Source organism: Lytechinus variegatus, chromosome 10 (genome assembly GCF_018143015.1).
Source record: "Lytechinus variegatus isolate NC3 chromosome 10, Lvar_3.0, whole genome shotgun sequence".
NCBI classification, from domain to species: domain Eukaryota; kingdom Metazoa; phylum Echinodermata; class Echinoidea; order Temnopleuroida; family Toxopneustidae; genus Lytechinus; species Lytechinus variegatus.
Window position 1 is genome coordinate 319,237 of NC_054749.1, and position 72,089 is coordinate 391,325.

A 72,089-nucleotide genomic window follows, 5' to 3' on the forward strand; every position below is an offset into this window, starting at 1 on the left:
AAAGAAACAAATAGGGCAAGATAATTATGAAAACTTTAGTAGAAATATTTATTTGAAACAAAAACCCTTTCACCAAAAAACATTGTTAACATGATCTCATTTCAACAAACACCATGCATTTAATGCAGCTTACAAAGAATAAACTATACTCCTGTCAACTACTATAGTTTGAACATAGGTTGTAAATATAATTAATCTTTATTCAACCTGCTTTTATAACTATCACAATTATACCTATCATTATGATTAGATTTACTTTGTAATGATTATGATCATTATCAGTATTGTTCTTATTCCTATTAGTACTTTCATTAATTTTACCAACATTGTCTCAAAATGTACTAATGAATTCAACTAACAATATACCAAACTGCAATTTTCTCTTGATATATAGGGTTTTATCGTGAGGAATATATTACAGTTATGAGCTCAAAACAATTCAAATTATTTCAATTGATCTTGCAACCTGGGCCAGTAGCACAAAACCTATTGATTGATTGCACTGTTGTGGTTTTTTGCGCTTGATTGCAGATAATGACCATTGTAATTCATTGTAAAATACAGTTCTATGATTGATGACATAGTTTCTACATTCGTAATTCCGAAGGTTCGTATTTCCGAAGGTTCGTAATCCGAAGGTTGGTTAGTCCGAAAACGAAATGAGGTTCGTAATTCTGAAGGTTCGTTAGTCCAAAAACGAAGTGAGGTTCGTAATTCTGAAGGTTCGTTAATCCGAAAAAGAAATGAGGTTCGTAATTCCGAAGGTTAATTGGTAAGAAAACTAAATGATAACTAACCTTATTTCCTTTTCCGACTTACGAACCTTCGGAACAACGAACCTTATTTCATTTTCGGATTAACGAACCTTTGGAACAACGACCCTTATTTTGTTTTTGGATTAACGAACCTTCGGAACATCAAACCTTATTTCGTTTTCGGATTATCGAACCTTCGGAATAATGCCACAAATGTTCGGATTAACGAACCCTTTTACCTTTTCGGATTAACGAACATCGAGGTATAGGCAATTTGCGGGTTTCAAAATTATGAACCTTCGGAATTACGAAGTGTAACCAGTGTTCATAACCCTGGACCCAGTTTCTTTACACGAACATTCTTTTACATCTATGACTGTTTATGATATGCCATATTATAAGGCAGATTTCTGTCGTAAATCTATTATCAACCTAAACTTTTTTTATAAGATTTTAAGTCATCACTTAATGCGATCTGCTATTAATAAGTAAATGAAGATATGTGTTGAATGGACCTAGTTCTGTGATTAGTGAAGTGATCTGGGGCCCGTTGCAGACAGAGTTGCAATCAAACGCAACTCTAAAAATCATGCGCAACTTTATTTTCAAACAATCAAAAGCGCGCATTTTTGACTTGCGATTGATTTTTTTGACTTGCGTGTAAACGCAACTCTTTCTGCAACGGGCTTCTGAATTATTAATTGTATGTAAATGGTTGATAATATATCACAAGACATGCATCTCATACAGCACCCATTGATAAATCAGCAAACAAATGACAGTCTTTGCGAATACCATTTCATAACTGGGCCGGTTATCAAATTGAAGTTAAAAAGTTTGACATCGTGGACGTTTGAAATAAATACAAAACACAATACATTAATATAAAAATAAAATAATAAAACCAATATTTGGAGTTGTACTATGCCAGGATTGACCACACTAAACATAATTTCAGAGCAACAAAGAGATATATCATTTTCTCAGGTCCATTCTATACCACTATCGATAGCTTTTAGTTATTTTCACGTTGCTATGGCAGTAAAAGGATTACCCATGGTAGTGGGGATGGGGAACAATGAAACACCCCTCCCCTTACAATTTATTCAATGTGGTAAAAGGTTCTTCAGTTATTATTTGGTCATTTGTTACTTGATAAAGAGGCAATCTCTACACTCAGAAAACGACCTTAGTAATGACGCGGATATTTCAATTGACATAAATACAAATAGACGAGAAAAATACAAATGAGTTTTAATATGAATGAGTCAATAGCTGCTTTGCAGACAGGCTGATTTTCTTAATATCACAGTAGGACTCTTGTAAACAGACATGAAACAATATAAAATAATTACATCGATTCTTCACAGTAATTACTTATGAAAGACTATTAAAGAATGTAGGCAGGCTGTATGTACATTCCCTCATATGAAATTATGAACAATAAAGATCATTCTAAATACCTTGGTCACATTTGCTCTACGGCGGCCGTAGGGCGAGTCAAAACAGCCGTTTTTACATTTTTTGTACCAGCTGTACATATAGGTGGTTTGAATACAAATGCATAAAACGGCTGTTTTCGACACGCCGTACGGCCGCAGTAGAGCTATATGTGACAGAGGTATAATTCATACTAAAATAAACTTCTTATGAAAAGGATTTGAGGAAAACAATTCAGCAGTATATATAGACTAGTATAACTTCTGTGTGAAAATAATGTCAATCCAGCAAGCCATGCATGAGTGAGCATGTATTAAAGGGGAATCCCCACCTTTCACAACTCACAATGAGTCATGTGGGGTAAACATGATTTTTTAATGGAAATTCTATTTCATTATTACTATTGTTAGCCATTCTGACCTTTAATTTTTTTCTCACTATCGAGTGAACACAATTCTTTAATAAAATCATACTTCTTGTGAATTTTCATTTATTACAAAAAAAAATTGAGGAAGTTTCAGATTTCTGTTAATCAGAACATTCGCATTCTACCCACTCATGATGAACACCTCCCCTTGAAACATTGCAGATTTTATATTCACATCTGGTATTTAATTATAGATCTCTTTATTTGGTCTCAGACTAAATGAGAATGTTCTTCATGACATTAAACCCTAATCATTTTGCTCAAACCTTATTCTTGTACTTATAAAAATAAAAGGAACTTTTTATGCAGCACTTGTAAATGCATTCTATTGTGGAATTTACAAGACAACTTGTAACAAAGACAGACTTACTTGTACTTTGAAGCTTGGGCCTTATATTCCTGTACTTTACACTACAACATGTAAATAAACTTATCGATACAGAAAATAAAAAATATAACCTTCATATCATCTCATAATCTCATCATCACTATACATAACTGATTACTAAGAGCATTTATAAATCAGAAATAATAATGAACAGATTTATAACTCATTAATATCCGAGTACCAGGAGGCAATACTCTTACAATATTACATAGCCGAAATAACAGAGACCCTGGGCAAAGAAAAAAAAATGTGTCAATCGAATCTTCATTTCATATTTTCATGAAGTCATTTCCAAAACTTAGAATGATACATGGCAATTGTTTTCTACTAGTATTCATCCATTTTCATTTCTCCTATATTCCCATTTCTTTTCTTGTGACACTACAGGCCTGAAGATTGTATTAATAACGACCGCACCACACCCCTCACGTAACATAATTCAATATAATTGCAACTGTTTGTCAAAATAAGATGACATGTAAATTGAAAATTGAAAATCCACCCTATCCAACCGTGCAATATGTAATCCTTATTTCTCCAATGAAATATATTTTTCATCATCCCCTGATTGGCTCAGATAGAAATTCTCACCATATAATCTCCTTCATTAGAACCCCCCCCCTGCCCATAACCTGCCCCCTCCTTGACTTCACCCCTTCCCGAACCTCCCCCCTCCCCCCACGTAAGTCATACTCCTTTCCTTAACTAATAAATTTGAATGTGAATACCAATAATGCAATGGCAGGGGACAGTATAAAAAACACTATTATATTACTTTAATTCCTCCTACCCCCCCCCCCCCCCCGGGTTAGTAGACCCCCCCCTGTTGTACCAAAGTCACATCCCATGCCCTTTCCTCATTGCACCGCCTTCATCTTAATCACCCAAGCCCATTCACACGGCATTGTCGCTGGGTTGAGTTGGGGCATGGTAACGTGGATACCGGGTTTACCAGCATATCCAGACCATTTCAATGGCTGGTTATACCCCAACATGAACAGGGAGGACTGAGAGGAAGGAATAGGGGCACCTAGAAACAGCTCATTGTTCGCCGGCCAGTCCAGGACTATAGCATAGACACCAGTCGTCTTGTTGGTATACCTGCAATTCGTTCAAAAGACAAATGTGTATTTTAAGCATTTTACAATCCTATCCACAGTAATGCTTATCAAAGTGAACAAGCATGGATGAAGAAGTCTTTGATGAAAATGGAGTTATTGATATCAGTTTTATTCAGTAAGGCCTAGATACTAAAAGCAAAAGTTTTTAAAGCAATACGGACACCTGTTCAACATATTTTTGGTCAAAAAGTAACAGAGACAATTGCCAAATGTTTTGTCAAATCCAAATGTCCTCATATAATGGTTTTGTTTGTTGAAGGGTAGGAATTTGTTTGTGGAAGCGTCATGGTGTAGCGTTTTTTTTTACTCTCGCCTTGTAATCAGAGGGTCGTGTGTTCGAATCCCACCATGGCCTAGCGTCTTTTGGCAAGTTAATCCACACTTTGCCACTCTCCACCCAGGTGTTAAATGGGTACCCGGTAAGATGTAAAAGCCTATACCGGTATGTAGTATGCCTAGCAATTGAGTCTTGGAACTCTTGTTGGAATGCTCCCCAGGGAGTGGAGAAAGTACGTACATTGTATGCGGGCATGCAAGGATCCGATGACCGGGGTAATAATATGTCTGTAAAGCGCTTAGAGACGTTGTTCTAATGTATTAAGCGCTATATAAATGCGGAATACATGTATTATACTGGTAATTATTATCAATTTACCACAAAAAATATTGTATGTCTTTCCATAGACCAATTAGAGTATTAACAAATCACTAGTTCATTTTTTAATCAAGACCACTTTCTTTGTATATCACCTTTTTCTTTTCAAATCCAATTTACTACGCCTGGTCTACCCCATTGCCAAGTTGATTTGAATAGACAGAGACAAGTCAAATAAGTATCGCACTGAAAACATAACATGTAATATCAAATAAGAAAGTTGGGACATTTTCAAAGTTTTGCTTATTCTCACCATATGAATATCCTGTGGCCGATTGCACGAAAGGGTCTTTGCAAGGACCGTCTTTGGTGTCGCCCATCTTTTATGATGCGCCATGTGAAACGCATTTTAAATAAATCATCTGCAAACATATTTCATTTGTCCGTTAAAATAAACAAAATATTTGTTTATAAAATGATGTGATATATCATGAAATTGTATAAAATTTGATTTAAAAGCAAGCTAACGAATCTTATTCTTATCATAAATTTCAGAAACACCCCCGCTTATAGCGTATCATAAAAGATGGGCGACACGAAAGACGGTCCTTGGAAAGACCCTTTCGTGCAATTGGCCCCTGTACTCTCTGCAATGGAGGAACTGATCATATCACACACTCACACTCTTCATTTTTTTTTATTCTATAATGTTTGAAAATAGTAATAGTTTTATTTTTGAATATTAGATAATAAAGAAGCTCTAAATAATAATAATCCGCTTTTGTATAGCGCTTAGTACATGTACATCGGAACGACTTGTCTAAGCGCTTTACAGATATATTATTACCTCGGTCATTGGATTCAATCAGTCATTCCCGCACACAATGTGTGCACATCCTCCACTCCCTGGGGAGTATTCCAGTTAGACGCCGATGAGGCGCACACAGTACTGGACAAGCTACAATGACTTTCACATCCTACCGTTTACTGGGTCTTACATTAACAGAGTACACTAATAATGACTGTATTAAATGCAAATGTGTCAAGAGGAATAAAACCTATTGAAGGAAAAAATAGAAATATTTCATATTAAAAAACTATTAAATACATAAGGTAAAATGAGAGCGTGACATCATCGGCTCACTCATTTGCATATCGCCCCTTAATGTGCATCAATCACACTGTTTTGTTAAAATAAACAAAACTTGAAAATTTCATGGCTGTTTTATTTTGCATCTAGTTTTGAAAAAATTTTAAAGTTATTCTAGTTTGATTTTCCATATCTATTCATATTTGTATTGGTTCGATAAAAAACAAACTTACCAGATTCCTTTGGTGACAGTATCATTCTGTGCCCTCCAAGGCCTGGTTTCAAAGATAGCTTCTCCATTCACCTTCAGCCAATCACCCATGGATCTAAGACGTTCTTCATAGATGGGTACAATACGACCATCGGCCGTCGGCCCAATGTTCATCAGTAGGTTACCATTGCAGCTGTTACGAGAAAGAATATATGAACAACAAATAAAATACAAGCATCTCTTAAAGAAAGCACCACTGGGGACTGTTTCATGAATAAAATAGTGATTTTTGCTGACTAATTAGCGCTCAGCCAATCAGATGCAAGGATTTCAGTAGCTTTTAACAATTGTAAGTGAAAATCACTGCTTGTTTCATGAAATGTTCCCCTATCCAACTCACAGACATCACATACGTACATGTCAATTCTAGGCCCGAGTCAAACGGGTCAATGTACCCGGGAATAACTCACATGCTGGGTACCACTGCAAATGTGTACACACCAGTAAAGGAGACGAATGGCAAGAGTTGGTCATTTACTCCCTTTACATCTAATATGGACACCCGAATCTCTTGACTGCATCAGTCTACCCAATTTTCAATAATAGGGCTTACCTCAAAATCCCACATGAACTTGTTATCATTTTGTTTACATTTGACCACTGTCCCTTTATTAACTGATGATGTCAACAAGAGAACGACATTGAAACTCGCTTTTTAGGAGTGGAGCCTAGCAAGTTGGAAAATGTTCTATTATAAAATGTTTGAAAATAAACAAAACATATTTCCATTCTTAAAATGTAATATATGATTTGCATTTAGCACTAGATCTATGCATCAATAGGAGTCAGCTTGGATTTGGATGGCATGGAACCTTACAAATAATTTCACTGAAAGTCCTTTTTCCCCTTGCTATTTTTCTTAGACTTTCTTTCATTGTGCCATGGGCTCTCTGCAGAACTGGTATGGTGTATTATAAATCATTATGACTTTATAAGTTGAAAGGTCGAAGGTTACCTGACAGTACTCGCAAGCAATTCAATGAGTTCATCCATATCGAGGTAATCAGCAAGAGGAGCGTTGCGTCTGAATCCCCAGGATGCCTTATCAATAGTCATACAGTTCTCCCATTTATGTTTCTGCAGAACACCTGAGTCAGATATATATCATAAAACTTTTTACTAACTTGAGTCACTTAAAATCATACATATATAACTTTACATCATTTTATTTGTTTCCATAATAAAAGTAAATCTCTGCCAAAGCTGAATCTGTGTGATCACTGGCTATTATTAGACTATTAAGGAAAATATGTGACGTTAGGAAGGTTGAATTAGGCAGACTTTATACAAAGTATTACTAATTTATCATGTGATTACAAATGATTTTTATTTAGCAACATAAACACAGAATTTTCACATATCAAAATCATTTTGAGAAATTAATTTCATATAATATACATGTATTGAAATATACCAAACGTATAAAAATATTAAAGTACTTGAATTCTAAAAAAAAATCTTTTAGCGAAAGATGCATTGTAAAGGAAACCTTAAATGATTAGTTTTTAGTTTCAAAAAAATCTTCTGACTTCAGCTCTCCTTCTTCAACAAACTGGTTGATGAATAGATTTATCAATGAAAATAATACAATGACATATTCTTCAACATAAGCTTTCGAGTAACAAAAAATTAAAGCAATATCAAACCATGCCTAACAATGATGATACTATTAAAATACAAATTCTAAGAGTTTTTATCAACTTGTATGAGGTGAAATGCATATAACATGTTCTATTTTAGATTAAACAAATGAACACAAAAATATACTTCATGCATTGTAATGCTCTCACTATACATTTCAGTATAAAGAGAGCAGGTTACAAGTGAAGGTTGAATAAGTGAGATGTATGAGAATATACGTATGTGCAAGCATTTTCATGAAGAAAGAGGAAAAATTAAGAAATTAGTTTCACACTGTTGAGGACAAATGTGTCGCAAGGAGGTAAGCAGCATATGAATAAAAGTACATGTGTAACATTGCGATTGTGCATGAAATCTGAAAATGCGCTCATCTTTCTGAATCAGAGTGACAACTCAAAGATTTTGCTTGCTTGCATTCAGTTTGCATGGGACTACATATTCCCTCATTCTACTGTAAACTTTGATGAAAAATGCCTTTTGACAGAAAAGCCAATATTTGTTACTGCAACAACCTTCTGGCCTTAATTTTGCCTTTAATGGTTCATGAAGGATATTATACAAACCACCACCATCACATTACTTGCCAGAAATGCAACGTCAAAAAATGTCAATGCAAGTCATAGATGAGTTAGACTTTCATCTTTGCTATTTGAGCAACAGTTGGTCTTGGCAATATCAAAGGTATAAATTTTAACTAACTGATCATTTTGAGATGCCAAACTTCTTGGAGACTCAAACATGCATGTGCAGATCATGTATTTCTGGGTACAAAATAAGGTATCTATAACTTTGTAACGTACAGAATACAATTGTAGGGATTGATTTTTTACTTACATTTCTTTCCACTCTTATTCATGAATCATCCCCTTTTTTCTAATAGAACATCCTCATTTATATTCACACTTTTCATCCTAAATGTAAATTTCTGTGTATGGTTTGCCATAGACTGAGATATAATTGATGACAGGATATGAATGGTTAATGGTCGCACACTTGTAATTCTTCCCCCCTGGGGTCATATGTTAAACATGAACAAAATCACAAAATAACCACTGATACTGTAACACTAAAATGAGACCTTTTCCATTGCTTGTTACCTAAGTTCACTAAGTTGGAACACTTGCAATGGTCTTGTTCAAGGTGGATCTATAACCATCATAGAGTTAACAATTTTACATGTATGTGGTACATGTGAAGCCCTTAGATATATGCTTTAAGCTGATATATTCATTGTTTCTTGAATGATATCTATTTGGACTTTACAGCTATTTTTGTCAAAAATGTTCCAACTATAAACCCCTAATCTCTCCTACCCTAAAATTAGGCTGTGCGCTGCCTGTGGCTGTAAGATTTGTTTCACCACTATAAAGTACCAACCAACTTCATTGAATCAATCTTCTCCGTAATCTGCACAGGGTTTTTTTTTTCATAGAACTTGCTTGACATATGTTATACATGTAACAATACCTTCCAGCCGTTACATAAACTTGGTAGGGATCAAAGGGATTATCAGTAATATCAGGATCTAATTACAAGCATGCGACCATATGCTACAGGGCCCAATAGTTGATTCATGGAATGTTGCTTCAAGTGCTACATGAAGGTCCAATGAGATACATGTTTATCAATGACTTTAGTATTGTTGTCAATCATCAATTTTGCAAATGGGTCAGTTTAACAGGGAACAAACCAACCTACCAGGGTTAAATCTGTCACTACAAGTATAGTATCCTCCGTGATGGCACATATCCCCACTGCCCCAGCGATCATTGGTCACTATCTTGTCCTTCACTGGGCTAATACATGTAAGTTAGAAACAAAAGGTAACCAGGTGGGTGTTTCATAAAGGTGTTTGTAAGTTACGAGTGACTTCATGAACGATTGGTAATCCTTTCTTTGGAACTACGTCAACACCGATGAAAATCTGGGGGGTACTATTTATCAAAAGAAAGGATCACTGTCAGTTGTTCATGAAGTCGCTCGTACTTTACGAATAGCCTTATGAAACACCTACCAGGACTTGACATCAACAGCGTCCTAGGAAATGGCATCCAAGGGTCATTTCATAAAGCTGTTCCTAAGTTACTAATGACTTTAAACACAACTGGAGAACTATCTTGTGCAAAGTAGCTGACTCAGCACTTTAGAACATAAGTCTAGTCACTCGTAATTTGCGCATAAAATCATGTGGAACTTGCAACAAGCTTTATGAAACACCGCCCAGGTCCAGACCTTGATATAGTTTCTAGATCTGCACAAAGGAACCCAAGAATGCAGCCTCCAAGCAGTTAAAGGTAACTCCAGATAGTCCAGAGGAGAAATGTTAGTGCGGAGCCATGAGGACAGAGCCATTCTGAACCCTTTGTCCAAGCACGGGGCTGTCAAGACATATGCAAATTGAATGCACAAGGTCTAAAGCTTTAGCCATACTGGGTACAGCACACGAGACAGATCCCCACAAACCCCCATACAAATTATTAATTTTAAACACAAGAACATTTGTTGACATACCAGGATTATATCTATCATTTCCAGTCCAGACTCCACCATGCTTGTTTCTATCACCTATTCCCCAGCGGTCATTGGTCACTACTTTCTCCTTCACTGGGCTATTTCATAAACACAAGGGGTACCAAAATTACCTAACCAGAATACATGTACTAAAACCTTGAAGATTGTGCTTGGAGAAAATGAGAATGCATATGGTTTCTACAACACAAAGCATCATGGGATTATGACAGCTTGGGGGTGCTAAAGACCCAGGGGGACCACTTACATTGACGAGTGGATACCATGCACGACCAAAAAAAACATGCAAAAAGGATGTCTTTTTCAAGATAGGGCATGTTACTTACATAACGTAATAAGGGTGTCAAAAACAATAAATAATGAAAAAAGGGTATCTATTTCGCTAGGAAAGCTACATGTTTAGGGTCAAATTCGCGAGGGTATAAAAATAAAGACTAAAATGTTTTAATATAAACAGTCAACACTACGGCCAGAATTCACAAAGGTGGTTTTGAAAACCCACGGTTGAGTCCATGGTTATGCAGATTTCCCTTATTTACGCTTAATTGAGCGCGTATCGGGCGCGTGTATAAAAAATGTCCAATTCTGATGCACGCTTTTGTCAGAGAGTGCAAAATTGATGCCTGTTACCATGGTTAGATACGCTATTTTATTCATGAGTCCACTGTTTTTATTCATGAGTCCACTCTTCAGACAGTGGACTCATGAATAAAAAAGCGTATCTAACCATGGTAACAGGCGTCAATATGGCGCACTGTGACAAAAGCGTGCATCAGCATTGGACATGTTTTATACACGCGCCCGATACGCCTAAATTAAGCGTAATTTATATAGGAAATCTGCATAAACCGTGGACTCAACCGTGGGTTTTCAAAACCACCTTTGTGAATTTGGGCCTTAGTGTTTAGAGTCTGATTTGCACGAGGTGTGGGAGATGGGGCCGTACAAGCCAAATGATGTAGGTAAAGGTAAAACTGACTTCTGTGATATAGGACTATAACAATTAAAATATGGCTGTACTTGTTTAGGGGTTCAATTCAGGGAATACTTGCCAAGGGTATCTTAGGTAAAAAATAAGTGTCATGAGTGGCCTGCCATACTTTATAAAAAGCCAGTCTACCCTTGTGAGCCACTTTTATGAGTGGAGTTGTGCCCCCCCCCACCCTAAAAAAAGTCACAATAAAAGAAAAGATAGAGAGAAGTGGACTACAGCCCACAGAATAGGTTACGTGCAAGCCAAGTATTAGTGACCAAACTACTTGTTTCCAGAGCAATTGATGCAAAGGTCACAAAATGAACTGACCAAAGTTAAAGGTCAAGTCCACCCCAGAAATTTGTTGATTTGAATCGAGAAAAATCAAACAAAGATACGCTGCAAATTTCATTGAAATCGGATGTAAAATAAGAAAGTTATGACATTTTTAAGTTTCGCTTATTTTCACAAAACAGTTCAATGTGCAACTCGGCGATATGCAAATGAGAGAGTCAATGATGTCTATCACTCACTATTTCTTATTTTTATTGTTTGAATAATTTAATATTTCAATTTTTACAGATTTGACAATAAGGACCAACTTAACTTAACCATAAACTGTTAAAATAATGGTAATTACACATGTTCAGGGAGAAATAAAACTTTGTTTCACTTGACAAGGAGAAAATTAGAATAATTCATATATCATATAATAAAATACAAAAGAAATAGTGAGTGGGTGACGTCATCAGTCTGCCAATTTGCACACCAACCAGGATGTGCATATAACTGTTTTGTGAAATTAAGCGAAAATTTAAAATGTCATAACTTTCTTATTTTACATCCGATTTCGATGAAATTTTCAGTGTTTTGCTTGTTGGATTTTTCTCCTTTTTTTTAAATCAACTTATTTGGGGGGTGGACTTGTCCTTTAAGATGGTTGGTGACTACCACATTTAGTAAATGAATTTAAAAAAATTATATTAATAAGTGTACTATCTCCATCAAACATAAACGAGAGAATGAATGCTAGCAATGTAATACAAGGGACACATGTATCAACTTTAGAACAACATGGGTAACATACCAGGATTATATCGATCATGGCATGTGTAGTATCCTCCATGTTTGCAACGGTCATCTGACCCCCAACGGTCATTGGTCACTATTTTTTCTTTCACTGGACTATCAGGCAAAGTAGCGTTTACATAAAATTTAAATCAATCATGATAACAGTGAACACTGTACATAAAAACGGTTGTTCAGGCAGTTAAACTTTGGGGAAATAATTTGCAATTGTTCTATGAATACAATAATCTATAGACTGCTTTAGCTAGGAAAACTGGCATTCTTCTATTAAAATCAATAGAACTAGAAAATTGATCATTTGGCAAAGGTTCGCAGAAAAAAATGCTGAATATATTCATGTAATATCAAAGAAGGTAATTGAATAGAAGTAATAAATAATCAAATTAGAATTTATTACTTCAAAAGTAATAAATAATCAATTTCATGAATTAAAGGTATTTTTTTTTTAAATTAAAGATATTTACTTGGAAGATTTCAGACTAAAATTCTTTATTAGAGGGTACAGTTCTAAAGGAAGATTTTTAATACTACATGTGGTTCGCTGACACAGGGCACAGAGAGAGAATGTGAGAAAATTTCACTGTCCGGACTTGGATTTGACCAAAGGAACCCTGGCTTGCATGGCTTATAAACAGGGGCAGATCCAGGATTTCCCAAAAGGGGGCGGGGAATTTTCGGAGGAAAATTTTGGCAAGCCCCACCCCCTCCCACAAAAAAGGTCTTCAATTTCAAAAGGGGGGCATATCTCGGTGTCAATGGCATTTTTACATTCCAAATTTTAATTTTTCTTCTCAAAGGGGGGGGCACGTGGCCCCTGTGCCCCCCCCCCCTGGATCAGCGCCTGCTTATAAAGTACAAGATGGGCAGTGTAAATACATTCTTACATTCTTTTTCTATGATTATTTTCAATGCTACCAATAATGATATCAAAAGTGTGAATCTGTTACATCTGTTAATCTACAATACATACCTTGAGTTGTAGAGCCATGCTAGGAACTCGGTACTGTTCCAGTATGTATCAGGTGCCACCCAATCTCCATCTGACCACAGGACGTCGGGTTCGAAGGTATTCACCAACTCGAACAACTCGGGCCATAACACTTTCTATTACAGACAGATAGACAAGAAATCGCATTAATTAGCAAGATTCAGAGAATGATTTGATACAAAGTTCTGACAAATTAAATGCCAATAACCTCCCTTTCAATATTCCTTATAGTATGTAAACCCTGTAGTACATGTACATGTAAGGTCCATGATACCCCCCCCCCTCCACCACACACAAACACACTCAAAAAACTCCTATCGAATACAGACAAAACGGAAAATGGACTAACTTGCAATTGGATAGTGGGTAAGATGGTAGTAGATGAACTAGGATTTAGACCATGTACAAGTGGCAATTTACCAAGATGCAACCAGTATGTAATTTACATCCAAAGGTATTCTGCTATTAACCAACGAGTGTCATTTATTTTGGCTTTGGCATGACAACCACATGTATGATAAGATACACAAGCATTCAAAGGATTAATTACTACCGGGTAACCGTTTCCTACTCCTGGGTGAAGAGTGGCAAATGTACAGTAGATAAACACCTAGACAAAGGACAAGGAGCCCGACCTTGTAGTTTTAAGTCCAGAGACTTGTCCATCCAGCCACAACACCTCTACAAACTATACATTCATATTTACCTCACAATACTCCTGGGTTGTGAAGTTATTAGCCTTGTCTTTGAGGTAGAGCGGGTTGAACCATTCAAATAGAGAGTGGTAGAGTCCAAAGTGAATATTGGTTTTATTCCTTACAGCAGCAGCTAGATCACCTATTAAAATAGAGACAACAAATCAAAGTCATTCCATTCAAGGTAATGAAACCATGTTCAAATCTAAGGATTGATGGGAATGATTAGAGGCTGTTAAAGTTATCCATCTTATGAAATTTTCATTTGATTTGACCTGCACTGAAGACTTTGAACTCCATACTCATTTGATTGTGGACAACTGTAAAATACCATAGTTTCATGAAATATACTGTATATATATACATATGATTTCAAATTATCTTCAAGTTTGTGACTTGAAATCAAAAGTCTAAATCTTTGGTCAAATATTTTAAATTCATGTGTACAAAACTAGTCGTTCTAGTTTGTACCTTAAAAAGAAATCTGACATCGATTAATATACATGTAATGCATATGTCTATATATCAGTAAGAATTGATATCCCTTACAAAGATCATAAAATAGAAGACCTTCACAAAATGCAAATCTAGAAAACATGACTTGCCTTCTACAAAAAGACCTTATCGATACACTTCATTTAGGACAATCTTAACACCTAACACTATAGGCCTCAACATAAACTTTTTTTCAATTCAACTGAAATATAAAAAAATAAAAAAAATCTGGATTATTTTCAAAAAATTGCATGCAGTCAAGAAATAATTCCACTAAATAAATGCATGAATAATCAAAGTGACAAACACAAACGGAATAAAATACTCTTATACCTATGATCAATTTGAAAAATAAACTTCATGTACATTATAATCATATACTTCCTAGATTAATGAATGAAGTAAATCAACAACATTCATTTAAAAGTTACTTGCAGTTTAAACTTAAAGAAAAAAGAAGTTAGAAAAAGAAAATAATATCAAAGATAACAAAGACAGTATATTTTTTCTCACCAACAAGATTTCTCTTTGGTCCTACATCCATCGAGTTCCAGTTCCAGGAATATTTTGAAGGCCAGTTTGTAAAGCCCTCATGATGTTTGCTTGTCAGCACAACATACCTAATGATAGCAATTGTAATTTAAATAACATCAGTAAATTGTATCTGAATGATAATTTGACCTTTTGAAGCAAATGTTGGATGTACATCAAACTTCATCAGATAACCCCATAAATTCAAATTTCAAATAGTATCATATATGTATTATTACAATGATTCTCTTTATCATGCACTCTTTACCAGTACTGTCAACAGTTATAAAAAGTGCTTCAAAAAAAGAGAACAGGAAAGGTTTTCCCTCTGACATGACTAAGACTAAATGTTATTATAGTCTTTAACAGAATGGAATTTGCTGTAGCCTGATTAATAATTGCTAAATTCAGTGTCAAAAGTTTGACCAATTAAAAAAAATAATTTCACTTCAAACTTTATCTCATTCAAGTTAGATGTAACTTCAAGTACATTACTGGTGACTATTTACTTTGCTCCAGATGCTTGCAGAATTTCTGCCCACTGATCAGGATCAAAGAATTCTGCCCTGAAATCAGGAGCAAAATCGGCATAGGTGAAGTCAGGTCTGTAGTTGTCCTCCATAAACTGGACCACATCTGGGATCGGATTGTTGCCTTTCCATTGCCACCAAAACCATTCAGATGAGAAACTAGGAACGCTGAAGACTCCCCAATGAATGAAGATACCGAACTTGGATTGGTCGTACCAGGCGGGCAGGGGCCGCGAGTCCAGAGAATCCCAGTTGGGTTGATACTGAGCGGTCGTGCAAGCAGCCAAAAACACGACCAACAAACCGACAATCAAAGAAGCTTTACGAAGATCCATGCTCATGAAATTTCATCAGCACGAATGTGCATGAATCTAGCACTTTTGTAAGCTAGATCTGGAATGTAAATCTTTCTGAAATTATTATCTTTACTCAAATTTTAAGTTACAACGACAACCTAGTATTAGAGCTGCGAGAATTGATCGGTGACGTTCGTGCCGCTCGTGCATGCGTTGAATTGTTGTTTTATAAGCTCAGTCACGTGATGTGAAGAAATCACATGACGAGCTAAAAAGAAGGGGCGTGGCGGGGGCGGGAATATTTCTGTCGATTGCCAAATTATTGAGTAATTTGGTCATATAAACAAAATGATTGTAGGCCATTAAGCCAGTCCGTAGTTCCACTCTGCGCATGATCAGAGGAAGGTCGTTTGTACTAAAGTGACATGGTGATTTAAATTTTAATGAGATAAGCACCATCTTTGGTGTCTGATATTTTTCATTTACATCCGCAAAAAAAAAACAATGCGTCCACGAACGACTGGTATTTCACAGTTTGCCAAGTACATTGTACAACATGCTCTAAAAGGCATTCAAAGTAGAAATGCAACAAATACCTTCATAGAGTGTTCAATGGTGTGCTATTCTAGTTACCCGATCTATTCAATTTCTTCAACCTGCTATGTAAGGCATCCTTACATAATGTCTTGCTTTGAAATCTGCCCATCTCAATTATGGCGTTCTTAGCTATACAGTGCGTCCCACAAAAAACGAAACCGAGATTTATCGATGATTTATCATAACTTAATCACAAATACAATAGACAAATGACCTACCATTTTAAAGCTTGGATTCCCCTCTTTCATCTGGAATTACTTATATCATTTCTCATTCACGCATGAGTGAGCAAAAACAATTTGAAAAGGGGAATCCACACCTAAATTACAGAAAATGGTCAAGGAATAACAATAATTTATTAAATTAAGAGGTTTTACAGGCGAGCGTTCAAACTCACTCGACGCTCCGTTTTGTTGACTGTTTTGTTAAATCTTTTGTTATAGTGCGATAGCTTCTGTGGGAAACTGGTGAAAACATATTTATTTAATGAAATTATGGAAATACAAGCATTATTTCGAGGGATCATAACTTTTTTTATTTCTTGACCATTTTTGTGATTAAGGTATCAAATAAAAGAGCAGATATTGACTTTTTGATCATGTGACTTTTTTTTTTAATTTAAAAATATTTCTGGTCCCCTCCCCCTAAAATTTTGGTTGATAACTTTTTTTTGGGCTTGTCAAATTTTATACCTGTGTCCATCACAAAATTTCAGCATTTGCTCTTGGAAATATATAAGACGGGTCTGAAATTCAGGTAGATCCATATTTCTATATATCTGAGGAAACTCTTCAAATGGGTTGAATACCAGTGCCCTTACGGTATAAGAGTACATGAAAAGTGGGTAAAGAATCCGGGGGACGGGGAGACCTGTCCCCCCCCCCCCCCCGGCTTGCGGTGGGGTGGACGGATCCCCTCCTAAATTTTTAGTTGATAACCTTTTTTTAATTTTTTTTTGGGGGGGGCTTGTCAATTTTATATCTCGCATCCCCCTTAAATTCAGGTGGACCCCCCTAAAATGTTTCTGGTCCCCTCTCCCTAAAATTTTGGTTGATAACCTTTTTTTTTTTGGCTTATTAAATTTTTACCTGTGTCCAGGTAAAAGGTGAACCCCCTAAATTTTTTTGGCTTCCGCCGCCCTGTGCCCCCCCCCCCCCCCGGCGTTCCCCTAGCTGGCACTGGCACACGACCCCTTCTCTGTCAATCAAGATCACCTGACTTCTTGTTAGCATCACGTGACTACAGTAAACAATAGCAAGACTGGCAAGAGCTTAGTTTTCGTGGTCAGTGCAGTGGACGAGACGTTCATCATTTGTTTGGAGTGTTTGGACTGTTGTATTGATTTATGTGTATTACTAGTTCTCTATTCTTCCACTTGAGCTGAACTTCCGGCAGCCTAGAGCTACGACATGGGTATTCCAAAGGTTTTGCTCATAAAAGTCATAACGTTAGTATCGGTTTGCACGAGCGCTCAGTACCAACCCAACTGGGACTCGATCGACTCGCGGCCCCTTCCCGCGTGGTATGACCAGTCCAAGTTCGGTGTCTTCATTCACTGGGGACTCTACAGCGTACCAAGCTTCGAACCCAACAGTGAGTGGTTCTGGTGGAGATGGAAAGGCAGTGATCCATGTCCTGATGTGGACAAGTTTATGAAAGACAATTACAAACCTTACTTCACATATTCTGACTTTGCTTCCAGTTTCAGAGCTGAGTTCTTTGACCCTTATGAGTGGACAGATATCCTTCAAGCCTCTGGAGCAAAGTAAATCCTCTTGATTTTTCTTCTTCTTTTCCTCCTTCCTTTTCCTCTTCTTCTTATTTTAATTTCCATCATTATCATTGTTATCTTCTCTTTATTATTTTAAGGGTTTAATTTTGTCTTTTTCCATACTTCTCTTCACTTCCCATTTCTATGCCATTGCCGCACCTGCTCCTCGATCCTCCCACTCCTAAATCCTATAGTTTCTACACCACAAACATTTCTATTGACTTTTCCATTCCACAAGAGTTTAGATTGTCATTTTCATCACCCAATCAGATGCAAGGATTTCTAGTAGTTTATAACAATAAAGTTAGGTAAAAACCAATGACTATTGATTTTATGAAAAGCTCCCTTGATGATTTGATCTCAAATTTTCTCACTTTACACATTTACATCAATACAAACATTTGATATACAGCTTGACCAATATAGATGTGTGGCTTGATTTTTTTTCAAATTATGAACATGATATGGGATGAGGATGGGTCATAGTGTTGAAAAGGATTAAGGCAGGGTGCTACATAACTATTTAGAAGCACTTGCCCCGTCGGGCAAGTAAATTTTTAAATAGTTGGAATATACTTGCCCGAAAAAAATCATTGAATAAAAAGTTTTACCTGTCCAAAAAAAGTTTTGTGGTTTTATAAACCATTGACCCTTTTCTCTATTGACATACACTGATCTACTTTGTTATTGCATTTCTTTTTCCAAATTGATTTATCTTGCCTGCCATGACCAAAATTAGGGTCAATATGTCATATCGACTCTGATTTTGGTCATTCGGGCAAGTAGTTTTGGTCTTTACTTCAAAACGCTTGCCCGACTCTAACTTTTACTTGCCCCGGGCAATCGGGCAAGTGCTTATGTAGCACCTTGATTAAGGAATAGAACTTCATTTAGCTCTAAATTACAGTGGGAAATCATCTGGATCCATTTAAAAGAGACCTCTCTAACGCATAGGTCTACGTTGTGTAACCTTTATAAGTGTGCCTTTTGCCCATGTAACCCGAGTCCTGTAACATAAAACTTAGCAAACTGTGAGGCTGACTTATACGATGGATCGTACACAGTACCCAATGCTGTAAATCATAGAACTTGTATCATAATTAATTGCAAAGCTTTATGTTACAAGAGTGATCCAATCTTGGAATAGTTTGCCTGCAACACTAGTAATGTCCTCCAGTATCAGCTCATTTAAATATTAGATTCTTTTTGGTCAAGCAAACATTTTGAAATTGTCTGACATCCACGCCCGCACTGTACTTGTTAGACTTTTAATTATGCATCAAGTGTTTACGACCGGGAGATCTACAGGACTACCTACCCTCCCGTACAGATGATGATGATTCAGGGTGTGACATCCATGTTACTTATTTTGATTCAGATATGTAGTATTGACGAGCAAGCACCATGATGGGTTTACAAACTGGCCTTCAAAATATTCATGGAACTGGAACTCTGATATTGGACCAAGGAGGGATCTTGTAGGTGAGAAAAATGGTCAAGAGTTGATAAAAAAAAATTATCCAACTTTGAAAATAGCTTATTACATGAATGTATGAAAAATAAATAGTCATTTCAGATCTTAGTCATTCTAATTTAAAGGAGAATGAAACCTTTGGAACAAGATACAGTTCAACAAAAGTTTGAGAAAAATCGGACAAATAATGAGAAAGTTATGAGCATTTAAATATTGTGATCACTAATGCTATGGAGATCCTCCTATTGGCAATGCGACAAAGATGTGTGATGTCACTTATGAACAACTCTCCCCATTGCTTTAGTATATATTTCACTTAAATTGCCTCTTATGACATCTGTCAGTGGAGGACCATGCATTCTTTCTATAGGAGGGCATGTAATACAGATTTTTAAAGAATACATCATTGATAAAGAGTTTGTATCACCAGAAGAAAAAGCAGAAAGAGACACTTTGAGGGTATTTTATAGTCCATCAAGGGAAAGTTGTTCACATGTGACATTACACACCTTGTCGCATTGCCAATAGGAGGATCTCCATGGCATTAGTGATTGCAATATTCAAATGCTCATAACTTTCTCATTATTTGTCAGATTTTTCTTAAACTTTCTTTGTTATTCTTTGATTTTTCTGTTTCGACACAAGCCTACTTATTCCAAAGATTTCATTTCCCTTTAAACTGCAAAGAAACCAGATGGATGTTCCAAAGACCAATACGTCTCAAATTACAAATCTCGTCTTTTCAACAAAAAAAAATTACTAAGTTAGTTCTACATCACACAGTATCAGTCGCTTATAAAAGTATTGATAAGAAGTATCCTGACTCCGTTGTATAGATTTATCCTGCATGATTGCAAACTCTCCTATTTTTTCTTCTCGTTATAAATTTTGATATTTTTTTCTGTTTGCTATTTTCATGACAGATGAACTTGCTAATGCATTACGTAATGAAACTGACATTCGCTTTGGGCTCTACTATTCGCTTTATGAATGGTTTAATCCACTGTATCTAGAAGATAAGGCTAATAGATTCACAACCAATGAGTACTGTGTGGTAAGTTATGCTTTTTGATTAAATTAATAAATGAATAAAAATAAGTGAATTACTATAAGTAATAATAACAATGACAATAATGATAATAATAATAATGTTTTTATTCTGAAAAAAAATAAAGAATCACTATATAAGGTACATTGAATTTAAAGGTGTAGTCTGGGCTGAAGATAATTATATCTTGATAAATCTAGTAAAATTCACCAAGCTAAATGCTGAAAAATTCATGAAAGTTGGGAAAGAAAAGTTATTGAATTTTAAAGTTTAGCAATATTTTGTGAAAACGGTTATATGCACTTGAATATTCATTGTGTTTGCTTAGGACATCACATCCCTACTTTTCTTTTTCTTATTTTCTTACATGAAATCATAATTAGTCTTTTTATGATATGTGTGCCTTATAACAAAATAAGTTGCAGCAATGAATACCGTATCTGATGTATTACATCAGTTGTCAAAAATATTTTTGATTTTTGGAGGATGAAATTTGAATAAAACCTAATTTCATATAATAAATACAAATGAACAAGTGGGGATATGACATCATCAATTTTCTTATTGAATATTCATGAAGATATGTATAGAACTGTCCATTTCACTGGAATAATGTAAATCTTTAAATGCCATAACTTTGTTATTCTTTGTCCAATTTTGATCAAATTTTCAGTGTTTTGTTCGTCTGATTTTTCTCCATCTGTTAAAACCATTTTTTTTTTTAGCCTGGAGTACCTCTTAATGTATTTAGGTCCTGTATATTTAGATACATGAAAATGAAGTAAAATTTTGAATTATACAGACACACATTATACTTCATATTTCCTACATCTACATTAGTGGAAATGTCAATGATTTCATAAGATTTCAAATTTTCATTATTTCATAAATGATCTTTTCTCTACACTCAAATACTTTTTCCGAACACAGCAATTGCTTTGGCCAGAGTTGTTGGAGCTTGTAAATAAGTATAAACCTGATGTTTTATGGTCTGATGGAGACACGCAGGCTTACGATATTTACTGGAACAGTACAGAGATCCTGGCCTGGCTTTATAATTATAGGTAAAGTTTAAAAGACAGTGCTTTCTTATATAGATGAATAAAGACATCAGATTTCATATTAATTGATCAGTTATTCTAATCACAGTTTGTTTGTATTTTTCATTTATTCTCTGTTGTTTTTGTCTCACTTTGCGAAGCAAAGTGAGACTATAGGCGCCGCTTTTCCGACGGCGGCGGCGTCAACATCAAATCTTAACCTGAGGTTAAGTTTTTGAAATGACATCATAACTTAGAAAGTATATGGACCTAGTTCATAAAACTTGGCCATAAGGTTAATCAAGTATTACTGAACATCCTATTAGAGTTTCATGTCACATGACCAAGGTCAAAGGTCATTTAGGGTCAATGAACTTAGACCATGTTGGAGGAATCAACATCGAAATCTTAACCTGAGGTTAAGTTTTTGAAATGTCATCATAACTTAGAAAATATATGGACTTAGTTCATGAAACTTGGACATTAGGTTAATCAAGTATCACTGAACATCCTACATGAGTTTCATGTCACATGACCAAGGTCAAAGGTCATTTAGGGTCAATGAACTTTGGCCGAATTGGGGATATCTGTTGAATTCCCATCATAACTTTGAAAGTTTATGGATCTGATTCATGAAACTTGGACACAATAGTAATCAAGCATCACTGAAAATTTTGTGCAAGTTTCAGGTCTCATGATTAAGGTCAAAGGTCATTTAGGGTCAATGAACTTTTGCCAAATCGGGGGTATCTGTTGAATTACCATCATAACTTTGAAAGTTTATTGGTCTAGTTCATTAAACTTGGACATAAGAGTAATCAAGTATCACTGAACATCCTGTTCGAGTTTCAGGTCACATGATCAAGGTCAAAGGTCATGTAAGGTCAATGAACTTTGGCCATGTTGGGGTTTTTTGTTGAATAACCATCATATCTCTGTAAGTTTATTGGTCTAGTTCATAAAAAGTGGACATAAGAGTAACCATGTATCACTGAACATCTTGTGCGAGTTAGAGTAGTATTCAAAGTCAGCACTGCTGCTATATTGAACCGCGTGATGCAGGTGAGACGGCCAGAGGCATTCCACTTGTTTTTCTTACTTCTTTGTTTGTATCTTTCTTTGTTTTGTCTCTATTTCTATCTTAATTTGTTCTTTCTTTCATATCTCTTTCTTTCTGTCCGTCTTTCTTTTTTTTTTATTTATTAATTTCTTAATTGATAACTGATGTAGTTCTATGTTGATTCATTCATTAGTTTATTGTCTCGCCCACCAGAGGTGAAGGCGAGACTTAGGAATCCAAATGTCGTCCGTCTATCCATCTCAAACTTCATGACACATAACTCCACAACCATAAGTCACTTTTCAACCAAACTTAGGTGGTAGATGTACTTAGGGGACTTGCATGTTGTGCTGCAGTCAGAGGTCAAATGTTAAGGTCAAATGTCATTGTAGTTCTATGTTGATTCATTCATTAGTTTATTGTCTCGCCCACCAGAGGTGAAGGCGAGACTTAGGGATCCAAATGTCGTCCGTCTATCCGTCTCAAACTTCATGACACATAACTCCACAACCATAAGTCACTTTTCAACCAAACTTAGGTGGTAGATGTACTTAGGGGACTTGCATGTTGTGCTGCAGTCAGAGGTCAAATGTTAAGGTCAAATGTCATTTTCAGGTCAACATAAAGTTTAAATGCAAGACTCTCTTATGACACATAACTCTGCAACCATTAAGTCACTTTGCAACCAAACTTAGACGGTTGAGGTACTTAGGGTACCTCCATGTTATGCTGCAGTCAGAGGTCACATGGTAGGGTCAAAGGTCATTTTCATGTCAACTTTAAAGTTTACATGCAAGCTCTCTGACACATAACTCTGCAACCATTAAGTCACTTTTCAACCAAACTTAGACGGTAGATGTACTTAGGGGACCTGCATGTTAAGCTGTAGTCGGAGGTCACATGGTAAGGTCAAAGGTCATTTTGGGGTCAATGTTAAAGTTTACGTGCAAGAGTCTCTTATGATATATATAACTCTGCAACCGTTAAGTCACTTTTCAACCAAACTTAGACGGTAGATGTACTTAGGGGACCTGCATTTTATGCTGCAGTTTGAGGTCACATGGTAAGGTCATAGGTCATTTTCAGGTCAACGTTAATGCAAGACTCTATATGACACATAACTGCAATCGTAGATTACTTTTCAATCAAACTTGGATGGTAGATGTACTTAGGGGACCTGCATGTTATGCTGTAGGCAGAAGTCACATGTTAAGGTCAAAGGTAATTTTCAGGTCAAATTTAAAGTTTACATGCAAGACTCGGTAAGGACTCATATCTCTGCAATCGTAACTCACTTTTCACCCAAACTTCGGTTGTAGATGTACTTAGGGGACCTGCATGTTATGCTGTAGGCAGAAGTCACATGTTAAGGTCAAAGGTAATTTTCAGGTCAAATTTAAAGTTTACATGCAAGACTCTCTTATGAAACATAACTCTGCAACAGTCACTTTTCACTCAAACTTGGGTTGTAGATGTACTGAGGAGACCTGCATGTCACGGCGCAATCAGAGGTCTCATGGTAAGGTCAAAGGTCATTTTGAGGTCAATGTTATGATACATAACTCTGCAACCATAACTCACTTTTAAACTTGGGTTGTAGGTATACTCAGGAGACCTGCATGTCATTGTGTTCGCGGAGGTCACATGGTAAGGTCGAAGTTTATGTTGAGGTCAACATTACAGTTTGCATGCAAGACTCTTATGACAAATGATATTCCTTCCCCGTTATTTCACAATGAAAAAGTTATTTCACAACAAGAAATTCACATTGATGATAAATGAAAAGAAAAGAAATGCAAATAGGCACAGAAATGGAAGAAGGATTACTTGACAGTAATTGAGATGCACCTTTTGAAATGTGATAAAGGGTTTAATAAGAAATCATAAATACCCTCCATGGAGAAATGAACAATTAGCAAAAAGGGGACAAGCAAATTATTTTTTGAATGCATAAAGCTCCAACTAATGTATGAAAGAAGGAAATGGGGCCATTCCAGTACCCCTGGATCCGTGACTAAGTTTGATGATCTTGTTTCCTGATGTTTTTAGTCCAACAAAGGACACCATAGTGACCAATGATCGTTGGGGATACGGCACTAGATGCAGACATGGAGGTTTTCATACCTGTGAAGATGAGCATAAACCTAGTAAGTTCTTTTCATAGCACACTCAGAACTCCTTGTATTTGCTTATTGCATCACATTCACAAATTGATCGCTGATTAACTGTCTATAATCTTTATAATTTTGTTAAAGTTATTTATTGGATCCGAACTGTTAATAATCAGGAGTGATTATTAATGCCTATGAAATACCCCCTACCACCAAAATGACTTCAAATTACAATTTTGATTATTTTTATGGAGGAATTTAGTTCGTAAGGGTGTTTACATTTCTTACAAGCAGTGTCATACCATCATCTACAATGCAGTATGAAGATTGGAAGCAAATGCTTATGTACAAAATAATCTTAATTGTGATACAGAAAATCATATTCTTATCAAATCACTAATCAGTGTTGACTTTTTTCAAAAATAATCATATTCTTGTGAAATCACGAATTAGTGTGTTTTTTTTTCATTTGTTTTCGACAACAAAAATCATATGCTTATAAAATCACTAATCAGTGTTTGTTTAAAAAAAACTCTATTTCTATTAATTCACTAGTCAGTCTTTCTTATATTGTTTTGAAATGACCAATAATTGTTTCTTTCAAAAAGAAAATCATATTGTTATGAAATTACTAATCAGTGTTTCTTTTCAAAAAGAAAATCATATTCATATGAGATCATTAATATTTTTTTAAGAAAATCATATTCATATGAGGTCATTAATCATTTTTTCTTGTTCAAAAAAAGAAAATCATATTCATAAGAGATCACTAATCAATGTTTCTTTTTTGAAAAAAAAATCATATCCATATGAGATCAATGATCAGTGCTTCTTTTTCAAAAAGAAAAATATATTTGTATGAAATCTTTAATGATGTCATATTCATGTGAGATTACTAACCACTGTTTATTTTTCAAAAAGAAAATCATATTGTTGTGAAATCAAGATCTTTTTTCATTTATTTTCTACAAAAAAAGTCATATTCTTATGAAATCACTGATCAATGTTTCTTTTTTTTATCAATCCATATGAGATCAATAATCAGTGCTTACATTTTTTTTTCAAAAAAGAAAAATATATTCGTATGAAATCTTTAATAATATATTTATTTGAGATTACTAATCAGTGTTTCTTTAAAAAAAAAAGAAAATCACATTCTAATGAGATTACTAATCAGTGTTTATTTTCAGTGTTTATTTTTTTCAAAAGGAAAGTCACATTCTTATCAAATTACTAATCAATGTTTCATTTTAAACAAAGAAAATCATATTCTTAAGAGATCACTAATCAGTGTTTCTTTTTCATTGATGTTTTTAGTGATTCTGCGGAAGCATAAATGGGAGAATTATGTGAGTATTGACAAAGCATCATCAGGATTCAGACGTACCGCCTCACTTACTGACTATAGAAACATGGATGAACTCGTTGAATTACTTGCTAGCACTGTCAGGTAAATTCTTCTTAATCTTCATTTTCTTCTTCACTATATCTTTCTTTGCAGTCGTCGGTGTTCCAATTTAAAAGACATTTGATATGAACCTTTTCCTTTCGGTTTCAAAGCGATGCACACACGCTACTCCGTGTTTGGGCCACTAAAACGATAATTCAACACATGGGGCCCGTCTTACAACGAGTTACGATTGATCCAATCAACCTTAACTATGGAAATCCATCAGTGTAATAATTGTTTCTACAGGAAATTTGCACAATGTCCTTTTTAAACAAAAAGAAGCACAGTGAATTTTCAAGAAAACAATGAATGCATGAATATACGTCATAGTTAGAAAATATTTCGAACAAACATGCATAATAGATGTTGACGTTGCTGGCCGTCCATAGTTGCGATTGATCCGATCCATAGTTGCAATTGATCGGATCAATCGCAACTCTTTGTAAGTCTATATGTTTGTATGTCAATCACTTCCAGATCTCCTATACTTTTCACTGGTTTATCAAGTCCATCTTCAACACATGGTCCATCTATTTCAAACCACTTCTCTCCTTCACTTCCATTACTGTCTTTTCCAAGCCCAACCAATCACTGGCAATTCATTCAAGCCCAACTCTCATGTTGTCAAATTATCATTATCATCATACTGCTCTCTAAAAGATAAGGTTGCTAAAGTTTATTGTATCATATGTCTGTTTCAGAAAAATTTCAATAGGAGCAAGTTAATGGTAAAATGGAGGGAAACAAAATTTGTCATTGTTTGAAACATACATTTACATCATTTATTTGTCTCTACAGCTGCAACGGCAATCTTATCATTAATATTGGCCCGACAGCTGAGGGTGATATCATACCCATCTATGAAGAACGTCTTAGATCCATGGGTGATTGGCTGAAGGTGAATGGAGAAGCTATCTTTGAAACTAGGCCTTGGAGGGCACAGAATGATACTGTCACCAAAGGAATCTGGTAAGTTTTTATTGTGTGTGTATTTTTTCCCCATAGATTAAGATTGGAAGTTGATTCAAAACAAGAGCAATTTTGGGGGAAAAGTCAAATTTGCAACTCAGTGGTTTATCAGGTAAAAAGCGATGGGATGTGCATTTTGATTTTTTGCTACCCCACCCCCCCCCCCTACACACACCAGAAACAAAGAACATAAACAACATATTCCTTTCCTAAGCATGTAATAAAAACATTTAAAGTAGACACACGAAGAAAATTTCACGAAAGTGATGATTATAGACAAATTATATATGGATGGAAAGGTATTGTCTTTTTATACACAAATATGTCACTAAAAAGTCTTATAGATGTCGTGGAAATGCAAGAAATGAAATTATTAGACACCCTTCTCAGCCCCCCAGACCGACAATCACGCAGCCGAAAACGGTCGAGAATAATGACGTCACACAATCGACGTGCTCATCATCTCTCTGTGCATCATGCACTGAATCACCTTACTGACCTGTTCAATATCTTCCGAATATACCGTTTTCTTGATGTAATGTGATATTCAATTTTTGTTTTCGACAACTTCAGACCAAACGTGAATCAGAACTGTGTTCCTTTGCCCGTTTTTATTGAATTGTGGACTGTAAAGACCAATTTTGTCCACTGCAGTCGTCATTGTGTTGCTCCACTCTGAGTGAGTGAGTCGCTGCCCAAATAATATAAGTAGAGAATCTAATCAAGAACTTGAAAATCAAAAGCAGCAATTAAGAAGTAAGATTTAATAAATAAAGGACTGAAAAGAACCTCACATGAAAATAAAAAGAGAAAAAAGAGCTGATAGGAATGGGGAAGGAACATAATTTTAAAAAAAAATCCAGAACCAAAAAAAAATCAAAGAGTTTCGAACTTGGATCCCCGCACTCATAAAAAAGTTGCGTGCGAACAGATTTGTCTACAGACCATGTCGTTATATGGTCCGTGTTCATAACAATATATGAACAAAGTGCGTTCGCTGCTGTTGCCTCGCAGTGCTTCGGCAATCCAACTGCAATTCCAATCATTTCGCGATCATATATTGCCGTGTTTTTTTGTGGTTCCTGAACTTGCTACGTAATTAAATTTCATAATTTTTATTCAGTTGTGAAGACGAATGTCTATGCTTTATATTGATAATAATATCAATGTGGTGCAAGCATGATTTCTAAGTGAAAATATGCTTTGTTTATTCACGTATATTTCTTGAAAACAAATAATTTTTTCTAAGCTAAATATCGGTTACCAAAATATGTTAAATGTGCATTTCATTTTACTGTTCAGAAAATTCAAACTTTTATCTATGTAATAAGACCAATCTTGAGAGGAATAAACTATTCTAAGAGCAAAAAACGCTGATTGGAAAGATCGTCTTCAATGGGCTGCTGTCAGCTCAGCTGCTCACTGCTCGTGGTGTGACGTCACTCAGCTGGAGCTCGCCAGAGGACGGACGAAGGCAGAAATATGCCATGAAAATAAGTCATTTTTGAGAGCTGATTTCTGCAAACTCTCATCACTATTTTAAAAGGTGAAGTTATATATCTGATTAGTAATACTTCCCCTTTACAATGATGACTAAAAAAAGTCATTATAAAATACTTTTGATTCTTCGGTTGTCTACTTTAAAACTCAAGGAAAATACAAATAGTGGGGGCTGGGGAACCTAGGGAGGGTGTAGCTTCAACTCACATACTCCTTACACCTTTCTGTGAACGTAAAATGAAATGTGAAAATTGCCATCTCATTGTGTTTTATTGCATGGTCAGCCCCCTTCCCAATTTAAAAAACCATTTGATGGCCCCTGATGAGTCTAGTTTCCTTGCCTTTTATAGCAATTTACAGTAAAATATAATCATCATAACATAATGAATATGCATAAAATGTCCCCATTTAATAAAACAAGGTAAGATTTTTATTTTTATATGCCCGTCTAGACGGAAGTGTTATGGTGTCACGCTCGGTGTCCATCTGTCCATCCTTCAACTTATCCTCGTAAATGCAATAACTTCAGTTTGACTTAAGCTAGGCTCATATAATTTGATGTGTATGATACTAGCATGGATCCCAGGAAGCCTATTGATTTTGAGGGCAAAAGGTCAAGGTCACACCGACATGTTTTCACCTTACCCTTCTGCAGTCCTTGTATAAAACACAATAACTTCAGTTTAACTTAATCTAGGCTCATATAATTTGGTGTGTATGATAATAGCATACATGTATATATCAGCAATTCTATTGATTTTGGGGTCAGAAAGGTCAAAGGTGAAGTCGCGACCTTCCACTTTTCTTGCTTGACCGATAACTCCATTTTCAATGTTACAGGCTGGCGTATTATGTGCTCGTCTTAGTGACACTCTTGTTATAAATGCAGAATTTTCTTCTTTATCTGCATTCAGGTATACCAACAAGACGACTGGTGTCTATGCTATAATCCTGGACTGGCCAGCGAACAATGAGCTGTTTCTAGGTGCCCCTATTCCTTCCTCGCAGTCCTCCCTGTTCATGTTGGGGTATAACCAGCCATTGAAATGGTCTGGATATGCTGGTAAACCCGGTATCCACGTTACCATGCCCCAACTCAACCCAGCGACAATGCCATGTCAGTGGGCTTGGGTGATTAAGATGACAATGATTCAGTAATAGAGAGAGATGTGGGATGGGTTGGTTGCAGGGGAGAAGGACACGTGTCGTGTGCACTGCTATCCATAATGTGTGACTGAGCAGCATAGCAATTCTGTAAAATATAAATTTGCTTATTAGAAATAGTAGTAGTCCAGTGGGTAAGTTTCGTACTTTGAACCACAAAGTACCAGGTTCAAATCTCTACAGCAACAGGAATGTACTTCGGTGAAACATGAATCTACATTTGTGACATATGATTCAGGTGAGGTAAATGGATACTTGGCAGGAATCACTTTCTTTTAAAGCAGATGTGCACTGGCAGTCTTAAAGGGGAAGTTCACCCTGACAAAAAGTTTATTGTAGAATAACAGAATAACAGAAAAAATAATAAAAAATATTGCCGAAGGTTTGAGAAAAATTCATCAAATAATTAAAAAGTTATTACAATTTCAATTATTTGATTTGTGACGTCATATGCAAGCAGCATTCATACATAGCGAATGGTAAAAAATCAAAGAAATGTCATTTTCTCAGAAAATTGAAAATGGTTTTCACTGTACCTTTTGTATATCAATAGACAAATCATTTCACACCCGATCATGAATAGAAAATAAAATCAAGTCATCAGGAACCATACAAAATTTGTAATTCATGCATTTTATATTACATAACACATGGGGCAGCTGCTCGTCTATGACGTCACAAATCTCAAACTTTGAACTCTAATAACTTTGTTACTTTTTAACGGATTTTCCTGTAACCTTCACCAATATTTTTTACTAACTTTTTTTCCATTTTTACAACAAAGTTTTCTTCAGGGTGAACTTCCCCTTTAATAGCACCACCTTGACTACATGTACTCAAATGTGGCCCGGTTGTTAACCCATAGTGCAGCATTCTAAGCAGTTTAGTCTTGTATTTCAGACCCACTTGACTGATAACATGCTAATTCAGTACTCACTGTATTCTTACCGAAGTTTTCTTGCCAATTAGTTACCAAAAACATCTTCGGTTTCTCTTTACAACTCCAATCAAAGGTTATTCTCTGTGTTATTAATAGTTATCTAAAAATGTTTATTTTGAGACTAGCTTTGTGTAACACAGAGTCAATGAGGGACCACACATAGTGTTAGTCTGTTCCTCATCCTGTCAAAGGTCGTATGGGCAAAGCCAGGGTTATGAAGTTCTCAGGAAGCATATAGACGTGCTAATCAATAACGTGATAAGTGCTATTCAAAAACAGAGTTTCATAATTGTTATTATTATTATTATGAGATAGCTGGAAACATGACAATTTTACTTCAGGATGAAATAGAACAACCATTTTATAAGGACCAATAACTTGTTCATCAAGAATTCAGATGCAGATTCACAAGGTGTGAATAAATCAATACTGTCAGCAGTGCTTTAAGCTACTTAAAGGAGAATGAAACCTCTAGAACAAGATAGCTTGTGTGAAAACAGAAAAATTAAAGAAACAGATCAACGAAAGTTTGAGAAAAATCGACAAATAATGAGAAAGTTATGAGCATTTGAATATTGTGATCACTAATGCTATGGAGATCCTCACAATGGCAATGTGACAAAGATGTGTGATGTCACTTGTGAACAACTCTCCCCATTACATTAGTTATATATATCACTTAAGTTGCCTATTTCATCACATCTATCAGTAGATCATATATTCTTTCTATAGGAGGGCATGTGATACAGATTTTGAAGAATACATCATGGATAAAGAGTTTGTATCACCATAAGAAAAAGCAAAAAGAGACATTTTGGGGATATTTTATAGTCCATCAAAGGCAAAGTTGTTCACATGTGACATCACACATCCTTGTCGCATTGCCAATGGGTGGATCTCCTTAGCATTAGTGATTGCAATAGTGATTGCAATATTCAAATGCTCATAAATTTCTCATTGTTTGTCCGATTTTTCTCAAACTTTCGTTGATCTTTTTCTTTGATTTTTCTGTTTCGACACAAGCCTAATTATTCCAAAGGTTTCAGTCCCCTTTAATGATCAGTTAAGGAGGAATTTTCCTCCTACTTCACAACATTGTTGTTGTTTTTTTTTGTATGAAACATATCAAATATGTTTTACATTAACTTTGCACAAAGTACAAGAGCAGCACCATGATATATCATATTTTTACATCAATTGAGTTATACAGGTATTATACATTTACATGCCAAGACCACTCTCCTTTTTGTACACTTCTTCCTTTTCTCTTTTCTTTTGACCTTTTTTCTTCTTTTTCTTCTATTCCCTTTTTGTCTCACCTGAACAAAGTTTAGCAGAGACCTAGTGATCATGTTTCCTGTTGGTCTATTAGTATATTCCAAAATGTTTGTTTTTATTCAAGTTATCTGATTTCTTTATTTCTGCATCAATTATATTCATACTTGGTGCATATGATTCTTGGGTAATACCACTTCTGTGAGCCGATGAAGATGATGGGATCAAAGGTCATCTAGGGGTCAAAAGATCATATGATGTGAGGTCATGTCCATCCTTTTTTTTTAAGTTAATGTGCAACTTCCTCTCATTTCTTTAGTATATCATCATTTAATAATCATTGGATATTACCACACGTGTGTTCATCATAGGATGACAAGGTCAAAGGTCATTTAGGGGGCAAAGGATCATATTGCATAGTTTATTGAAATCAGACCAGACTCGTGATTCTTGAACCACCTTCTTTTATTATTTGAAGAAAAAAAAACATTGGATGGTCCTTACCCCGGTCTAGTATCAATAACCCTTTACTATTTATTTAATTAGTTTTTTTTTTTATAATTAGAAATTCTAGATCAATTCTTCCTGCTAAAGTGGGCATGCATTTAATTCCACCACAATAGTGGGGACAGCCCTGTCATTATGCTGGACATGGGGTAGTAGGACTATTGATAGGTCTGTCCCACTTTAAAAAGATTTCTTTTAATAGTGTAAGCATAAAGTTAACTAAGGATGGACGAGTACTATTAGTTCGTCGAAGGCCTTAACAAATTTAAAGTAAAGGACTGTCCCAAAACTTACCGGTGTATAATCCCAATATTACATTCATATTGCTACACATTTTTCAAGGACTGCTGCAAAGTCTTTGGTGTAGCTGATTTTTTTTTACATAGGACTATAGGTCTACAGAATTACTTGTGAACAAGCAAGTTTGGTATTAACAAAGTTATCTCTGTAATACTTATTGAAAACCAGTGCTAATTTTTTTGTGCAGTACTCTTATTTAATGAGGAGTATATTCATTAATTTGGAGAGATCTTATGTATATTTTGGAAGGAAATGTTATTGTTCATGCTTTAGTTCTATATATGTATACCCAGTCTTTCAAGATTTCATACAGTAGCAATTCTTTTCTTTGATGATGTGTCTCAAAATGAGAGCTACTAGCGTTATCCAGGCAAATATTTGATTAAAACTTAAATGAAGAATTTGGAAAGGTCATATGATCCATCAAAATCCATTGGGTTGGGTAAGTGATGGATAGTGATGCAGATCCTGAAGAATTGTTTAAGTAATGAACATTTAGAATTTTGGATTTAAGTGTGATGTTATTGAATTTCAACATTTCTTGATATTTTTGTTTATTTATTTCAATGGCTTTGTGCTGTATACATTTCCATGCTACAAGTAATATGAAAGATGTAAAGTATTCTTGAAAGTTTGCTATAGCTGTGTTTAAAATGTTCATGTTCATACATTTTGATGGCGCTTCTCTGAAAAGGGATCACTAGCCATGTTATTTATTTTGTGATGTTATTTTTGTTTGTATATTTGCCTGATTATTGAAAATTGCCATTTTGTTTTAAGAGGATTGACATTTCTTTTTTTTCTATGTTCATAAGTTATATCATTATTAAAAAGACTGTCTTTTGTATTCTCTGTTTGGGTATTAAGTAGGAGGTTGTTTCTGTATGCAAGTTTTACTGTTTAGGTTGACTTTTTACTCATTTGTGTGCCTTCAAAACAGGGTAGTTGGGAAATTACTTTTTTATATATTTTTTGTCACATTCAATCATGCATTATACCAATATAAAGCCAGTATAATTATGCTGCATTTATCACAGAATGCTTAGAGACTTCTGATAAAGAGGTATTACTATTCGGTGATTTCTTAGATCATTTTAATTGTTTCTTTTATGTACATGTATATCAATTATTGATATTTTCACAGATTCATTGAATGTTATTCCATCTCATTCTTCAAGATTCTTAATAAGGTATAAGATATTTGAATCATTAATTTTTTTTTGTTGGTTGTGATTTTTTTTCTTCATTATTTTGTTATTTGGTATGAAGTGAACTGCAATAAGAATGATTTAAACATTAGGTGAGATAGTTTTTTCATTAATGGATGAGATCCATATGTAATAATGATAATAATAATAGGCATTTATATAGCGCTGATGTATGTACTACTAATCTGAAATGTTGACTTTGTTCTTTCAAACTTGTGACATTATTTTATAAAGATTTAGCATTATTTCTGCAGTTCATAACTCTTTCTCCTTTTGATCTTCTGCTTCCTTCACATTGAACACAATGTAATTGATCAAACTTTTGATAAAGCTACAAATGAGTAAAATACAAGTTGTAAAAAAATGATAAACAAATTTATTTGTATTTAATTTTTGTAACTAAAGTTTTCCAGTTTACTTTGTAAATGCATTTGATTTTTTTTTCATAAAAATGTTGTAAATTACCATCATAAAGAGCCTCTTTTCAAAGTATAATAATTAGCTTATAAGAAGTTCTGTTAAAAAAAGGTAAAATGTGTATTGCCATAAAAGAGTGTACCCAGTCATTAAAAAATCTAAGCTGTTCATTTTGTGGGTGCATCATGGTCTAGGCATCTCTGTAATAGCTCCATGGTCTAGGGGTTGGGACACCAGCCCTTCAAACAGAGGGTCGTGGGTTCAAATCCTATCCATGTCGTGTCTTCGTTCAGCAAGAAAAATATCCATACTGGTGCACTTTGTATCCTCAGACAAAAAGTGCTAGATAAATCCAGCTATTGTCAGTTTGAAATGAATCTTTTAACAGAAACAGAATTAAGCCCCCCTCCCCCACTGATCTTTTCTGACGGCGGCAGAGGCAAAGGAGAGGAGGAGGGGAATCGTAGAGAAGGGGGCAGTAAGAAGAGAGAGGAGGAGAATCAGAGAGAATTAAAGTGCTCATTAATAAGAGAGAAGAGGAATCAGAGAGAAGTGGGCAATAAGAGAAGGGGGCAGTAAAAAAGAGAAGGGGAATCTGAGAGAAGGGGGCAGTAAGAAGAGAGAGGAGAATTAAAGGGGTCAGTCAGAAGAAGAGAGAAGGGAATCAGAGAAAAGGGGCAATAAGAGCAGAAAGAGAAGGGGGCAGTAAAAGAGAGAAGGGGGCAGTAAAAAGAGAGGAGAAATGGGCAGTAAAAAGAGAGAAGGGGGCAGTAAAAAAAGAGGAGAAGGGGGCAGTAAAAAGAGAGGAGAAGGGGGCAGTAAAAGAGAGGAGAAGGGGGCAGTAAAAGAGAGAAGGGGGCAGTAAAAAGAGAGAAGGGGGCATTATACTGAGATTTCATCAAAATTGGATTTAAAAAAATAAGATAATTCTGGTATTCTAAAGTTTCGCTTAATTTCACAAAACAGTAATATGCACATCCTGGTCGGTGAGCAAATGAGGGGACTGATGACATCATCAACTTGCTATTGTCATGCAAAATAAAGATGTAATCCTCCCTTATTTTGTGGAATTAGACCATTGTTTAAACACTTCGTGATTTTGTCATGTTGGTCATTATATTGTTAATTCTGTAAAAATTGAAATATGGTACAATTCAAACAATGAAAAAGAAAAGAAACAGTGAGTGGTGGACATCATCGACTCTCACTTGCAAATGACTCAGTTGTGCATATGACTGATGTTTATTGTGAAAAGCGAAAATTTAAAATGGCATAACTTTCTTATTTTACATCCCATTTTGATGTAATTTTCAGTGTGGATCTTTCTACATTGATACAAGTCAACGTTTCTCGGAGATGGACTTGACCTTTTGATTTTTTATGTATTTTCTTTTACCTGCGAGGAGGAAAATTAATGTAGGACCCACTCTTAAAAACTGGAAGTTGTCAGAACTGGAATCCTCAGTAAGATGGTGTTTGTCGCAATAAATAAGTAATGCGGGCGCGAAGCTTGAGCTGAAATTTAATTTTGATAATAGTTTGGACCCCTCAATTCCTCACCATATTTGGTCACTGCTAAAGGAGTAATTTCCCAAATATCCGTTTATATGATATGGAAAATGGATTTTTCAAATTTAAAAACTTAATCATTCATTAAGTTTTTTATGTAGGCTATACCAAAACATGGCCAAAGTCTATTTACCCCAAGTAGACAAGTAGACGCTTCGGCGATTATCCCTGTGTCCAAGTTTCAAGATATAGGCCTACGTATATGTATGTTTTTATTATGATATATTTATTTTGGTTATCAAAAAAAATAACTAAGCCTTGGTTAAAATTGATAGTCATGACGTCATCACGGTCTCGTTTGGAAACAATCTGCGCCTATTCTTGCTTCTGTCAGGCAGGCAAAACAACATGAAGTATTACCAAATTAAAAGTAGTCTGCATAATGTGAAAATGGGCCTTGAATATATATGAAAACTTTTGAGCAATTATGGGATATTCATAAAAGATTTGGTATTATCATCTTCAATATTAATGGGGATTCATGAAATTATACCAAGGGCGGTCCAGGGCATTGAACACGCTTACGTTTTCCACTGCGCAGCGTTTTGTTTCAAATAACAATCAACCCCGTCTTTCTCGAGATAATTATCAATTTGTGAAATTCACCAATTTAAAATGTGTTTTTCCAGAATCATAATAATAGGAACACTTGTTCCAAAGGAAAAGGGACGCCATCAAAACATTAACAGCCTGAACATAGTAGAACAAAATAGAAAAGAAAAGGGCGTTTATCAAAAGTAAAAAGGGCATGTACTTGGGCATTTAATTAGAGTTTAAAAGGGAAGAATTTTCATTATTAAAAGAAAAATAAAAAGCGAAAGGTGCTAATCTCATTTTGAAAGGGATTATGCGATTAAAGGATGCAATTGCATGCAAAATTAAGGAACTAGAACGCCATTGGCGGCGGAAGCCAAGCATTTTAAGGGGGGGGGTCCACCTGAAATGTTGTGATGGACACATGTAAAAAAATTGACAAGCAAAAAAAAAGGTTATCAACTAAAAATTTAGGGGGGCGTCCCCCCACCTCAAATTTAGGTCCTCCCCGCCCCCCCCTTCAGCCGCCTATGCAGAACGCTAAATAAAGAAATCGGGCACTCATCGGTCAGGAAAAGGGTGAATTTTAAGGACAACTTATCTGATATGAAAAACAGACTCGTATAAGAAGGCAAACGAAGGGGCACTCATTAACACACAAACGGGTTATTCTGAGGTGAAAGGCCATGCATGTAAAGAACATGTTCATGAGGGGCACTTTTCTTGGGTAAAAACGGGCATTGATACGAGAAAGGGCATTTTACAAGAATTAAGACGAGGGGCACTTGCTCACACATAAAACGGATCCTTTTTAGGTGGAAGGGGCACAGGACATGACGGTGAGGGGGCATTTTTTGGTATGATACGAGAAATGGCATTTGCATGCTAACACTTAAAACGGGTCCTTTTTGGTAAAACCTAAAACGTGGGGTCCTCCTCAGGTGAAAGGGGCCCAGTACACATTCGTGAGGGGTGATTTTTTTTTCTCGCGTAAAAAGGGCACTTTTCAGTGCTTCAAAAAGTGGGGGGGACTATGCCCTCTGGCCCCCAGGTCATCGCCCCTGAATTATACCGAGTACAGACAAATTTCATGCACCTCAGGGTGAAAAGGAGCTCTTATCACAGGATTTCTATATAGATTCATCAAATGCAAATGAAATTAAGGGGTTCTTCCGTGCCGGGGGATCCTCACATATTTTTAATAAGGGTCTTATCAGATATTGTTTGGGTCTCAAAGACTATGCAACGGATACAAATATTTATGTTTATATATGGTATACAATTTGTTTTTGTTTGATGGAAGTGAAATAAATAAATTTGAATTTGAATGTAAAATTAATATAGCTTTATAGACCTGGACTTTCAAATAAACGTATACTTTTTAAAAGTTAGAAATTAGTTGCACCAAGTCTGTAAGCTTAATTCCACAGATAATTTATGTTCTCATTTGTACACTAGTGTGTGTCATTTTATTACAATTAGCAACAACTTCATCCCTATATCCCCGTCACACATAGTACATCTTTTTTTTAATCCCGGCCTCGCCACTTTTTATGATGATAATATTATACAATAACCTAATTGTGTTGCAATTCAATAGGCTTATGTTTTGTTATAATTATATTAAAAATGTAAATAAAATGTAAAAGGCTTCAGCTCGCGCTTCGTGCTCGCGTTAATTCTTTAGTTATAAATACACCTTTTTTTCTTGATTACAAAGCTGCTCGGAGTATCTAGTCTTCATTTCCTAAAGTTGAGTTTGCGATTCGGGCTCGCTGCTCCAAACACCCAAGGGCTCCCAATTGCCCTCAACAGAAATTAGCGCCATAATAATTGAATGCGAAAGTGAGTTTAAAAACTTCAGATTTGATTTTTTTCCCCAAAAAAAGTTTGCTTGCTACGCTATCGCGCAGAAAATAAAGCTTAAATATATATCTTACAAATCAGAAATCACTTGCTCAGTCTCAGAATTAAAGGCTACAATTAAAACACACACCTTTACGTAGATGATAGTTATTATTATTATCATTATCATTATTGTTATCTTAAGATGAAAATATCCGTTTATTATAAGTGCCTTTTTTGGCTCCCCCCAAAACGAAAATGCGTTTCACCGCCCCCAGCTATATGATTTCGTATTTTTGGTCCATTTTCTTTGACTCAGTTTTTTACATGTATTAGTATGGTTGTGAAATTACGCAATGGATATGGATATGGAAATGCATTCAATGAACGCTAGAGGGCAGCAATACTTTGCAATTTCGTGCAGTCGATCGCTCGGCCACTGACTTGTCAGGTAAGAAATGATTAGATTGCGGATTATTTTAGATCAATTTAGAATAGTGTGAATAAAAATTACATATCTCATGTGGTATGTGAGGTTTGTGCTACATACAACGAAGCATATCAATACTTATAAGTACTTACTTTACTCACTTATACTCCTAAATATCGTGTGCAAGCAGTGTTTTAAAAAGTTGAATAAGTCCCACTCATAGGTTTTCGTGTCCCGAGACATGGAAATAAAACGGGAGTCGTTTTTATTTGGTATTTATTGGTAACCACTACCACTTATTGCCAGTCAAATTGACTATTTTCGCCATCATAAATATTATATTTAAGTTTGTTTTCTTTAAAATAAAAAATTGCATGATTTGCGTGCTGTCGCCAAGGGAAAGATAAGTAAACACTAAACAGGGTGGCAAGTATTCCCCGTCTTTTCATTAAACATTTTTGCAACTACTGGTTTTTCTCTTTAAGTAGGGTGTCTGGAGAAAAGAATTATTTTTCTTATTTCAAGAAAATATCACATTTTCTTTGTGAATTCGAAGAGAAATGACCTTCAGACTGACAGAAATGTAATATTTTTGAAAAAAATCCAATTATTGGCTGCAAAAAAGAAGAATGATATTAGCCTTTTAGGTCAATTTTCAGCATTTCTCTGCCATAGACTGTGTGGTTAAGAAATGGACACACACAAATCCAAATTTTTAGCTTCCGAGAGCTGTTGTAAATTTATTATTAATGCCAAAAACTTGTCCATAAAGAGTCAAATAGGATTTTTTATGCTCTTTCTGATGGTATGATTTTTATAAAGATTTGGAAACCAGATCACAATGAAAAATTGCGACAAAGTGAAAAAAATTGTGCAAAACAGAAATTTCATTTTCCCATAGAAAACGCATGGGGAAATGGCAATCTCAACACACACAGAAATAAGGGTTTGCAATTTATCTCTAAATCCTCATTTAATATGATCATATAAACTTGTCCTTACTGTCAAAAGAAGCCCCTGAATTTACTCTTTCCATACATGCCAAACACAAGTTCATAATCAATTCAGATCACATTTTTCTAGTAGCCTGAACTTCCCGAAAAACATGTGCCATATTTTCCCCTAAATCAGCCTGTTTTATGCTGACACTTTTCAGTGTGGCTTCAGACACCCTAGTTTAAGGAATTCTTGTTTTAAAAATGAAATCGATAGCATAAAAATGTCGGAAATAAAGTTGTATCCCATCTTTATGATTTAGGGCTAGATCTTCTAGAAGAAAAGTAGAAATCTCAGGGGCGAAAGGCTGGGGAGTAAAAAACATTTACTTCATGGGCTTACTCCCCTGACGCCTGAAATTGGATCCCATAAGACTCCGTGTAGGGATGAGATTCCCACGATCCAAGTCAGGCTAAATCAACACTTATCCGTTAGGTTTGGAGCCCAAATTCACTTAAATGGGCCCAAACCATATAAACCCCCCGTTAGTACTAAATTTAATAATGTTTATTAAATAAATAGAACTAAATTTGAAAAAACGAGCACGAGCGTAACTTACCCAGTCTGTTTACGTCGCCATTTTACTCTTTTGTTATTGATACCAAGATACCACACGCGTGTAGAGCTGCAGTTTAAGATTTAAAAAATACTTGCATCGGCTAATAAATATTACGAATCGTAAAATATTTGTTTCAGTCAAAAAATATTTACCACGTGTTATATTTTTTGACCGAAAGCCTGAAAATTTCGCCCCCAAGATTTCTACTTCTAAATAAATGATCTAGCCCTAAATCATGTACATGGGATTCAACATTTCCGATATTTCTACGCTATCGATTTTATTTTTAAACAAGAATTCATAAAAAATGAGAAAAATATGAAAAGACGGAAGAGGCTTGCCTGATGTTTACGCCACCATCTTATTTCCGATTGCTCTTCCCCAACGTTACGTTCGTATCCCATGTACATGATTTAGGGCTAAATCTTTTGTGAATTTCTTCCGCTTTTCAATTCAGACCTCGTCCCACTCATTCAATGAACAAGGTTATGATATCATCCAACACTTTTGAATCCTGCTCTTTTTGTGGAGGCATGATCATAACAAGCATGGTATCATTTTAAAGAGAATTAAATGATCTTTTGAATGGTACCAAATATGCATTGTGTAAAATTTAATTGGGAGTTCCGAGAAATTAATGGCTAAACAGATCACCAACATGATCCTTAGCAAATCATGTTGGTGATCTGTTCAGAGTGCATGGTATACTAGACCACCATTGTCATATCATAGTATCCTCCAGAGACTTGCTATTCAATCTGGGTTGAAGTTGATTGGCTTCCAGGGGAGCGTTTCATGAAAGGACTCGTCAGACGTTATATCCAACGATTCCTGTTTTATCCGACAGTTTCTATGGTAACAGTGTCTCTCAGCCAATCATTATCAAGGAAAGTTGTCAGACCTGACAACTTGTCGGATGAAAATGTTGATGAAACGCTCCCCTGGTTACCTTTCAGCAAAACAGTGACCCCAAGCATAGTTCTAAGCTGTGTCAAGAAAAAAACATTTGCACACTTAGATTACTGAAAGTATAAAGCATTGTGGTGTTGCAGTTCTGACTCTCCTTGTAGTCAGACACACATGTGTTTGAATCCAGGGGGGGGGGGCAAGTTCATTGATCAGTGGATACCATGCGTGACCCCAAAAATACGTAAAAAGGATTTTTTTTTCTAAGATGGGGCATATAAGGGTGTAAAAAAACACTAAAATAATGAAAAAATGTAAATATTTTGCAAGGAAAACTATGTGTGTATGGTCCAATTAGCGAGGGTATAAAAAAACTAAAATACTTTATATAGGCCGTACTTTTTGCCCCAACACTACGTGTTTAGGGTCAGATTTGACCGAGGTATGTGGGGGTGGTACTAAACCCAAAGAAAGTAAAAATAAAGCCGAATGTGATCACGTCCATGACATTACAATTAAGATATCGCTGTACTTGTTTAGAGGGTCAATTCAGGGAATACTTGTCAAGGGTACCGTTCTGTTTCCAATACTTGTTAAGGGTAGGGTTTTACACGCCAATACTTGTTAAGGGGTGCATTTTCAGAATATGGAAAATACTTGTTAAGGAAGCTTTTTGAAACCCCTGGTTGCGCATGGTATCAACTATCCACTTGTCAATGGAAGTGGCTCTCCCGGAGTTTGAATCCCACTATGGCGTAGCATCCTTTAGCAAGCCATCAATCTGCCCTACAGCACTTTGCCACACTCAACTCAGGTGTTAAATGGGTACCTGGGGGCTGTTTCATAAAAGTTGTTTGTTAGTTAAGAGCGACTTTAAGAACGACTGTTGAACCTTTCTTAAGCGCTTGATAATCGCCAATGAACATTTAATGGTGAATATCATTTACAAGAAGAAAGGTTCACCAGTCATTCTTAAAGTTGCTCTTTTCTTCTTTATGACACACCCACCTGGTAGGATGCGAAAGCCTATGTAGTATGCCTTGCTATTGAATCGGGGAACTCTTGTTGGAATCCTCCCCAAGGGGTGGAGAATGTGCATACATTGTGTGTTCAGACATGCCATAATCCGATGACCGGGGTAATAATAATAACAATGTAAAGCACTTACAAACATTTGTGTTATAATTTCATTGAAAGTAAAAATTTATAGGCATGTAATCCCATTTTGATGTGTCAAATGAGAGCATATAATGATAATAATTATAATAATGATAAATACATTTTATAGCGCATTACATATAAATAATTTACATTGAAACAAAACATAACCTTAAAAGTGAATAAAAAATTAAAGAACATTGAAAGACCAATGCTGGCAAACGGGCATTAAAAGATAAATGCCAGTTGTGGTAACTATTTCAAAATGTGTTCGTACAGAATCCAATGAAGTGACCACCAAAGTGTCTGTTTGTATATATAAAAAACATGTGCCAAAGAATTCTGGAAGAAATTGTGCAATTGCTGAGAAATTAGCAAATAAGCATGGGATTCGGGTCAAGCGTCGGGCCTACATTCAAAGCAATACTAATACACTGTCCCACGTGCGCATATCTGTGTTGGTGATCTTCAGTGGGAACATTTTTCAGCGTAGATTTCAAGATTTCACAAAGTTCAGTTTATGTAACTACCAGATCTAGAGCCTCGATGATATAGTGACAATTAATTAAGCCTGGTTTTACTGACTTTCTCGTGTTTACTGCAACTACTTTCATTTATCTTTAATGGAAAAGATGTGATTTTAGATTTGTTTTTAAATACATTGAGTGCAGTCGAGATGTTCTTATGAATTATAAAGAAAACTCTTTCTTGAATCACAATAGATTACATAATGGCAATTCCATATTTCTCGTGAGGAATCAATATTGATTCATATTATAATGAGGAAAAAGTTCAAATATTTCATATAATAAAATACAAAGGAAATAGTGAATAGTAAGTGGTTCCATCTTGGGCGTACTGTTCTCTGAAATTGAACTGTTAAAAGTCATGTCCTTGTATATTACATGTACGTGGACACTCAAGTTAAAGCCTGTATGATTTTTTTTCTCCTTATTCAACATCTATTTGTTGGTGTGTGTATGAATTTGCAGTATATGAATATGTCAGGAAGAGCAGGAAATTGAAAAATCCTAAATTTTATGATGAAAATTAAAGCATTTGTCACTTTGTTGTCATGTTGTGACTTATGCACCTAATATTGAGGTTTGGTGAAAAAGAAAAGTTCCTTGTTTTGTTGGCCTATTTAATATCAGATACAGGAGCCTATTTTAGTTTCTGCTTTATAAAGTTCTTCCAACAAACTTTACCATGGTTTGATATCATTTCAGACTTCACTTTAAGTTGAAGTTCTTTCCCATTTCCTTCATATTGTAGTAGTTGTTTCCTTTGTGGGTTTGATGTTCCTGTTACCATCATGGGCTAGTCAGAGTGGGAGTGATATTCAAACATCATGCTTTCCTCACGTTCTTGTTTCCTATGATAATTTAATCAATTTGATAGAGTGATAAAGGTTCTAATTACTTGTGAATCATGCATAAAACCTGCAGTCACTGATACTTGAACGTGAAGCGTCGAAGCATCGTGGTGTCGCGGTTCTGACTCGCGCCTTGAAATCAGAGGGTCGTGTGTTCTGATCCCACCATGGCCTAGTGTCCTTTGGCAAGGCGTCAATCCACAATTTGCCACTCTCTACCCAGGTATTAAATGGGTAACCGGTAGGATGCGAAAGCCTATGTAGTATGCCTAGCAATTACGTCCTAGAACTCTTGTTGGAATGCTCCCCAGGGAGTGGAGAAAGTGCATACATTGTATGCGGCCATGCAAGGATTCAATGACCAGGGTAATAATATCTGTATAGCGCTTAGAGACGTCGTTCCGATGAAGCGCTAATATAAAAGCGGATTGCTATTATAATGTATTAAGTAGGGTTTTGATATTGCCCTTACAACGATTTTACTGATTTTTTGTAATTCAGTTGCTTTCAAATCAGCATTTATTTTTCGAACTGATACACATTTTTTTAGATCGATTTTTTATCTCTTGTTTGAATGATTGAAAACTTGTGAAAACATGAATGTTCTTTTGTTTCCAAATATTGTTGTGATAGTTTGCTCTACAAGAGAAAAATAACTGATGAAAATTGTGTGTCACAGACACAATGGCCAATGTTGAAATTATTATGATGTTCATTATTTTTTTTCTTAAACTCATTTTCAAATAATAGAGGGCATACTCTAGTTAATGCATACATGTATGTGTCCTCAATCTACTGTACGTTGAAAACTAGAATGATATCTTGTTTAAAAACTGTATGCTACCATTTTGATAAAACATACTATCCCATCAGTCTTAATGTCATGCATTTTAAATTTACTAGTAACAGCTTTATGAAACTCTACCTGAACTAAGATGTCACATCAAAAGGTCAGTTGTTAAAATGGGAAAGGGAAATGAACTGGTTGGGATCAGAGAGGCACTTGTGATTATCTGTTGTTAAGTCAATGAGATACTTCCTCTGTACAGGCCCACAGATCGATTCACTCGTCCATCGTGGGAACTTGTCAATCTTGAAATAAGATAGAAGGGCGTTGGACACAATAGCTACAACAATCATATGAATAAATGATCTTAGTAGTACTCGAGCCCCCCTGTAATTAGTTGCTTGGTCAATATTGGTCATGCATTAAAGCATTATCACTTGTGATTGCTACCTGATTCATCCAATGACGGTTTAAAGGGCTTTCCCTTTTCTCTCATTGTCTCATCAGAGGCGTGCTGTTTATTGATGTGTTTGGGGGATTCATTAGTGAGTGATGTAAGCTTTTTGAGCATTGTAATCTGATCATGTCACTCTCTGGAGTTCTAGTATAATTGCTTATTATTAGAATACATGTAATGGTCTTCATGTTTAAACATCTTTTTTTTATATTTAGGCATTTTGAAAAAGATAATTGCACATATAGATATATATATATATGCTTCGGGAATTCTATCCTTGTATAGAGTGCTCAATGTCCTAAGGCTTTACTGGAAGAGCTTTGAATAATAAATACAAGTTCACAAGGTTGACTGGAGGTTCATCAAAATTTAATTGCAACTCCGAGTTTAACGCAACCTAACGTGAGGTGCTATCTTCAGGCAACTCTGAAGATCGCACCTCTGATCTCTGAAGAGTTGCTGTACATATACATGTATATATATATATATTAAATAGAGATAATGCATTTTATTTCCATTGCGTAATCTACCAAATATTTTGACATTCATTCATCCACAAGAGGGCATCCATATCTGACCAATCTAGACACTGCAAATTTTTTCAATGTCTTATTTTTAGGTTTGTAGTATAATCATGATTCTCTATAATTCATTAACAAGAGAGTCACATGTACATTTATTTTGAAATATAAATTCCTCCGCTCGTGATGCACTAGTGCTAGCGCTTGTGCCCTGTATTGACCCGAGGAGTTAATTATCACCACTGGAATTTTGGAAACCCAGTCCCCACCTATTTTCCACCATTTAAACCCATGTTGAGTAAAACCTGTGATATGAATATTCATTGGACACTTAACATACATGTATGTTGTAAATCTTATGTAAAAAATCTTCAGGTCCAGTCAATCTTTACATTCAATTGCCATAATTATCAAACTATGATTGTGGCCTTTTGTGGGCATTAATGTAAGATGGAGCTCTCTGTAGCAAGGAGGCAGCAGTCTGCTGTATAAAGCCTTCAGAGATTTATTACCTTGTTCAATGTTGCTTCTGTAATGGGCAGAGAAACAAGCTATCAACATCTCCTTTCCTTGGTTAGACACCCAATATGATTGGAGTAAGAGGATAGCGTCTTTGGCCTAGGCCTTACTTCCTGCTTTCAAGCCCTGCTCCTCTTACAACCCATCACGTTCTCATCTCCTTATTTGCCTTTCAGAGGTAGAAGGTCATTACGGATTTGGCGTTGGGCTTGACTGTGGATCAGTCAGTGACCTTTAAAAGCAGAAGGTAGTTAAATGACAAGTCCACCTAAACAAAAAGGTGAATATGAGGAAAAAAGCATAGCACTGAAAATTTCAGCAAAATCAGATGTAAAATAAAATGTTATGACTTTCAAAGTTTCCCTTTTAATTTCACCAAAAAAAATGCTCACATCCTTGTGGGTATGCAAATGAGGGGACTGATTACATCACCCACATACTGTTTCTTTTGTGTTTTAAGAAAATGTAATATAAAAATACAGTATTCTAAATTTCTCCTCATTGTCATGTGGAAAAAAGTTGTATTCCTCCCTGAACATGTGGACTTAGCATTGTTTTAACATTTTGTGGTTCAGTCAAGTTGGACCATTTTGTCAAATCTGTAAAAATTGAAATATTGCATAATTCATACAAAAAAGAAGAAAAGAAAAAAATACATGTAGTGAGGGGGCATCATCAACAGATCAACTCCATCTTTTGCATGTCACTGAGTTGTGCATATAATTGTTTTGTGAAAAATAAAAATGAAACTTTTTTACATAACTTTCTTTTACATCTGATTTTGATGAATTTTTTTAGCGTTATGCTTGTTTAATTTTTTTTCTATTGATTTGAATTTTTGGTGGACTTGACCTTTGAGATCCCTAATTGGTTTTTAAGCACAGATATGCCCTTTGGAAAGTGAATGTTTTCTATGTGAGTACTCATTTAGAGAGATACATGTAGGGTAAGAAGTCAGGGGAAAAGGCACATGGATTAAGTGCAAGTGAAAAAGACTATTGGGTAAAAGTGAGTTTGAATATTCGTATTATCAAAAGAGACACTGCTTATAAAGGGAAGAGACATTATGAGAGGTGCTGTGGCTCTGGGGATAAGTCTCCAGACTTTAATCCACAAGGTCCCAGGTTCAAATCCCTCTGCAGCACTTTCATTACATGTCAGTGGCAAGGCATTTATTTTCATATTTGCTACTCTCCACCCAGGTGTAGTACATTGTAGATAGGTACCTGGTAGGAAGTAATTCCTTGAATGCTTGAGTGCGCATTCAGGGTAGCCGTGGCCTGTCCTCCCCTCGGATTAATCTCGAGATTGCAATCCCAAGTCAACTTGGGATTGTTTGCAAAATAGTGCGTTATTTTACGAATTATCGCGCTAATTCGTACACCTGTGCAGACGCACTCAGGATTATTTATTCACGGCGTCAGACCATAATGCATCGATGCCTCGCTTGAGCAGGAATCGCTCTTCTTGCGATGGTGGAGACGGGGTTTCTTGAATCTCGTGATTAATCGAAAAGAAGGCAGATCGGGCTAAAAACTCGAAATAGAGCAAACTCAGGATGGTGCAGCACCGCCTTATTTGTAGGAAACTCATCCCTGTTGTCCCTCTTTCTTGGGTTTCAGGGTTGGTATTATATAATGCAGTTAATTTCCAGAGCTTTACAATGCTACTGTCCAGTATCTCACTGCTAGGATTATTTGTTGTCAAATAAATGTATCATAGTAAAGCTATTTATAAAGTCATTATGTGATTGTTATCTGTTATCTGATTCTATGACAGGGTTTTGGTGATGAATAAAGTGAATATAAATGACAAAGACCTTCTGCAGATTGTCATATCAGTTGTACTGTAATTAACCAGTCATTCCTAATTAAAATCCAACCGTAAAAAGGAATCTACTGGGAATACATAGATAAAAGTATAGAATATGCTCTATGTGTACATCTATTGACTTTTATGGAGCTTGACAGGAACTAAATGAAATAACACAAAATAAAAATGGGTGGGAAAATTGGAAAATTGCTTTTTTTTTAAAATGTCTGGAGGTCGTGTCAAGATCTGGAGGTAACTGATAAGGATGTCTTCAGCTTCCTCCTATGCATGGTAGATAGATGTAAATTAATCAAACAATGTCAGCTTCCATCAGCCTTCATTCTATGGGGACCTATAAACAGACGAGGCTTTTGGTCAAGCGTTTCCCATCACACTTCTTTGGCTTGATAAGAATATACAGTAGCTGGAGTACCCTTCAATCTGTCACGCGCATCACCTTGGCCTAGGCAGTGTCTTAAAGGAAACCAAAATCCTAGAACAGCGCTTCTCAACCCTTTTTTACTCGAGGACCACTTTGACTCACAGATATTTTTTGAGGCCCACCTACCAAAATTTTAAAAACCTGTCAATTTTTATGAAAAAATGTATCGTGAAATTTGAACACAGAGCTCTGAATCACATTTGAAACAAACATATTGACAACTAATCTGCATTCGCAAATGTCCGGTAAATGGGCGACAATAAATTGCATTAAATTATAGTGTGCATAAACATGCTTTGAAACATGCATGATATGCGCTTCAGTTTTGCTTGACCCGAGATAGATTGATTGGTTGATTGGACATACCATATTCAGACAGGTCTGTGAAATATACACAGTTTTTCTACTATTTTTTTTCTCACCCTGGAACTTTTCGCGGCCCACCTGAGAGGGCTCCATGGCCAATCAGTGGGCCGTGGCCCACCGTTTGAGAAGCGCTGCCCTAGAAGTGAAGCAGTCTTATTAGAAAGAGTAAAATGAGAGGAACAATTTAAAAAGGTTTCATCAAAATCGGTTGTGAAATAAGCAAGTTAGGGCAGTTTGAAAACTATTTTTGTACTTTCTGTGGGGATCTTCAAATTGGCAAACGTGTTCCAAATTGGCTGATTTTGTGGACAACTCTCCATTTGTTTAATTTGTATACAAATTTTCAGATTTTCCTCATGATCTTTCAAATTTCATCTTGCCTCCTTCTGAGCACATGGGAAAATGTAATTCACTAATTCACAGGAGGAAGATAGTTTTATAATTATAAAGTTTTTATAACAGTGATGTCATATGCGAGCAGCCCCCCCCCCCCCATATGTCATTTAAAGAACATGTAAATCATGCAATCATTAAATTTATAAGAACCTATGTGCATGTACATGTATTTAACTTTTTTTTAGTACAGAGATAGCGCTTTATATTTGTATGTGAAATTTAAATCTTCATGAAGAATTACATGTAATAGTGTTAATATTAAAATGGTAACTACACTTATGAAAGATTTGAATATTAGATGTTACTGCAATACATGATTGGACTTTTACGAAAGCTTTTTAGGCTTTAATACAGAAGACATTGCTACCTCAGGCAAGGTGAATGTAATTTTACAGACACATCTGTATCGCTATCTCTGCCGAACATTGACTCAAAGTTCATTATCCTGTGGTCTTCCTCCAAAGCTCTTTGGTGCTTCCAAGTTAAAGACGTTATAAATAAAATATTTCCATCACCAAGAACCCTGTTAAGACTATGCAATATGAAGCAGTGCATCATGCATTTGTAAAACGAATACAGAGAAGAGCAATAGTCAATCCCCGTACTTGCGTGTCAACTTGAATGCATTTTGATAGTGTGAACACAGGAATTGTCAACAAACCCACATGCTATTAAAAGCTGTAGCTAGAAACTATGCATACTGATAATGTGAACACAGCATTAGTCATGAAACCTTTATGTTAGGGACTAGCAAGAAATGATGATTAATACCAAGGTTTTTTACCTGACTGCTAAGAAAGCACGAATGCCTGTAAGCAAGCAACCAGAGGACCAACGGCTTAAGGTCCTCTCTGAGGGACCTGGTAGCGCGCCACTTGGGAATCGAACCCGGGTCACCGGAATCTGAAAACCCCGCTCTACTGACTGAGCTATCGCGCCTCCCTAAAATGATCTGAGTGTAATTCTTGATACAAGAAGTGATGCTTTATTTTAGTGTGAACACAACATTAGTCAACAAACTTGTATGCCAGAGCTGTGTTTATGTTCCTGTTCCAGTCGATATCCCATCCACTGTGGTTTATGAAAACAGTTTAGAGGCAGTTGAACTGTGCTGAGGGATATCTTGGTTTGAACAGGCATGGTTGCTATAACAGGCATCGTGTTTGGTTGAAGATGAAGGATTAAAAAGTCTTCACTTTAAAAGGAGTTCTTGAATCATTAGAAAAGAGAAAGTGGTTTACTTGAAAATTTGAGATTGAAATGTTATAGGGAACTTCAGTATTAGATCAGGGTATACGTATCAACATATTGTAAAGGCATCCAGGGGCTTATATTGTAATAAGGACCATAAACATTCTATAGTGAAAATGAATATTTAAATGTTAACCATTTTGTATTGCAGTGCCTGTTGCAGAAAAAGTTGCAATTGATCGCAACTCTAAAAATCATGCACAACTTGATTTTCAACCAATCAACAGTGCGCATTTTGGACTTGCGATTGATATGTTGACTTGCTTTCTGCAACGGGCCCCAGATGGTAAATGTAATTGCAAAGTGGAAAAATTCAAATATTTTCCATTTTGTCATGAAAATGAAACTCCATATTTTCACATTCAACGTGGGAGCCATTTTGAATCTGTTTCTCCTCGTGCATTCACCCTTGTAGGTGATGAATCAGACACCTTGTCAGATCATCGACTCTTCCACTTGAAAAAATAACTTTTTTTTCTCAACTTGTTTTTCTTTCACACATTTCTGTTTTTGTACAGATATACCAGACTGGTTTCTAAGCAGAGAGCAAGCCGCAAGTGAGGAGTGATCTCCCAGGGTAAGTATTAATTGACCTTTTTAGTTTTATTATTAGCATTTATCATTAATACTCTATTCATACTGAGGTCTCTTTTCACAGAAATTTTCAAGCTACTCTGGACCTGCTGTGGCGTTGCTTGAAACGATGGTTAGAAGAATAAATTTGCTGCATCAAACTACTGCTGACCATTAAAGACTGGTTTGCTGTGCAAGCCATTCATTCCTTTGAGGAAAGTGGTCTGAATATGTAGTCTAAATATCCTGCCATTGATTTTATGATAGACGGCCCCACTCGATAGTAAGTTGTATTTGTGCTAGTTTATGAATGAAGACCCAACTGTTGATCAAAGGTGCATACATTCGTAATTCCAAAGCTTCGTTATTCCGAAGGTTCGTAATTCCGAAGTTTCGTTAGTCTGAAAGCGAAATGAGGTTCATAATTCCGAAGGTTCGTTAGGCTGAAAGCAAAGTGAGGTTCATAATTCCGAAGGTTCGTTAATCTGAAAACGAAATGAGCTTCATCATTCCGACGGTTCATTAGTCCGAAATCGAAATGATTAACAAACCTTATTTTGTACTAACGAACCTTCAGAACAGCGAACCTTATTTTGTTTTCGGATTAACGAACCTTCGGAATAATGCCACAAATGTTTGGATTAATAAACCCTTTTACGTTTTCGGATCAACGAACATCGAGGTATAGGCAATTTTACGTGTTTCGGAATTACGAACCTACGGAATAAAGAACCTTCAGAATTACGAAGTGTAACCGATCAAAGGTTCAATCAGGGTATATGCCTGCAGACTAGATCTCATCGCATTGGAACTTCATAAAAATAAACCATTGATAGCTTGTAACAAGGTTAAACACAAGAAAGTGAAGTTGTCATTCTTTACGTCCAACCAAAACCTGACTACATTTGATTAAATTGTACAGTGTGGTACATAAGAGTACTTTATACTAGTTCTTGAAAAATTTGAGCTTTTGATTCTTTTGAACATCAGGGTATATGCCTACAGACTAGATTAGTATTGCCTTGCATTGGAGCTTCATCAAGATAAACCATTGATAACTTGTGACAAGGTTAAAAACAAGAAAGTGAAGTTGTCATTCCTTACGTCCTACCAAACCTGACTACATTTGATTAAACTAGTTCTTGTAAAAGTTGAGTTTTTTATTCTTTTGAACATAATAAGATTTCTTTACTGAGTGAAGTAGCTTGATGTTATTTTGGATTATGCTAGTAGTGTTATTAAAGCATTGATGGGCAGACTCATAATTATCCTGAAAATAGTTAAGTTATCTGAGTACTGCTTTATAAGCAACAATCTTCACCCATTTAAACTTCTATCATACATGTAACAGTGCACTGCTAAAAATATCCTCTCATCCATGATGCAACATTATTTGGGTTTGAGGGTTGTTACATAATCATAATTTTCTTCTTTATCTTCCTATTGTCTGATCAGTAAAGAAGATTTTTTTTTCCTCTGGAAGGTTGACCTTCAATGTATGATGGGTAACCAGTATCCCTAGGTGGTTTCAAACTGCCTCGATCATAAGAATCCCCGTTAAATTACGAGAACTTTTTAGGCTAAAAAATACCCATTAATTATTCCTGCATTCACACCGCCCCGAAACGTACCTTTCGGGATAAGTTCCTGAAGTTACGAGCATGCGCAAAATGGTCTGATAAGCAGGCAAGGCGCGAGATTCAAAATCACTAGCCCAGCAGCCACCCATGGCGCCCGCGCCCAACGACACGCCGGGCTAAATGTTCCCGTAAATTCCTTTTACATTGCCAAAATACCTGAGACCTTGGAAAATTCCCCGCGAAAGTTCTTGTAATTTCGCCAAGTACCTACTATTTAGCAGGTATTTTCTTTTGGGGAAATTACGCGAAGTTTGCTTTCACATTACCAAAATACCTGGTATTTTCTGATCGGGGTAAATTTCCCAATCAGAGAATACCTGGAACTGACAAACTTCGAGGCGGTCTGAAACCACCTCCTGAGAACTTGAAATCTATAAAGTTTAGCTTTCGCCAGAAGAAACAATCTATGTGATCTATACTCCATGTGAGGTATAAAATTGATACGATATCAGGGCTGGTTTGAGCCACCTCTGTTTATACGGCAGTATGTGACCATGTCAAGATTTTTTTTTTTTTCTAGAAATATTTAAAGAATTTTGTAAACAGGTCACAAAAACAACTGGAGGAGTTTGGTATGTGGTGATTTTAATACTTTAATTACCCGTCCCGTGCCCAGGGGAAATGTGCAATTAAGAGCTTCGCACTTTTCGTGATGATATTTCATAATGCGCTAGATAGAGGATATGAGAACCTGTTCTGGTCTGTCTCATTCTATCAATCAAAATGTCAATGAACTAAACTAAAATGGAAGGGGTTGATGGGTTAAGATACATAACAAATAAGAAGCCATTGATTTTATATGGATATAAAGCTTTAATTATAACCATTAATACATTTACTAGAAATGGTCAGTTTTATAATACAAAATTCCATTTATTGATTAGGTATTTGATTTTCTCTTTTTTTTAAGAACTTTTTTCTTCTTTCATACACCGTCATTATACTGTACATCAATATTATATCATATCTTGTTGATAAATCCTTCACTAGCAGTAAAAGCTGCAGGAGGGGAATGCTGTCGAACCTCCATAAAATACCTGTAGGGAAACTTTGTGGTCACCAACGCAGTTGAGGTGGGCAACCAAGCCAACCATTTTCTTTTCCTTTGGTTTTAAAACACAAGCTTCCACCTCCCCTACCCGCTCCCTCTTCCTCTCCTCCTCCACTCTCTCCCACCCTCTTCACTCCCCCTCTTCTCTGCTCCCTCTTCTCCATCTTCTCTCGTCTCCCTCTCTTCTCCCCCGCCTGTCCCCCTCTCCTATCCCTCTTCTTCTCCATCTCCCGCTCCCTCTCTTCTCCCCCTTCTCTCCCTCTCTTCTCCCCCTCCTGTCCCCCTCCTCTCATATCCCTCTTCCTCGCCATCTCCCGCTCCCTCTTTTCTCCCCCACCTACTCCCTCTATCCCTTCCCCTCCTCTCCTCCCCCTCCCACTCCCTCTCTCCCTTCTCCTCCCTCTCCCTCTTTCATTCCCTCCCCTCCATTTAATTTCCTGTTTGATTACTACATAGACAAGAGGATCCAAAACTTGGAAGCGTAGACACATATAAAGTTAACACTGCTTCTCTCCCATCTAAAGAACGACCCCTCCCTCTAAGCTACGCTGTGCCATTGCACTATGCACACATTTGACTTCTGATATCCTGAATGGTTTAATGCTAAGGGACAAGTCATGAGAATGTTTCACGTACACAGTAGACCATGAAATTAAATACTTCCCTTTCTAGTTCCACTACACCACTTTCTGTCTTTCATTCTGTCTCTCTACCATCATTAACTGAAATTGAAGGAAACTTTGTAATGTGATGGGTTTTTTTTTAACCCCCACTTCATTCCATTTGATTCTACCATAACCTTTTGAAAATCACCGGTTATCAAATCATTAAACAATATATAAGGACACAAGACATTTTTACCAGTGAAATCATTTACACTGTATATGAGAAGTTTATTGTAGAATACTGAAGCCCTACATGTACATCTTATACGATTTAAATTACTCATCAAAAAATTTCTACTGAATTCTTATTGATTCAATCAAATATTTGTGAACTTCATACTTATCCACGGTAGTATTGATTATTTTTTGAAGTCAATATTTAATTTTGTATATAGTGTAAATACATTTGTGTTACAGTGTTTATATCTATATAATTTTATAGAATTTTGCTGATTATTTTACTCTATTTGTGTTTTGATAGGGGGTCTACATTTTACAAGCTCTGCTTTTTAGTAGGCCCCTCCACTTTTTTTTCATTTCATTGCTACGTTTCAATCCTGCATATGTTATGCATTTTTTCATTGTAAACATGATTACGAAATGTACTTTGATGATTGTGGAATATGAACATATCAATAAATAAATAAATAAATAAATAAATAAAATAAATACACATGACAGTATAAGTTGTGTAGCAATATACATATTGGGCATCTACATTTTGTTTAAATATGTCCTAATTTTTGTTTTACTTTATTCTCTTTCACCAAATGATTGAAATGCAAAGTATTGATAAGATATTCACTTTTTAGATGATAAAAGCAATCACTCCATTAATTTTCATGGTGATACGCTTTAGTTTGATTTGCATGTAGAAAGTACACCACAATTTAGAAGTTGTCATTGTTTTTTTTTTTGCTAACTCCAATTTAGAGTCAATATTGATAAGGTGTTATGTTTACAGATAGCATTGTTCAATACAGTGAAGTCAGACAATGTAGACCTATTTAAAGTCTACCAGTGCTCGTTATCCTCTCAACGAACGGAATTGGTTAGCAATCTACCCTTCCTTGTTGATAAATGTCATTCATAATAAATGGAAATGTATACCACAAAAAGAGGGGAAAAACATGTCTGCTTGTTGATAACTGAACAAAGTGTCTGGGTGGTAATTGATATAGTTTTATTATGACTTGAAGTGGGCATGTTTGTAGTTGACGCTTGTCCGAAAGTGCATTGAACATCTTGTAAAACCCGATCCTCCGCTGTCATTGAGCTAATTGAAAGCGTCTTTACGGCCCCCGTCCCGCTCATTACGTTGTCATGAGCACTGACCGGTTCAATCGCCACCTTGGCATTGGCCTAGCACCACCCTTTTTTGCGTGCGAAAAACTTGTGTCCCGAGGTGCTGGCCAGTTGAAAGTTGTGCTTATCGAAAAGTGAGGGGGCTTATCACGCTCCCCATGTCAACCCCAATCTGCAGTGAGATAAAGGACAGCAACAGAAGTTTCTCCGATGTGACTCAATGTACTCTCCACTGGTTCTATTCCTGCTCTCTTTCCTGCCATTTATCATCCCCGCTGACTGTCCAAGCTCCAGCGTTAGCAGCGAACTCTTCGCCCTTCACACCCTCTCCGCTGTGAAGAACCGCCGTGGCATTTTCTGCTCGTGAGCTGGAAGTGAGTCGCCCTGACTTTTTAAGCGGCATTGCGCCATCCTCCGTTCACTCTCAGTTGCCAGCTGCTTGTACACTCACCCATGCAGTTAATGCATGGAAGCTCATTGTTTTGTGTTGGAATTGGGAAGTTGGATACTAATCGGAGGGCATTTCAATTGATACCGCTTTGCCTTCAAGACAATCTTGTACTTTTTATCTGTCTCTGACATCTGTACTCATTGATTCACAGATCACTGACTTCAGTATCTTTCTCCTTCTGTTCACTCAAATCAGCTTTCATTTTTAATTTAACACATGGATCATATTGCATGTCCCCCTCTTAGTGGGTAGATATAAGACAAAACAAGCAAGCTGAACTTTATTTTTTCTGATTATGGACAAAAAGTTTTAAAAGATCTTTATATTTGGAAAGAGCGCAAGATTGTATCTGTGTATTTGGGACACATTTAGCTTTTTTAATTCTATACTTTAGATTTGAGAAATAAATTCCATGATTCTGATGTCACCGCAACAGATCGTAATCAGAAACTGTTGTTTGATTTGATAACAAGGTTCTAATGGATTTTGAAGTGTTGCCAAGTGGTGCAACAGGACGCATTGCCAAAAAGATCATCATCAAAGTTCAGTTCTGTCCATTCTAATGGTAAACCGCTGCCATTGTGAAGGTCAATCTGCTTTACATCTGCAGTAATTTCATTGAATTCTAATAGTGTTTTTCGAATTCTCAAAGACTTCTATTTGAGTTTCACCAGCCCCCAGATATTGAAGGAAGCAGTGTAAATTGGAACTGGGTAATTTGTGGAAGTTCTAGTGACCACCCCCTCAACTACTGTAAGAAGTATATTCTTTTAGGAATGACAATTGTCATTAAATGAATGTAGCAAGGTAAGGTCAGGAGTTCACACCGAAGACCCAATCTTGTGGTATAAAGCCCTCAAAGGGTTCACGTCTGAAGCTCTCCTACCAACACTTGACAGTCTGTGAGTTGCCTGGAGTCCTTGAGAAGTTCATACCATAGTGCCATCCTGGGGACCTGACAAGGAAATTGAAGCTTCAAGTCCAGATTGAGCGACTTGCCATCCAGGGTGACTGCTGTGCTCCTGAGAAGAATTGTTTCCTAGCATTTTGTCAAAGCCGTCGGCAATCCTTCTGAATCACTTCTGATCCTGTCTGCGATCAGAACGAGAAGACGATCTTGCCGCGATAGAGAAGCCGTTATTCTATCTGAGCTTTTTTGGAATCTGAAAATCCGATAATTTTTTTCCTGGGAACCCTGCTTCTGTATTTGCAGTCGTGTTTTATTTTTTCATGAATTGAAATATTCCAGCAGGAACTTTCATATTACAATTGTTATTGAGGACAAATTGATTAGGTGAAAACAGAAAACAAGTGTTCATTTCCTGTTGGAAAAGGAAGAAGTTACTGAGAGATAGGATGTACACTTCTCTTCAATGCCAGACAAGATTCTGTGGGGTGGGAAGGCAGAATGGAATGAGCCGTGATGGATCTGTTCGTCAGAGGAAGCGTCGAATAGCCCCTTCAGCCGGAGAGAGCCGCCGTAAGCTACCCATGCCTATGGTCTGGCGATCGGCTTCATTGTAAGAAATCTCAATTAATTCTTTCTTTCTTTACCACTTCTTCTTTCTCTTACTCTCTCATCTTCTTTCTCTCTGTCTTGAATTCTCTCTATCGCTTCTTCTCTCCATCTTTTCTTTTCCAGTCATTTCTGCATGGATATTGATTTATCTGTCTGTTAGATTTGAAATTGGAGAATATGAATTTGTAACCAACTCATTTGAAATTATTGCTTTTTTGTTATTACATGGTAAGAACACATAGGAGGGTGCATAACCATTCAGAATGAATCATTGACTTAAAAAGGTTCATTTTATAATCTGCATGAACATGGCAAAGTCATTATCTTTGTGAAAGTGTCCAATACAGTGTAGAAGAAGTTAGTGTAACATTTTCCTTTAATGCGAAACTATGATAAGTTAAAGATAAATTCCAGTTTTGGTAACGATCTCAAAATGACTTTTGACAGAATCTGATATGACCACCCAAGTGTCTGTTTGTATGAATAAAAAATATGTGCCAAAGGATTCTGGAAGAAATTGTGTAATTGCTGACAATTAAGCCTGGTTTTACAGACTTTCTCTTGAATTCAGTGTTTACTGCAACTACTGGCATTTCTCTAAGACTAAATTGAGCTTTCAGTACCCTGCATATTGGAAATGAATGCTTATATATTTGAAAATGAGAAAAGTAATTATCAGTTTTATGTTACAATGAAGTAACCCTATTCACTCAACCCAATTACATGTACGTTTCTAACTTCACCCCCTATGAAATTACTAGCTATCGCTGTAAAAAGTAATATTACAGATATCTGTTTTGTTACGAGCATCAAGCTTTATGTTGAAATCATATTCATTATCACTTCACTATTTGACTCTTACATATATTTTTCCTTATTTTTCTAGATAAATGATTTCCCAAAAGAAAAAAAAAATGTTTCAAGTGAGATGCATACCGAATACTAATAGGAGCCTGTCTTGTGATCAATGTATTTGCCGGAGGAGCATTTCATGAACATTTTCAACCAACAAGTTGTCAGATATGACATCTTTCCTTGATTTTAATTGGCTGGGAAGCACAGTTACTATGGTAACTGTCAGATAAAATGAGACTTGTCGGATAAAGTCTTTTCATGAAATGCTCCCCTGGTTTGCATTTGGAAAAAATGAAGAAAAAAATTGCAATGAGAATTTTTTTTTTCAAAACATGACTTTATGATTCACTAAAAAAAGTCGATAAATTTGAGATAAAATTTGTGGCTTGGAGAAAGGAAAAATTAAGATCTGTTAATTTCTTTGAAGAGACAAGAATGTATTATGAAAACATGTCTCTCCATAAATTCACAGGTTAGGATTCAGGAGAACTCTAAAAGATCAAAAAAGTTATTTTAATTCAGCATTGCTGTGAGATAAGAAGTAAATCTTTATTTGAAATTCTTCATTGCTAAACTCTGTTAAGCAGACATGGAGGATTAAAGTCTTTACATGTAGATATGTGTGATTCTCTGAGATAATGGAATCTGTCATGCTCAATGTCAATCACATTTCACATCACTAGTCCATGAAGATGCTCTTCAAGTCCTGTTCAGACATGAGCTCATACCACATCCAGACAAAGATTATTTTTAGACCCGTTCAGACATAATTTTATATGCTACATTTATAACAGATTCATTAAAAAAACTCTTTACGGAGAAGAATTTATTCTGTTCAGACTTCACTTGATGGACCATTTTTGTAAGTGATTCAGCAAAACATTTTTTTTTCCTGTTAAAGATGTTACCAATTCCATTCATCTCCAGTAATTGGAGATTGATTGAGAAAAGTGAAATACAAGCAAGTACTGCTTGTTCTATACCCCTTTTTTACATAGTAAAGTAAATTTAAGAGGTGAAAAAATAATGTATAAAGCTGATGTCAAATGTGCCATTCACTTTACACACGACTATGTAGGAATACACTCAAAGACTGACAATGACTTTTGGGACGTGACAAAAAAAATTACTCTGAATGTATTTTTCATTTTCTTCCTCTCTGGAAGGCAAATACAAAATGTACATTTTGAATAGTTGACAAGTCTTTTGCGGATATGTAAATGAAATCATTCAAAAATGGGAGGCCTTATTTGTGACTGAAGACTGTCAATGGGTTTTGACAAACATATTTGCTTTTTTTTGTTCGTGGCTATTATAATATTTTGCAGTTGTATTTTTTACACAGCTTTATTAACCACTTACACTTAAGGTACATAGCAAGTCAAGAAAAATCTATATTTGTTTCCCAAATAAGCAACAATCAATAATTTTTCTTCATTAGTATAATTTGAACAAAAACTGAAATGGATCTTACATCGTTCAAATTGTATGTTGATAGCACAACTTTAACAAAAGTTACCAATTTGTATTTTTTAATCTGCTATTTTTTTTCCTTTTTGTTCAGGAATAGCTTCCATTACAACACTGTAAATGTTAACAAAGCTTTTTTAATATTTTGTTTTCATGTCATATTCCACATGTGATTTCTAGCATTTAGAAAAAGAGAAAATCTACCTTTTCAATATGTTAGAAAATCTCTTTCTGCACATAAAGAGTAAAAAACTACCAGTATTCAGTTTTGAAGTTTGATAATAAAAGTATACAAATAATGCACGTAAGCGCGTGCATGCAGAGCCAAATAATGAACGATGTGCGAGATGCGGCAATAGATATACCGCACCTAAGTCCACAGGACCAATTGCGGTATCCATCGAGCACAGAGTTCATTATTTAGGTCCTCTATGCACAAGAATGCATGTATTGTTTGTTTTATACAACCCCCCCCCCTCACCCATAATACTGAGTTGCCCCGAATGCGTTATTGATCTAAATTCTAGATAATTATAGATGATACCAGAACTTGCACTATCCTGCACTCTGACGTCAGAGTACAGGATAGTGCTTTTGTTATGACGTCAGAGTGCAGGATAGTGCATTTTTGATGCAATACTGCAACTCACTGAATATCATGTGATCCGATTTGGACCAATCAGATTACAGACCATTCTTGGGAGTTGTTGTGTAGTGCACATACCCATCATGTTAGGGGCTCCAGGTACTCCTATGCAGAATGTAATAAAGGTATATTTTTTCCAGATTTTTTTTCTAAAAAAAAATGAATATCTATTCTGATTTCAGCTTTGTCATGATGAATAATCAAGATCCCCTGGAATTATGTGTAATACAAAGAAAAAGGGTTTCTCACTACTAGGTGAAAAATAGATTAGAATGAGGACCACGTGAATGATGACTAAGAGTAACATTAAGGTGTACATGTTGTAGGTGATCATAGTATAATGATAATAATGTGACTTGTAAAGCGCCAAATCCACTCGGTAGAGTGCTCAAGGGTGCATAAAGAGCTAAGAGTTAAATAAAAAAAAATTAAGAGGATTTTTGAAAGTTTTGACAGAGGTACATAATATGTCTTCAGGAAGGCTATTCCATAAAGTGGGGCATGCAAAAGCAAAAATGATCTTTCCCCCAAGTTTTTAAATCTTTTGGAAGACAAGGAAGCCAGAAGTGGATGAGCACAAAGACCAGCTCGGTCTGTAGTAATTGATAAATGAAAGACTGTATTGTGGTGCTGATCCAAGAATACTATGAAAAGCAAGCAACAAAATCTTAGAGATATCCAATTTTTGATAGGGAGACAGTGCAGCCAATTCAAGATGGGAGTGATGTGAGAGCTTGATCAAAGTATAATGTTTCTAAACTGGAGAAAGGTGTAGCAATTTTAAAAGTGTTTCGGATTGTCCAAATCTGTTCGCTTCAAAAAGCTTTCCAAACCCCATCTTCAAAACACATTTGCTTTTATCAACTACCAAGAATACCCTGAAAAGTATACTGAAACCTAATCCTATGTTTTGGTTAGTTTACACCGACATATGCATGGCGAGGTGTATTATTTTGTAGTATGAATAATTTATTTCTTGATAATGGAATAATGGACTCCTTAATATCAAGAATTTATATTTTAATGTTAAGAAAATCATTGAAATTATGCATTGTTATCTAATAGCAATTCTTGGTGTCAAGTATTGATACCAAGAGATGGGATTGTATTGGCTTGCCATATGCTGGCTGAAACATCCAGGTATGGCTGCCTCTTGAGAACTGATAAATGCACCTGGTGATGACATGCCGTCAATCATACAGTGGTTTTTTAAAGGGTAGTGGTTTTTTCTTAGTGGTCTCTAGTATTTTTCATATGACCTTTCTCTATGATTCCAAGAATGATACTAGGTAATGGAGGGTAAGACTAGACACATGATTGTGAATAGTGTGGTTCAGTGGATATTGAAAGCAATGATTTGTCATTTATCCACTTTGGGACACCTGGGAGATGTAAAAACAGAAACCAATACTGAAATGAACCCCTAAACAATTGTTGTATAAAGGGTCCTTTGGTCGTCGGTTTTACCTTTACACATCATTTGGTTTAGTATGACCCCACCTTCCACACCTCACGCAAATCGGACTCTAAACACATATTGTTGGGGCAAAAAGGACATCCTTTATAAAACATTTTAATTTTGTTTTATCATCCCGCAAATTTGACCCTAAACACGTAACTTTCCTAGCGAAATAGATACCTTTTTTCATTATTTTTGTGTTTTTGACACCCTTTGACACATACGTAACATGCCCTATCTTGAAAAAAGATATCCTTTTTACGTGTTTTTTGGGTCGCGCATGGTATCCACTTGTCAATGTAAGTGCCCCCCCCCCCCTTGTTGATTGATTGAAGGTGTTTTCCATGGATTGCCATAGTGTACAGGTGTAATCAACTTGTATCGTGAATACAGCACCCTGGAATACTAGAAATATATAGATTTTATAGTTGATTTCAAAAAAGTGTAATACTTGACAGTCTTTGTATGTTTAGAAATTCAATTCAATTCAAATTTATTTAACTTTGCAAATAAAATACATAACAGTATAACATTGATAAAAACAATTCACATAATAAAACAGTAAATATATTTCAACAAGAATAGCAATACAAGAATTGATACATAAATGTGCAAAGTGTGTTGTGGCCAAAAATGAACTGCCCTTATGAGTAGGCAGATCAATAAAGGTTCTTTAAAGTTAAATTCAAAGAACTCTTCATGCACAAACCATTATACTTCGTAGTGCATTTCTTTTGATTTATTATGAATCTTAACTCGTTGTTCCAAGGCTACAGTGTACTTATTCATCATTTTGGTGTAAATATTCACTATTGAATGATATGCGCCATATAAGCTAAAACAACATCATTCCCAGTATGTCTAAAATCAAAATAAAAGTGAATTATAAAAGCCGTGCTAGGTCTAAAATCAGAATAAAAGTGAAATATAGCATCCTTGCTAGGTCTTAAATCAAATTAGATTTAAATATAATAGACATGCTAGCTAGGTACAGATGTGAGAAGAAACTGATTAGATGGCATATTTCAGACGGTTAATGATTTTGATGTACATAAACTGTTGTAAAAGCATCATATTGTTTGAAAGACTGCATGTACCTTCATGCAATTTTCTTCTAAAAGTGAGAAGTGACGAGCAACTGATAAACCACCAGACACATTCATGTAATATGGCGTCAAAGCCACGATGAGATGGTAAAAATTGATGCTTAATTACCTCAGGGCACGTTTTCTTGTGGTAAAGAATATTACATACTGATCGTATCCAATCTCGATTGTTATTATGAAGGATGATAGGCAACTGATATTGGAAGAGAAGTAGAAATCTTGTATAGTTATGGATAGGGGATCTACAGGTCTTATGCCAGTTAGTCATACCTCATAGCTACTTTCAAGCAAATTCCCTATGTAAATTGTTAATAGACTTCTATTGGATTTTATTAGTATTATCACTATTGTTAAAATATCATATTTAAATTTCATGTAAAAAACATTGTCATCATTGTTACCATCTTCACCGCCATGAGAATCAGCAGCAGCATAATCATTATCATCATCAATATCAACATTGTCTCCACCACCACCATCATCATTGTCATTATCATCATCATCACTGTCATCAATATCATCATCATCAATATCATCATCATCAATATCATCAATATCATCATCGTCTCCACCACCATCATCGTCATTATCATCCTCATCATCTTCATCAATATCCTCCTCACCATCATCATCAATATCCTCATCTTCAATATCATCATCATCATTGTCAACATCACCGCCACCACCACCATCACCTACATCATCATTATCATCTTCATGATTGTCACCATCACCACCATCATCATTTTTGTTATCATCATCATCATGAAATCACCAAACTGTGTGATTCATGATAGTTCATTTTTCATTTCATGAGAGGAACGATCATAAAGCTGAAGATGCTTTTCAGGAAATCTCTCTGAATTCTAACTGAAGGTGTACCTTGCTGCAGCAAGGTCCATGGCATCCATCACCAAGCAAAAGCAAAGAAAGTCCTTCCTAGGTCCGGTGTCCATTCATCCCTTTGTTGTCTGAGCCTCTCTGTCGGTTATCGTCATGGCAATTGAGAAAGCTGACACAACTTCCCAATATCGTTGACATTTAGCATCATCTTGAGCTTTACTTTGATTGTCTGTGACCTCCAATGTTAACACCTTTGGGTTATTCTTCGACCTTCACAGAGAGGGAGGGGGAAGATTGAAGAGGAGATGGGGTAGGGTGAGAGACATGATGGGGGTCAGGGAAGCAGAGGGGGGGGGGGGCAAGAAGGGAGAAAGATGGAATAGAGGGTAGGTTTCATGTGAGAAGAGTCTGGGAGGGCGGGAGTCTCTAGAGGTAGGTTAAAAATGACTGCAAGATACATAGGGAGCTAATGAGAAAGGGGAGAAAGTTACTCTGGGAGGGAGGGGGTGCTGGATGCGGGACAAAAGAATGATAAACAATTGTTAGTGTGGAGAGGAGAGTGAAGAAGGGGGGGGGGTCTGTATTAGATAATTTGTCATGTGATTGTGATATATTTTTCCTGGCTAAAGAAGGATTTAAGGATGCTTATGGTAAGGGTGTGGCTCATGTCAAACAATGTCTGAGCTCTTTTGCAGTATCCCTGGATTTAATTTGCGCTTTTATCGGGATAATCCTCATAATATTCTCCTCAAATACATATAAAATGATGTAAAATATAGTCTGGTAAACGATGAAACCCATGAAAGTTGTAATTGACGTTTAGGCAAAAACTTATGCTCACTGGAGTACATTTTCACAATTAGGTCTACTCTTATTGTCAATACCTTTAAATATCTATGTAACTATTACATATAAGTTGATTTTTTTGGCCTCCGAGTCCTTTCTTCTGCCATAATATGTTTGTAATTATTTCAGATGTCCGTGGCCCTATGCATTATTGATTAAATGAAGATGTGCATATATCAGAGGGCCATTTAAGTTGTTTACAGGTAGACTCTTTGGCTCCCCTACCAAACGAGGCCTGACCCCGGTATCCGTCCCCCACCCGATGGCCCATATCCAGTCCCCTTCACGCCTTACCCTCCAGTGACACTGCCTGTCATCAGTGCCTTGGTTCTGAGTGAGAATCCTTCATTTCAAACTTAATATGTAGAAGTCAGGAGGACTATCTTGGGGGCAGTTGACCTTGAACTGCGTCTTTAGAGACCTCTTTTATTGAAATGATTGGTGATTGTTTTTTTTTCTTTGGGGGATGGAAATGCCAGAAAATAAAACAGATTGGTTTATTAAAAATTCTCAAGAATGTTTTTAATAAATGCTAAAAATTATATTTGAAGTCAGCTTCAGAAAACTTAGAACAAAAACAAAATAATATGGAACTTTAAATCTTTCTAAATTCACCTCCCTTCTTATTTCTCTTATCTCTGTGTCCCTCTCTCTCTCTTTTTCCTTTTTTATCCTCCTCACTTCTCTCTCCCTCTCTCTGTTTTCTCTCTCTGCTGCTTAAGGAACAAAAAATACATTAAATATGCCAATGATTATCATTTAACAATTTATCAAGTTTGAATGATACATTTTGATAGTGAATTCAGGTCAGCATGATGTAGTTGATCAGAAGCAACACTGAAGTTGTTCAGTCATTGGTACCCATGCTCTGTCTGTGTTTAAAATCTGTCATTATTGCAGCGAACGTGTTGGAATTGTCCTTAGAGTTTTAGAGGTAAGTTGTTCCTTGCCTTGTGTTTCATTTGTTGTTAAATGCCAAGGAGGTTATTAAGACTTTGTTGCCTTGCTGTGAGTTCTGAGTATCCTCCTCTTAAATGTCAGATTGTCTTAAAGGGACTTTTACTGACAAATTTGCTCTCAGCCAATCAGAGCCAAGGATTTCAGTAGCTTATATCAAATTGTGTATATCACTGGCTGTGTTTTCCCCATGAAATTCAATTTCATTTCATTGTCCTCCGTGCAGAAATTGTATTGCTCACATTTTACATTAAACTTGTTACATGAATTGCATAGATTACATGTGTATGTAATCTTTCTGAATGATAAAAGACATTGATAAAAGAAACTCTAAAGGCCACCGCACACCTTACGACTGTTCGCGATCCGATTTTGGAACAAATCACATTTTTGTTCATTTTCTGAAAATGTGAATAGAAAATATCATTTTATTTGAGGTCAAAATCAGTTGAACGAATACTAATACAACCATTTTGAAAGATTACAAGCCTTTATTTTGGAGTAAAGGCCAAATTAGTTTCAAATCGTAGCCAATTGTACGACTGCTATGACGTCATTACAACTAGATATTTAAATTAGTTTTTATTCTAAGAAGGGTGACAGCATAGTCCCATATTTGAACGTAGGGATTCGTACAATGATTTAGAACATTACACAGAAAGATATTCCAAGTCACAATATTAGCATCAAATTCTACTACATTTTATTCTGAAATCGGGTCGCAGACCAATTGTAAGGTGTGCGGTCGCCTTAAAGGATAATATTATTGTTATGGATACCAGTGCACTACAAATGTTCATACTTTAGTCACTGTTTCAATGAGAGATTTGTAGTCAAAATTATTTCTGTACAATTGTTGAAAAAGTGGGGAAAATCATATCATTTAAACATTTTGTAGAGAGAACATCCCACTTGAATCAGAATGAAATGCCTAGGCCTTTTACATCTTTGCACTGTATATTATGACTTATCTTGCCAATGTGGCATGAAATATAGGCCAATCATTTGTTCAGGTCAATAATTGATATGATATTATAGCCCATAGTGTTTCACTCTTGGTCATGACTGAGATGTATTATTTGCATGACTGACTGCTCTCCAGTTCCTCTACGTCATTTACCTGTGATGATTGTCGATCCTTCCTTTCAGCTATTATTCTGCTTACCAAGTATTGAATTATTAAAATAGCTTCAATCGCTGATGTGGTTTACGGTACACCATGTGGAGTGTTATAGAAACAGTGGATAGAAGAAGAGAAGAAATGGATAGGCGAGAAAGTGGAGATTTGAGAGTAGAGTATTCTTTCTTGAAAGTAGTCCTGAAAAGGACTGTAAACAAGAAGGAATTGATGAGTTGAGAACAGCTTGAGTAGTAGAGCTGATGAGGAGATGCTGGCTTGAGTCAGCGAGTAGAGATGATGAGTAGTAGAGAGACTCGATGTTGCGGAAGGGTTGACTGTCCGTCGTCAGGAGTGAAAATAGCTTGTATACACAGTTTGGTTAGTGTTGGTTCGATCAACAGGAGATCCACTGGCACCTTTTTTGCCCCCTTCAATTTCTGATACTGGGACAGTTGATGATATTTGGACCCCTTTTAACTTCTAGTTCTTACCCTAATTATTTCTATGATTTTATTTAATATCCAAACTGTATTATTACATACTTTTCACAATTTTAATTCATTTTTTCTGTGGCGAGGGGGCCTCCCCCTAGTCTGCAGGCACAGACCCTGATTGGAACTTTGATCAACAAGTGTGCCTCCACGCAAAGACTAGCACATAGAAAACTTGCTGTTCCAATACAGTGAGAGAGCCTTCAGTACACAAGGCATGAGAAGGCTGCACATTCAGACCCTTATTTCGAGTGAAGGGTTTGCCCAGCAGACTAGCCTCCCCCCTATTACCTGTAGCCTACACTATTCAAGATGACTTTTATTCTGGAAAAAGTTCCAATTTCAACCCTAATAATATATTTTAGAAGATTTTACAATCTTAAAGAGGAATTTAATGGACATCAAGCCCCGTCTTAAAAGAGTTACGATTGATCCGATCAATCGTAACTCTTTAGAAAATCCATCAGTGTCATAATTTTTTCTGAGAAAAATTTGTAAAATACCCTTTGTATGCAAAGAGAAGCGCAGTGAATTTTCAAGAAAACATTGAATGCATGAATATACATCATAGCGAGAAAATATTTTGAACAAACATGCGTATATGTTGACATTACTGGCCGTCCACAGTTGCGATTGATCGGATCAATCGTAACTCTTTGTAAGACGGGACCCAAGTTTGTTTTACTCATAAACTTTGAGATAGAATTACCTTCTATATTGTTTCGTTCATGTTACAATCAGAATAATAATTTTTTATAGTCATCATGATCCACTGAAAAATTAAGATTTATTGAATAGGGCAGCTGCTAAATTATGATATCACCAAAAAAATGTGAAGAACTTGTGATGGATTTTCATCAACCATATAGTTTTTTTTTTTTAGACAAATGGATGATAAGATGGACTTCCCCTGCAGCCTGTTGCAGAAAACTTTTTACCTGAGAAAACTCCGGTAAAAACTGAAAACTAAGATTAATCTGATTTCTGCCATTGACTTTAACACAGGGCAAAAACTCAGGTAAAAAAATACCTGACTTTTCTCAGGTAAAAAGTTTTATGCAACAGGCCCCTGGTCTTTGAAACCTTCACCTAAGCTACAGCATGTGTTGTATTAGGTCCACTTTTCACAAAGTCTTGCGTGGCGCCATCATTCTCATTTATGTAATGAGACAATGAGAGCTTCCCCCTCCCTCCCCTCCATGGCTCGTCCAATCACACTCCATCCTGTCAGGCATTGCATCATGGTTAACTAACAATGCTGATAGACGTTATTAAGATGGAATGCTTATGAAGAAGTGGGCCCCCGGGGGGGCCAGTCAAATATATTGCTGTATACACGCATGACCCCCCAAAACACGTTTAAAGGGGTGTTTTTTCAGTTTTGGACGCGGGCCCCGTGTGCACTCCTGAAGGTCATAAAAAACACTGATTTTCAAAAAAAAGGGTGGTTTTGAAAGACTGGTCAATGGTCAATCCCGGGGTCAAACGTATTTAGGGTATTTTATTCCAAGCTTTTTTTTTTCTAAGACTAGCCAAACATGTTTAGGGTATGTTTTTTCCCCAAGTTTTTTTCTCGTTTCTGAACAGTGTTCGGTTTCTTCCTGATTGTAGTATTTTAACCCTAACTGCATAGGGGGGTATGCAACACCCATGAATATTTTTCTATATATTTAAATACATTGTTAGCAAGAAGACAAAACGTCTTCAGGAGTCATATTCTGGCGAAAACTCGTTTGGGGCCAAAATGTGTTAATGTAGCACATGAAAAACTTGTTTAGGGGATTATTTTGCACACAGAGAAAAGCTCGTTTAGGGAGTGTTTGGAAATAATTTGGCCACGCGTGTGTACAGTAATATATTTGACTGCCCCCCCCCTCCCCTGGGAGTGGGCCTCTTTATCTAAAATCTTACTTTATTTTGTGAAATAGTCCAATCAAAAATTATACTTTGAGAAAGTCATGATATGTTGTAGTCATCATGTTTAATTTCTACAACTGGAAAATGAGACCTGAGTTTTAATATCCATTCTTTACATGTCTAAACTGCTAGGTTTACATTCAGTTAGCTAAAAACCAAGGATGAAAATATAAAGCCCCTCTTCATTTTTTATGAATTCCCCTAAAATTATCTGTCACTCTTCCAGTTTATTAGATTATATGAATCGGTATGTCCAAATCTTCTGGTATAGATTATACGTAATAAAATCCTCCCCCCATAAAACACTGTTTAATGCACGTATCCAAATATTTTGTGATGCTCTTTCTGATTCATCATAACATGTTTACTTCATCATGTCAATGAGAGAAGAATATGGGCATTTGTATTCTTGACCATTAAAGAATAAAAATCTAAGATTTGTTACTATGCAGAGTTAAACCACATGAGATATAGTGATTTAACCCCCCTTTTTTGGTCTTTATAGAGAGCGAAAAGGAGCATGCAGAGGTGCCAAGTAGTACTGATTTTCTGTATTTAGTACTGAAAATAGAGAAGAATACTGATGGTTTCATGCAAAATACTGATTTCTAAAGTTTATGTGTTGTCCTATGGTATTCGTGTGAAAATACTAATTTTCTCACCAAAATACTGATTTCCAGCCTTGAAAATACTGAAATGTTCTTGTTCAGGTTGGCAGCTCTGGGCATGTAAGATTGAGGTGATGAGGGGAAATTCTTTACAGGTACTCCTTCAGGTTCATGTACATGCAGACAAGTAACATTAATACAATCTAGCCACAGTTTTTTCACCACGCAACGCTGAGGTTGCCAATTTAAACAACTTTCCTGTTGCGTGCCGTAATACTGATTGCATTTACGTCACATGCCAAAGGTTTCTCTGAAGCCTGCAGGTAAATTGTATATCTGTTTCAACCACAGCACATTTTTGTGGAGTCTGGCGATTTTATCTCGAATTAACTATAAAAAAGAAAGAACAACAAAAACAGTTGGATATTTATTCATCATTAATTACTCTCTACTGTATTCATAATGCAGCCACATTGATTGAATTAAAACAAGTTCACTGTCTACTTTATATCAAAAGGTTGAATTATATGTGTAAAAAATGCAGTCATAATTAGCCTGAAGAAATAGGCTTTATTCTTTGTTCTTGGTATGTTTATTGTTATTTCCGCCCTGTGTGTGTCGCGCTGAAATATCTCAATTGTCTCGATATGAATGTTTCAATCTCATGTACAGGGTGTACACCATATACTTTAGAATGCACTTTTAGGTTATAGATCCCCTCCAGAAATAGAACAAACAATTATTTCTCTCGTCTATTTTCTGTATTTCATGTGACTCTGCAAATAGATCGCATTTTTCTTTAAGAATGGGCCCTCGGTGGATAGACATGTGTTAGTTATTTTTCTAGTAAAAGAAATTGGAACAAATTTCAAAAGGAATAAAGAAGAATGTGATCTAGTTCATGTGTGATAGTTCCATGGTGCCCTACAGGTGAATATGTGTAATGTTTGATTATGTAGAGGAACATGAGGGAAGTGATGAAATATCCCATTGTTTTGTTCCATGCTACTCTATCCCTTTCTCTCAGGTTTTCTTGTTTTCAGAAGATCGTGTCTGTGATGTTTTCAGCGTATAGTTGCCACATGATTTTTAACTTAATTTTGAATCTTGAATTTAGAAAAGTATGTACATGCACCTAGCATAATTTTAGTACTTCAATAATTATTGATATTGAATAATCTATCATTATAATTTAAGCAGATTTGGACTTCAAATAGAGAATCTTGTGACTGACATTTTTTTTGCTTGAATGTGCTCGTCAGAGGGTTTTGTGGGGAAATGTTTGACTGAAAATGGATCAAGCATATTTTTGGGGTAGCTCTTCAAATAATTTAGACTTTTCTTGATGGCAACTTTGTTCCAGTTTATGGATCTTCTCCATTAGAAAATGATTAACAAACATGTGTTGAAATGAAAGTAAGATGTAATGTGTAAAGTAGCATACTGACAAAATGCTTTGTGTACTTGCAAGTACATGTCCTTGCTTTCTGAAATGCTGTCATGGTTAGCCATTTAACCAACAAATAAACTTAAATGCAACTTAAACCTTAGTCTTATATTAAGTTCCTGCATTGGTGAAGCTAAAGAAACAAAGTCAAAGTATATCTACCACTTTTTTTTTATTTTCAAATGAAGAGCAGAAGTTAATTATGCACAACAACCATAGAGCATTTACTAGCTCTTTTCTCTTTGATATTTTCTCTCACATGGCCTGTGGCATAGAAACCAAACAATCTTGGCAAAAGAATGATATGTCATTCATTGGAGTTCAAGAATTCAAAATTGTTGATTTTTTTTAAAATAGTGAAATCAGGACTAAATTGGACATGATTGGATGAGATTATAATGATGAATAGTGCTAATGAATGTCAGATACACTAGAGATATACCTCTCAAAAATCTATAAAAGCTTTCCAAATTGCAAAGAATGTTTAAAGATAAGGTAAATAATCATGAGTA

At 35.9% G+C, this 72,089-nt stretch overlaps 2 protein-coding genes across 4 annotated transcripts; one reads left to right on the forward strand and one right to left on the reverse strand.

Annotated features, from left to right (window-relative positions):
- Nucleotides 1–3,831: 3,831 nt before the first annotated feature.
- LOC121422342 (alpha-L-fucosidase-like) lies at nucleotides 3,832–16,065 on the reverse strand. Of its 3 annotated transcripts, none has more exons than XM_041617322.1 (8): nucleotides 15,538–16,065; nucleotides 15,011–15,117; nucleotides 14,014–14,144; nucleotides 13,290–13,423; nucleotides 9,427–9,524; nucleotides 7,043–7,175; nucleotides 6,050–6,220; nucleotides 3,832–4,111 (listed from the first exon to the last, which is right to left on the reverse strand). In XM_041617322.1, the coding sequence occupies exons 1-8, from the start codon at nucleotides 15,897–15,899 to the stop codon at nucleotides 3,868–3,870; spliced, it is 1,380 nt and encodes a 459-aa protein (XP_041473256.1). In that variant the 5' UTR covers nucleotides 15,900–16,065; the 3' UTR covers nucleotides 3,832–3,867. The 3 variants fall into 3 exon arrangements, with proteins under 3 accessions (XP_041473256.1, XP_041473257.1, XP_041473258.1); XM_041617323.1 differs by lacking the exon at nucleotides 9,427–9,524 and adding an exon at nucleotides 12,318–12,415; XM_041617324.1 differs by lacking the exon at nucleotides 9,427–9,524 and adding an exon at nucleotides 10,240–10,337 and having other exon boundaries at nucleotides 15,538–16,063.
- Nucleotides 16,066–17,735: 1,670 nt separating this feature from the next.
- Nucleotides 17,736–30,387, forward strand: LOC121422343 (alpha-L-fucosidase-like). Its single transcript, XM_041617325.1, has 8 exons — nucleotides 17,736–18,216; nucleotides 19,601–19,704; nucleotides 20,620–20,750; nucleotides 21,675–21,808; nucleotides 24,894–24,991; nucleotides 26,273–26,405; nucleotides 27,204–27,374; nucleotides 29,789–30,387. Exons 1-8 carry the CDS (start codon nucleotides 17,861–17,863, stop codon nucleotides 30,030–30,032), a joined length of 1,371 nt encoding a protein of 456 aa, XP_041473259.1. The 5' UTR covers nucleotides 17,736–17,860; the 3' UTR covers nucleotides 30,033–30,387.
- The last annotated feature ends 41,702 nt before the right edge of the window (nucleotides 30,388–72,089 follow it).

Coding starts and splice junctions, on each gene's coding strand:
- LOC121422343 (XM_041617325.1), top strand. CDS start 17,861: ATGGGTATTCCAAAGGTTTTGCTCATAAAAGTCATAACGTTAGTATCG. Junction 20,751..21,674: donor CAACCAATGAGTACTGTGTG/GTAAGTTATGCT, acceptor TTCCGAACACAG/CAATTGCTTTGGCCAGAGTT. Junction 26,406..27,203: donor TTACTTGCTAGCACTGTCAG/GTAAATTCTTCT, acceptor TTGTCTCTACAG/CTGCAACGGCAATCTTATCA.
- LOC121422342 (XM_041617322.1), bottom strand. CDS start 15,899: ATGAGCATGGATCTTCGTAAAGCTTCTTTGATTGTCGGTTTGTTGGTC. Junction 14,145..15,010: donor ACCAAAGAGAAATCTTGTTG/GTGAGAAAAAAT, acceptor CTATTTTAATAG/GTGATCTAGCTGCTGCTGTA. Junction 7,176..9,426: donor TAGTGACAGATTTAACCCTG/GTAGGTTGGTTT, acceptor TATCTGACTCAG/GTGTTCTGCAGAAACATAAA.